The sequence below is a fragment of the Oryza brachyantha genome, chromosome 1, assembly GCF_000231095.2.
Source record: "Oryza brachyantha chromosome 1, ObraRS2, whole genome shotgun sequence".
In the NCBI taxonomy this organism is placed as follows: Eukaryota; Viridiplantae; Streptophyta; class Magnoliopsida; order Poales; family Poaceae; genus Oryza; species Oryza brachyantha.
Window position 1 is genome coordinate 8,760,934 of NC_023163.2, and position 72,089 is coordinate 8,833,022.

A 72,089-nucleotide genomic window follows, 5' to 3' on the forward strand; every position below is an offset into this window, starting at 1 on the left:
GCCTTGTTTGATCTGCACTCCAGCAGTCCAGCAGTAGGAAAAAGTTGCAGAGAGAGAGAGAGAGAAACGGGCTGAAGTCGCGTCAGCTGGGTGCATCAAAGGTTCATCAAAAAGTCACCAAGTTTGGGCCGTACAGTTTTGGCTCTTCTCCAAAAGAAAATATGCTTGGAAATTAGGATTCCTCGTAAAAAGAAAAAGGATATAGCCTTTCTTATAGAAGGTAAAGTGGTGTTTAGATTGATAAAATTTTTAGGAGAAATGTCATGTTAAATATTTGACCAGATGTCGAAAAGGATTTTCGGACACGAATGAAAAACGAATTTCACGGCTAGCCTAGAAACCACGAGTCGAATCTTTTGAGCCTAATTAATTTATCATTAGCACATATTAGTTACTGTAATATTTATGGCTAATCATGGGCTAATTAGGCTCAAAAGATTCGTCTCAAGATTTCTTCCATAACTGTGTAATTAGTTTTTTGGTTCATCTATATTTAATAATTTATTTAGGTGTCAAAAATTCGATGTGATGTTTTTTTAAAAAAATTGGAAAATAAACAAGGCAAAAGTAGCACCGGTCAGGGCGAAAACTCAAAAGTGGAAAAAGTGGCGAGTCTCTTCAGGCTTCAGCCGCGCGCGTGGAGCGCGGCGTTCACGTGGAAAGCTGCCAACCTTTTCTTTTCTTTTCTTTTAGGCACTACAGCTCGTGTAGGGACCGGACATTTTCGGCAAAGAAACATACAAGACCATTCTAGCTTGAACCCGATCAACGATTTCCATGAATTCATCATTAGATAATGCAGATGGTTGAGATATATCCTTCATAGAAAATCACGGTCTCAATCTCATACCCATTTGAGATGGCGAGGGCGAGGGCGAGGGACATTGCACCACTCCTTTCTCACGGTGACCCGTTTAAACTGTAGAGGAACTAAATATAGATATTAGATATAGTCAGAAAAATAAAGCTTACTGTTCAAGGTATATAAGCCTAACCATAGTCAATAGTCAACCACTCAACCCTCCACTCCATGTCTTTTTCCAGTCTCCATCAGGCACCTACAGCCGGCCACACCACGCAGCAGATCTGCACAATGCACTGGCGCCACCCCCCCCTCTTCACCCACCTGGCAACACGCTGACCCTCTTGATCCTGCAGCTGGCGCGCCGCCTCCAATGCCCGCATGCATCGGACTATGCCTGGTCGGTTGAACGAGCCCAATGTTCGGCCGCCCGCCATCTCAACCAGCTGTTGACCATGGCTTCAACCTCTTCTCGTATAGTCTCCGTTGATGAGAAAGCAAGGCGAACACATGCACTATTCCTAGTCCTTCTCTCCACTCTATATATTTGTTGATTAAACGGGGTCAGAAAAACCACAGGAAATCAGAAATGGATTAAGTATAAGCCCTCATCGTGGTTGGTGGGGACGGGGACACGGGGGTGACCCCTGATAGTGAATTTGGCGTTGCCGTCTCTATTCTCATCTCGATCCATAAGGTTATTATAGTAGGCTAAGCCTTCTAACTTCTTTTGGCCTTAGCTAGACCTAAAAAATAAATTCGTATGGTTATTAGGTGTTATTCTTTAGCATATTTAGAGAAACAAAATCAAATGACATATTTATAAATAAAAAGTAATTTTAAATTAATTTTTTATATATGTTTTCTTAGCAATCAAAAAGCGAAGGATAAAAATTAACTACGACGAAAAAACCTCAAAATATACTCTAAATTTAAGATTAAAATTTGGCTTATAAACATAAGCAAAAACGAAAATATATCAGTTACTCCCTCCATATTTTTATGTATGACACCGTTGACTTTTAGAATCACGTTTTACCATTCGTCTTATTCAATTTTATATCCAAATATGCAAAATTATAATGCATAATTAAAATTTCTATAATAATAAATCATATTATAACAAAATAATTAATAATTATATATATTTTTTTAAATAAGACGAATGGTCAAACGTAGAACTAAAAGTCAACGGCGTCATATAAAAAATATGGAGGGAGTATTACATTTCACATAAACTTTGTTTTCCTCGTATGAGGCATGTTTGAGACTATTGGATCTTTGTATAGCTCCATGAACCCTCGTAAGACCACGGTCCCATAGCCATAAGTTGTGGTCATTAGCCACGTCCCTACTTTGAACATGCATGGTCTAGGACATATTGTCTATCGCATGCTGGCTTGATATAAAATAGAATCGCTATTACTAATATATTTTTCATAAATTTGAATTATATTCTCGTTTTATATATATAATATTCTAATTATTTATAGATTTATGTGGATTTTAAAATAATATTTATATATATATAATATTTATTGATCATAATGCCAAATATATTATAATATGAAATGGATAGAGTAACATCGTTAGGGTTTTGGTGAATGTAACCATATCGGTTGATTAATGAGATGTTCTCGGAAATTAACAGAAGAGACGTGATACTCTCATTTACCTATGGATCAACAGAGTGGATCTACTAAATGGTATTTTAGTTGATTCATCAATATCATCTTCTTTTCACGAGATGAGCTGTACTAGTTATCATTTGCTTTTATGCATTTAATTCAACACGTTATATAGGTTTATTAATCGTTAGCTTTTACTAACAGTAAATATCTGCACGCAGATCAGTAAAGTAATCGATCTATGTTCAAGTTATGTAATTATTTGACATTGTTACGTCCGTATGTACACCACTTGTTTATTAGCATCACTACTATTGTTACTCCCACCATCCAAGTTGATATACATACAACGAAAACCAAAGAGAAATTAACAATGATATACAAATAACGGTGTTATGTGGCTTCGACGGGGTGGAATAAAATGGGCCACGGTGATGGCTTAAGTGCACGGCATCGTTTAAACATGCAACATGTGCATGCTCGCTCCGTCCGTTCAAGAGTTGTAGATTGATCGATGTGAATTGTATATGAATTATAGATCAATTTTGTTCTCTTTGTCTCGGTGTGAACACATTATACGGTGATAAAAATGAAAAAAAAAGTATTTCGATCACTCGGTTAAATATCCACTCATTTCTTCTATGTTATAGAAAAGTTATTATTTTTTTAAAAATATATTAATACAAGATGTACCGCTCAATAAACACGCAAGTTCAAATTTCAGATCTATGAGGTATAACAATAATAACAAATTTAATGGTGAATATGCACATACTTGTTTCAGTTTATTTTTTTTATTATAATTTATAAAAGCCAAATTTAAACTTGTATATTTATGTAATCATATATCTCATATCAATCCATATTATAACTTTTTTAACATTTTTATTACTATTTAGGTGATATCCGTAAAAGTAGATACTAGCCAATGGAATAATCCATCTCCGATCAAATTTATATGGACAAAGTATATTGTCATCTGTGTCAGTAGAAAGCTAAATACAATAATTAATATTTTGTTTGTATTTTTCAGGGGGAAACAACAAGACGTATTTGTAAATAAAAAATAATTTATAATAAAACTATTATCTATGTGTTCTTAGCGATAAAAAAGCAGACCGAGGAATAAACTACTATATATAAAATCTCAAAATCAACTTTAAATTTAAGATTATAATATCGAAATTTGTCTTATAGGCATAAACAAAAGCGAAGAAAATGAGGTGTATGAATATGACGAAGGCATGTATAAATATTTTTAAGAACTTACGAATCAAGGTAGAGGAAGAGAAAGATACGTTGAATGGTGTGGGTAATATTAGAGCATCTTCAAGAGAATGGTCTAATGTTGACTCCAAATCTAAATTTAGCCATTTATATCAGGATTGACAACTCTAAATCTGATGCACACTGTAACAGACTCTCTATCTCCACTCTCTAAATTTGGCAAGAGGGAGGATAGAATGTGTCCCACCCACATAGGATCAACAGATAGCAATCTTGCTAGTGAGAGAATGACTTGCTAAATTTAGTCATCGAGGTGACATGTTTAGCCATTCAAATAGTGTAGCAAGTAAGATGAGCAGTCTCTTGGAAATGCTCAAAACATACCAGTTATCCTTCTCTATGTTTTTGTAACGAAAGAAAAATGAAACTTGCAGTTCTTCTCATTCCCCTAAATTTGTCTTTTCCCAATTCATTCGTCGAAACAAAACCCTAAGTATTCATTAAAAACAAAACCTAAATAATTTTGCAAAATGGCTCGACACGATGACCACGGAATGAAATCCTTTCCAAACAGGATAAAATTATGAGCTAGATAATACCAGGTAGTATGATTTGGTATTATCGTCGACCCATAACGAGAGCTACACGGAGGGCTCACATGGAGCGCGGGAGAGGCACGGAAGATGGACGGAAATCAGCGTCGGCGACAAGGTTGGATAAGGGGAGCAGCATAGGGCGCTAGGCGAGGGTATTAACGCTGGTGAAGAGAGGGCATTTAACTTTTTTGTCGCTATTACAAATTTTCATAACAGATTTGCCACTGAACCTACGTATCATAGACTCGTGAGGGTCCACATGCCATAGACAGTGAGTAACAAATCTGTTGTGGTAAAAAGTTAAATTTCCATGAGATGAGAGGTGCAGCGTGGCGCGGTCAGACGTGGGCGCGGGAGCTGGGAGGGAGCAGCGCTAGCGGCACGAGGAAGAGCGCCGACGATGAAGAAGCATGGACAAGAGAAGCGACCGTGCGTTGCAGAGGAGCGGCTCCGGCTTTCCGTGCCATAGATTTTGGTTTTGGTACTATGTTGCAAACTCATGCCAAGCCCGTTCACACATTTGGCCACGGATCGACGGGACCAGCTCATCACCCTCCCCGTGGACCCGCACGCACGGAAACGCTGGACCCGGCACCCTGCCCCTTGCCACGTGGCACCCCCACCGCCGCGCGTCCCCCGCCGCAGGTGAGCGCCGCGCCCGCGCCGCTTCGCTACTCGCGCCCAGCAAAAACCATTAAGGGAAGTATAATAGCATGCTAAGCTGGCTATATGCTTATACGGGGGAGAGAGTGAATGAGAGAGTGTAAGAGCAAGTATAATAGAGCTGACTTAGCCGGCGAAATATATGTACATGTCACAAATATCCTACGTGGATGGGTAACGGGCTAGGAGAGAGAAGGGAGCCGACGACTCATTTATCGCCTGGCTGAAGCACTCTCCCCGAACAGAAATCATCCGTATTTCGCCCGCGGTCGGTGACGAGCAGACGCTTCAGCGTCCCCTGCGATCCCGTGCTCCGGATGAGCCAGTGTGATTTTTTATTCTGTTATTTTGTGTATGGCCACCGAGAATTTAACCACACCCGGATTATATCTACGTGCATGTATTAAATGCAATGACTTTCTTAACAACTTAATAGCCAGAGTGTTGAAGGCTCAATATTACATGGCGTTGGATTTAGCCGGCAGCTGGCTAAACCATTAGCTATGCTTTAAACAGGCTGTAAACTTGTAGCCAGCTTCGACACAAGAGCCAAAAAAAACTCTATGAGAGTGATACATGGGTCCTGTATTAATGATGAAGAGCTAACTAGTATATGAGTGGGCTAAAAAAAACTATAAAAAATCTTATAGACAGCTTATTGACTATATTATTAGCCTTTTGCTCTAATCGGCAGCAGCAGCACACGAGCGCGTGCGAGCCCGTCAACGTCGTCGTCTCCGTCTTCTCCCCTCCGGCCGCCTTCCAGCCGCACTGCATATATCGATCCGGCCCGCCCAATCAACCCAACCGCGCGTCAGTCTCCACCCTCTTTTCTCTTTCCCAGCCCACGCACGGAGGCGGAGGCGGTGAGCGATGGGGAGGGCGCCGTGCTGCGAGAAGGTGGGGCTGAGGAGGGGGAGGTGGACCAAGGAGGAGGACGAGAAGCTGGCGAGGTACATCGGCGAGCACGGGGAAGGCGCGTGGAGGTCGCTGCCCAGGAATGCCGGCCTCCTCCGCTGCGGGAAGAGCTGCAGGCTGCGGTGGATCAACTACCTCCGGGCCGACCTCAAGCGCGGGAACATCTCGCCGGAGGAGGAGGCCATGATCGTCAAGCTCCACGCCACCCTCGGCAACAGGTACGCCCGCCCCTGGAATCTCCAATTTTCTACTAGTGCCACCACCATCTACACGGCGATCGATCGTCTGATGATGCCATGCATGAACGATCGCTCTGCCATTTTTATTTCCCCTTGGTTTTCTTTTCATATGAAATCACCATGAATCGCAAGCTGAGAAGAGCTAGGAAAAGAGCCCCCTGAATCTAGCCCTCGCAAGTAGATGCAAATTCGTCTTAGTTTTTCGTGTCGCGAAACCTGAGCATCGTCATTCGTCTCTGTGTTTGGAACAAGTGAGGTGACAGATCATCTTCAGCTTCGAATGGCGTCCTGTTGGAGTTCGCAGCACGAAAGAAGCAAGCTTCTGCTTTCATCCAATTAATCTAATCTCTTTCCTTCAGAAAAGAAACAAAACCGCTATACGTGAGCAGAGCATGCGACACCCGGTTTCGTGCTCTCTCTTTTATTTTTTGCTACATTTTTTCTATTATTTGTTTATGTTCCTCAGCAAATAGCAAGAGCAACATACACCCAAAAAAAGAAATTAAGAGAGACAGCCATCTAAAAAAAGTCTTGTTTATTCATAAGACAATGGGTCTTTTTATCGGGTCAATAATACAGAAAACACTTGCATATATACACACAATCCATTTACCATTACAGGAATGGAGTGACTGCATTTACGTTTATTAGTTAAAGAAACGCTGATGGCCGGATCGATTCCCTCCCTGCAAACCCTGCTCCCAAAGTACCCAAGGCCAAACCAGCAAAACAATCCCTGGAGCTTCGCTTTGGTTTATTTGAGAAGGTTTAGATTTTAAGAAGTAGCTGGCAAGCAGCTAGTTTCTAAAAATTTAGAAAAACTTCTAAACCCAGCTTCACTAGTTTCTAGATTCTTAGTTTATTTTTTAAATCTGTAACTATAGACTCTTAGAAGCTTCTTCGGAGAACCGTTCGAGGTAGCTTTTGATAGAAGCAATTTTGAAAAAAAAAACTGCAACCAAAAGAAGCTTTCTAAACAGCCCTTAATCTTTTTTTTTTGGCTTTAGCGTGACCGGGAAAATACATGCCGTAGAATACAGCGATGGTCGATCGATGTGTGTGTGTTGGGGGGGGGGGGGGGGGGGGTGTCAGCGACAGGCTTTAATTTTGCGTCCGGTCCCCCGAGAGAAATTTTCCATGCTGCTGCTCGCAGATGATGGGCATGGATGGATGGCGGGTCCGTTTTCCGCTGTCGTTTGCTACGGTCCCGTTGATTCAGACTCCAAAGTCCAAACTCTTCTTAATAAGTAGCTTCTCATCACGATTTCCCCCCTGAAAGATTGCATGCGCCCTGGTTTTAAATAACCAGCGTATTTTTTTTAAAAAAAATTGTATGATGAATTACGCATAATCTATTTATAAGACCAACTTTATCGTTCTTAATAAATTATACGAAGGTTCTATATTTTTTAGTAGAAAATTGGATACCTTCAGTTACTTGGTAACCGAGGTAAAAAAGTTAAGTGGAAATTTTGATAACTAAAAGTACTTTTTAAGCAATATTAAAATTACCCTATTTATAAACATGTAAAATACTTATAACTACATCCCTCCTTTTGCTTCTGCTTATGTTTATAAGAAAATTTTGAATTCTCAATCTTAAATTTAGAGTTGATTTTAGGGTTTTTTTTCATCAAGTTTATTTTTTAGCATTAGCTTTTAAATCGCTAAAAATACATATATAAAATTTGTATTTATAAAATATTTTTTGTTTACAAATATGCAATTGAAAAAGCTAAACAATCACCTCCAAGTTGTCTGAAGCTGAGGTAGAATTTTTTTTTTCGAAACTACAGTTCGAAAAATGTGATACGCATAATCCATACAAGTCTATAAACTCAAATAAAAAACAATATATATCAGTTATTGTCATCGAATTAACTTTTTAATGACCACTTTTGCCGTAAAGGCCCCTGAATTTTAAAATGGTCCAATAACAGCTCTAGGGAGGTATTGAATGATATGATAGTGATTCCCGCTGATACAGTACGTATTGAGTGAAACGAAAATAATGTTCGGTGATACAGACTCTTAATAGGTAATCCCCATGATGTCACTGATGTCATTGTACACGTTTGATCATTCACCTTATTTATTTAAAAAATTGTATAATTATTATTTAATTTTATTATGATTTGATTTATTACTAAATGTATTTTCAACATAACTATATTTATATATATTTACATAACTATTTTGAATAAGATAAATGGTTAAATGCGTACCAAAAATTAACATCATCATTGAATAAAATACGGATGGAGTAAGTTTTATTAAACAATGTATAATTAATAATGATAGGAAGCAATCCTTTTTTCTAAAATTAAAATATTTTTAGGGAAGAAAGAGATATTTTGCTCTATCAAGGACTTCACCTTAAAATAATGTACCAGATCTGTCTGCCCAATTGCTAGGAGACACACTTTGACGCATTTTTCACATTGTTGATTTATAAATACAACTCCAGTCGAATAAGTGCCTTGTACTAAAGTCTCGTTGACTTAGACAAAAGCACCATGACACATCGATACTACTGCTACAGTTCACCATTTCGAAATATAGGCATATTATATTTTATTGTGATAAAGATATGATCAATTAGGATATGTTTTTTATGATACAAAATTGATATGGTTATATCCATATTCAAAAGTAGTTTTTGGTGATTATCTTTTCGTGTCACATCATTGATATATTAATATAGTATTCTTTTAACAAACTTTTGTCTTGGCATATATTTAAAATTGGAGGGAGCAGTGCACACATTTCCAAAATATAAAAGTATTTTTTAGGGTTGTGTTCTTTCCTCAATTTTTTTTTAGCTTTTTTCTTAGCTTTCATGCACACAATTCTCGAACTGCTAAGTGGTATAACTTTTTACAAAAGGTTTTCATATCACTGTTCTAAAAAGATTTTCAATTTTATAGTGGTACCGTTTGTAACATTAAACATATATTACAAAAATTTTAGAAATCATCTAGTTTTTATCTTTCATCTACCAACAACACAACCTAGATCATTTCGCAAAAGCTAAGGTATGATCAATATTTCCTTCTAGTTGCTTTAGTGATCAGATGATTTTGAATTGATTAGATTCTCTTTTTTTAAGGATTACGTTATCTCTAAAATATTCAGAATGATTGAAATCACAATAATTTAGTTTTAAAATCTTTGTAATTAATGTGGTAAAAAGTTTAAATCGTCGTAAGGTGGCCGATCGCTTCCAGCATACGTGGGCGGCCATGCGTTGAGGTCGGTGGCACGAGCACGTACAAATGGGCACCATGTGGGCCGAGCCAGTTCACATTACTTCCATTTCCACGCCTAGCACGAGCACGTAATACGTGGCGAGTTCGTACATAACGTGGAAATTTTTTATTAAATAAACTTTTTAGCAAGTAATTTTTATTAATAAATTACTGGGCAAATTTTTTTAAAATCTAAACCTTACAACGCTAGCACGCCAATCGTTTCGCGTGACGCGGCCAAAAGGTTTATACGGTGGGAATATTTTCTCTGAAGGTTTAGTAATAAAATTATTTATTAAAAATGTTTAAAAAATAAAAAAAATTCCATTGCGTGCGGTTACGATACAAGTTAGGATCCCATATATATTGAACTCGTTTCTCACGTGGGATATTGACAGAAAATGGCTTACTTAGCATATGAATCAAATAATGCTGCCAAAGTCAAGTCAGTGTTGGGATCCTAGCTAGCTAGGGAACGGGGACGTCCGGTCACTCCGGTGGGACTCTGATGTTTATAAGCATGTATTAGGGGACATATTAGTGGGTGTGTATGCATCTGTCCTGTAATCATTAGAAATGCTATTATTTGAAACAAAACTTTCAAATTCAAAAGCTCTTTGGATTATATTCGAAGGAAGGGCTAAAATTTCGGTGGTCCACAAATAGATTACAATGCAGAGGGTTGTTTTTTGATATTTTTTTTTATGTGTGGGTAGTGGGCTCAACAAGCCAGGGGCTTTAAACTCTTCTTGCCTCGATGGATTCAAGGAGAAAGGGATGGTGTTAGTATAGTTGGACTTCCTAGGACCATCTTTTGTCTTTTTAACAGAAAAATCAAACATCATATTTTTAAAAACGATAGATAATTTATGAATAGAACTTTTATGTACGTATTTATAGCGGTGTTAAAAATAAACTATAATAGATAAACGTCAAAATCATGCCTGTCATTTGCATGAGCGAGTGCAGCATTGAGCAGCAGCAGTACGTGGCCAAGCTGCTGACACGATCAGCAACTGGCTTGCTAGCTAGCCGCCGCGCGGGGGGCCATGCGGGACCTTCGGCAACCATGGTGGTGTAAATGCCGCGGATGGCAACAACAAGAAGCGATTAATTCCTGAGTCGCCTGATTATTTTGGCTCCATCTCTCGGTCGATCGGTGTAACATGTCTATGTCTATGCACATGTGTATCCATCCCTGCATCGCTGCGACGGAGCTTTCATCAATGTCGCGAATTCACCGATCGAGAAACCACTCGGTGGTTGGATCGCCAGCAGCGCGCATTAATTCATTGCCCACATGTTACTCTCGCCGGGCCGGCAGGCAGCATCGAGCTCCTGCAAAGGCTGCAATGGCGCACGCATGCAATCGCCCACATACGCGGCCATGTTTCTCTCCTAGCTCGTAGCGGTAGTGGAATTAGAGCGTTTACGATAAGGGATTAAGCGAGCTTTAAAAATTATCAAGTTATATTTGTGTTTATATGGAGAGAGAAAAAAAAACAGGTTATAGATTTACAACTAGCTGGACACTGTTTATGATAAGGGATTAAGCGAGCTTTAAAAATTATCACGTTATATTTGTGTTTACATGGAGAGAAAACATGTCATAGATTTATGACTAGCTAGACACTATATGGATGAGATGTGAACTATACATTATACATTAATGATGCAGTATGTAACTATTATTTAATTTAGCTCTATATTAATTCTTAATAAGAAAAGATTTTGAAGGGCTCTTGCAGTTTTTACGAGTTTAGAATTTACTGCGTGTTACTGCTTTGATTGATTGGTTGTTTCCCTGTGCGGTTTTTGTTCTCGTCAATCAGGTGGTCCCTGATCGCCGGCCACTTGCCCGGCCGGACGGACAACGAGATCAAGAACTACTGGAACTCGCACCTCAGCCGGAAGGCGCCGGAATTCCGTGGAGGCGCCGGCGCCGGCGCCGTGGTCGACGTCGACCTCAGCAAGCTGCCCGGCGGCGGAAAGCGCCGTGGCGGCAGGACGGGCCGCAGCAGCGGGAAGGGTAACACCAAGGTGAAGACCAATACCACGACGAAGACGAAGGAGAACGACAACGCCGCCGCGCCAGAAGCAGGGCGCAATGACGACGACGGCGACGGCCGCGGCATTGGCAACGTATCGGCAGCAAGCCACAGCGAGGGGCAGGCGCAGGCGAGCGGCAGTGGGCTCACATCAGATGGGCTCGAGGAGGGCCCAGTAGGCCTCAGCGAGGAGATGGTGAGTGGGCCTCCGGGCCCGGCGAGCCCGAAGCCTGACGTGGGCCAGGGCAGGTCTTCCGCCGAGAGTGGCAGCGGGTCCAGTGGGCCAAGCAAGGCCCTGGGCCAGGACGCCGGCCACAGGTCCATGGACTGGGACTTGGTGGGCCTGGACGACGGCCTCGCCGACGATGACATGTGGGGCCCGCTCACCTGGGACTACGGCGAGATGGTGGTGGGCCCGGATGGCGGAGCCCAGCACGACGACGGGGCGCTGTCAGAGCTGTTCTTCCTGGGCAACGGCATGTAGTTTTCGTCTTCGTCTCACCAAGTCACCATCTCTTGATTCATCTCTTGAGTTTTTTTTTCCTTCTCTTGATGCTGGACCGTACTGATTTTTGGGTTAGGGTTTGATGCGTGTCTGGTGAAGCAGTGTACTCGCGTACGTTGGCTGGTAGCGTTCTCGTTTTATTGTTTGGTTGGGGGTAAATGGGATCGTGGCAGCTGACGAGTGAAGGGAAGAAAGGATGTGAGGATGTACAAAAATAAGTGTAGCCTCACCTTCTTCGGTCTGTTGGACATTCACATCATCACATGTGGCTGTTCTTCCTTGGTGATAAAAATAAAAGATGAAAGATTACTTGACTTTTTGGATACATATTTTTATGATATAAACGATGAAATTAACAAGTATAGAATTAAAATCTACTCTAGAAATATTAGATGATAAACTTGTGTATAAAATTTTTTATAAATAATATATCATTTAACAGTTTGAGAAACGCATATACAAGTTTTACGTATGACAATAATATATCATTTAATAGGCTGGTGGGCCCCTATCACACTGCGCCATATAAAAGGGGGTGGAGGCTGACGATGGCAGAAGGGATGAAGTTCATCGCCGTCGCCACTCCAACGCACAAAAGCCTAACCGATCTAGAGGGGCGCAGCCAGTGACGGGATTGCCACCGCCGTGCTGTCACCTCACCGGACTACTCCGACCACTGTCCCTGCCGTCAGCCCCAAGACACAGTGAGGACGACAATGGCCGGTTCTTCTTCATCTGCAAGCGGCTCCACTAGTTTGTACCCCCAACCCTAATCCGTTTTGGTACCCGTGCAATGTCATCAATTCATACAACAGTAGAACCCTACTTGAGCTAGAACCCTAGATGATTCAATAGGTCCTAACAAATGATGCCTAAACAAAAGGCAAATTGCATCAGTGGTGGTGGTGCTATGCTTCGGTGTGAACAATAATTGCTTGCAGTTATTCAATTTTCTGAACGCACATTCACATGATCATTATATATTGCCATTCTTGGTTTCCATGATTATCATCAAACATCCAATTAAAACAAACCCATTCTAGCCAAACTAGTACAGCAAGAAGAGGAGAATATTTGAGAAATGGAATGAGGTGTTTAGAAACATATTTGAACACATTGGTTTTGGTTGAAAAATTGAAAATTTTAGGTCTCCTAATTTTTTGGGGCCATGCGTGGTTGCTCACTCCACACCTGCCAATTGACTTACCTCAAAAAAAAAAAAAACCCTGCCAATTGACGTTATGTTAAATTTCAAATTTAATTTTTAGCATTCTTGTCAGTTTGCTCCTGTAGCGATCATTGTGTCTAGAGCTTAGACTGGTTACCGGCCAGCAACTTGTCGGATATTGCTGATACTTTTGATTTGTAGAAAAAATAGGAAATTTGGAGGATTCCAGTTCTATAAGATAAATTCCTGAGAAAGTCTTTGAAACGAAAGATTGAATCCTGTCGTTTCCTTTAAAATTTCTACGGAATGGGCTCATAGCTCATGTTTTGCATGTATTGCACTCGGACACCTTTGTTAAAGTTTTCCTACGGTTTTTATTCATGTAGTAATTAAGTATCCATGACAAATTTAGCCTTTCAAATAGGAACTCGCCAATCCACGGGTAAACCAATCTCCTGAAGCGAAAGAATGGGCCACACTGAAGAGGGAATTGTGTCGATCGTGTTTGCCTCTCAAAAGAAGAGACATTGCACTGAGCACATCGGTGCATAGACCATATCCATAGACTAGATTAATACGGGCAAAATTTTAGCAGAACAACATATACACTCTCTCTTAAAATGAACAAGAGTTCACTAAGCTACAAAGTTCAGCATATATGTTTGCTCGAATTTTAATCAGTTCATCCTAGACCAGCTTCTGCTGCCGAAACCTGAAGCTATATAGTTATACTAAGTACAGGCCTAAATGCCTAATTATTAGAAAGTTCAGTAATCGATTGAGTAGTAGCAGTAAGTGAAGCAGAGTTGAGTAACCAGTAATCACTAAAATAGTTAAGAACATGGACGGCTTTCAGTCCATCACCATGCAACCAGAAGTAGGCAGAGTTTGCTACTTCTTGGCCTAGTTTGATCCCATATTCCTCCTGCTCCTCCTCCGACGACGGCGACGACCGGCAACGCACCCACCGTCCTCCGTTCCAGCCGGAACTGGCAACGTGCTGTGTGTGATCTTGTCATCAACAGTTGCCGGCTTACTTGCTCCGATTCGATGGACACAGACTGAGCCGCGATTCTGCAGGTTTGCTTGCTCCAATTCTACGCCTTCTTCACCGATGTTGAGCTGGCCGAAAACTCTCCGGCCATGGTCAGCCACGGAACGTACCTGCCGGGGAAGCTCGTCCTGACCACCGCAATTCCTCTTGCCGCCCCATGCGCTGCCGTAGCTGACCGGACGTGCGCTTATCTTGCGGCGGCTGGCCGGCGCCGAGTACTCCAGACGGCTCGCCGGCACAGGCGCAGCAGCCCCCGCGTGTCGCTTGCCTGCGGCGGCGCGGCTCCTGGAAAACGCACGCACCATGTTGGGGTGAACTGATGCGGGAGCAACCGAATCAGAAACCGCGAGGCAGCTCGTGCGTGTACCTGCCGCGGCGGGAGCGGGACAAGTCGTCGAGCTCGCGGTAGCGCGCGCGCCAGTCGACGCCTTTCTCGGCGAGCACCACCTCCCGGGGCCGCGCGGCGCCGAACGGGTTCGCCTTCGCCTTCGTCTCCCCGCCACGCGGAGGAGGCGGCCGGTTCTCCGCCTCCTCCTCCTCCTCCCGCTGCTGCTGCTGCCGCGACTCCTCGCGCTCCACTTCGTCGGCCCAGGAGAAGGAGAACCGCCTCGCCGGCCTGGCGCTGGCGCTGGCGCTCCGTCGGTCCATCTCACCTTGCACCGGCTCTGCCTTGAACCGCCGCAGTTTCGCACTCCGCAAGTAGGGGGAAGTGGTGGTGCATGCGTCGTACTATGGGCCGCGCGCGTTGCGCGGGTTTTGGACTTTTGAAATGGTGGCTCGGAAAAGTTACGGCTCGCAACGGTAAACCGCACGGGCGCATCGCGCGCTTGCGCTTCCACCGCAACGCGTGCAAACAACGGTCGGGTGGATTCAGAGACCCATCAGGATGGACGGACGGGGTCTGAGCTTTGACGGAAATGCCCCTGACGGATGGTGCAAGGCTAGGGCCACGTTATGAAATATCATTTGATTTTATAACATATATTTAATATTATAAATAATAGAATTAACTATTACAAAGTTAAAAATTTACTTATCTATACTATTATTATACTATTATAAAAATCGGTAATGATTCTGCCTGCTTTTTCGTCGTCGGACCCATGGTCCGAGCAGGCCGCGCGTGGGCCTCCAACAGCCCACGCACCACACCACTCCCCGCCCGTCGCCTCGGCATCTCCTCGCACCGCTCCCTGCCCGCCTCCCGTCGCCGACGCGAACTCCCCTCCCCTCCGGTCATCTCGCACCGGCCCGTAGCCTCGGCAGCTCCTCACCTAGCACCGCTCCCCTCTGGTCTCCTCGCCCCGCACCACTCCGCGCTCACCTCCCACCGTCGCCGTGAGCTCCCTTCCCCTCCGGTCATCTCGCACCGCACCACTCCCCACCCGTCGCCTCGGCCTTCTCAGCCACTTGTGCGCCAAGCCGAGCCAGCGAGCCCGCGGCAGCACGCGTGAGCATGCACTCGCTCAGTGTCGCCAGATCCGACACCTGCCACGTCCGCTCGTCGGCGGGGCTCTGCACCCACTTTTGCCTCGTCCGGGCGCAGCGGTTCATCGACCCCCTCGAGCTCCAGCACCGTAACGCCTGTCTCAACCGTCTCTCCGGCCACTGGTAGGGCTCTCCTCCGAGCGCCGCTGCGTACTGATCTACTGAAGCTACAGGTCTACCACCATGACATCAAGCAACAACATGATTGGATAGATTTTGAGTATTGATTCCTCGAAGCACAACATCATTAGGGCGTTGGTTTTGGACTTCAAGGAGGATTGGGGCAATGTTTTGAGTGTTGAGCCAGATTTTTCGTCTTGATTAGTTCCTACTTATATGTTATAGTGTTTTTAAATTGAGCAGTCAATGTTGCAGCAGCTGCCATGTCGCAGAAGAAATCACGCGGCGGGGGGCGCGCCGGCGAAGACCCCGAGGACCTCTCCCGCTCGCCCCTCCAGGCCGTCCTCCTCGCCGACAGCTTCACGCTCAAGTTCCGCCCCATCACGGTCGAGAGCGCCACCTACGCCTACGAATTGACGAGCTAACTGTGATCTAGCAGAGACAGTGGCAGCAGGCCGGCTGCCGGCGGCTTCCAGTGGCTGGACAGAATGGATGGGGCCATATATTCCACATTTTCCTGAATGCAGCACTGGGTGATCTTTTTGCTCATTATGTGGAAGCCTGAAATCGTGCTACTCTGAATTTGCGCAAGGCAGCAGCATGATGCAACAATACTTTGGCATGCTTGTCGTTAACCAATATTTGTAGCCAAACCAGTAGTTTCAATCACTGTAGTTCTCAGTTCATCCTTGGGATTTTTTTTACCTGTACAATGTGTCAAGAAAATGGGGGGGGGGGGGGGGGGGGACAAAGACATAACATTGACCTATGATTCATTGTATTTAGTCAATGCAGGAAATATCCAGGCTATTTAGTCCGAAGGAAATCTCACCTCATTGTTAGTCATGATTTCTCTGTTGCTTATTCGTCCAGCTATAACCTTGCAAATAAGCTTCGAATAAACCTGGATGTTATAACAGTCTTGTACTACATATAATTTCCAGAATGAATACCGACTATATGGGTTGCAATTTAGCATATAAATCGATGCATGCCATTATAGCAATTTGATAGATGTTGATAAAGCCAGCAGAAAGAAAAATTCATTTTTCTAAAGGGTGAGATTTGAAAAAGTTATAAAATGATGATTAACATATTAAAACATAGACATACAACACATGCATGTTCCTGTCGAGGTTTCCCACATACCATGACATTGCTAAATGTTCAAAATATATCGATTTCAGCACGTGGGGAGGCGCGCGGAGACACCGTGGAGGCAAGTGTTTTACGGTGGAGGACTTCAAACCGGTGGCCTTCGGCGACGACGCGATGTGCTCCAGGAAGAAGCAGAGAGGAGCTGGGCACGGCGCCACCGCCGCGGCCGGAGAAGGAGCACCGGCTTGTCACGCCGCATCACATGAGCCCATTGAACAGTCTGTTAGCCTTTTTGTTTGGACATGGTATTCCGAGAAGAAAAAAAACGTTTGACTTTTCTGACGCAATTGGAAAATTCACAAAAAACAGTAAAGTATGATTATCACATAATCCATGTTATGTGAAGTTTAAGTTGCAAACTGCGATGGTCCGAACTGATGATTCTTCTAAATGTGAAAAGGAATAAGGTGATTATTATTTTTACAGGTCTTAGTTGAGCTGAATCTTCAATTGCTAGACCGGGGGCATGTATGGTTGGTGATCTGAGATGCCCCAAAAAGATATATCCTCGAATTTTGAGAAAGAAGCATGAAATAAAACCAGGTATTTCTGTGAGCTTATTGGAGAAGGTTGATCTTTGAACGATACTAAATTAATTATATAAAAAGTATGTCTTAATTGCAAAATGGCAAGTTTGATGAATTGATGTAGTATATATAAAAGGTTCCGATTGCACTTTTAATCATTAGCGATGCCAATAAAAAAATAATGCATGGTAAAAGTGCACGGAAATGGTAAAATTTATCTTATTTTTTTCCCTTAAGCCGTTGCGGAGCACGGGCATTTTGCTAGTAAATATAATGCGATTAACTTCACCATAGAAACATTTAAAAAACACACTTTTTAATAGTTTAGAAAATGTGTGAAAAAAACCAAGAAAAAATCGCGAAAAATCAACTATGATCTTCTGTCATAATAATATAATATATTTATAGTAACTAGATATTTGATTCCAGGTAATACTATATAAGATTGTACTACTTCTCTGTATTATATAAGAGGAACTCCAACAGCTCCCCATTCTAATTTATCATCTCTATTTTTTAGCAAATCGTAAAAAAACTGTCTTCAACAGTTTGCCACCTAAGTTCTCAAATTTTAGCAATTTACCATATCCTCTCATTTGCACGCATATGTGGGAGTCTAGATTTCATGACATCTAGAAAAGTACGACGCTGAGTTTCTCTCTTGCCTCCGCCTCGAAAATTCACGTGCGACGTTTTTCTTGGGTGGAGTCCCGGCGTCACCATGGTCGCCGCGCTTACGTCCGGAGGCACCACCGCCGACCGGCGTCCCGCCGCCGCCGAGGCCCGTTGCTGGCCGTCGTCCGCTGCGCCCCGGCGCCCGCTCGCCCGCCGTGCCGACGCTGGTCCCGGAGACGGCAGCAATTGCTGCTGCTGCGTGCGGTAGGTGTGGCGTGGGCGAGTGCATCGGCGTGGGCTGCGAGCTGGTGGTGGCGGCCGGCTCGAGCGGTAGTGACGATGAGGAGGAGGAGGGGGAGGAGGTGGAGTGCTCGGGCGCCGCGGCAACGTCGGCGACCCCGGCGGAGTGAAGGGCGGGTTGCTCGTTGCTCCATTTTTTTCGTTGCTCGTTGCTCGTGGGCTGCAAGCTGGTCACCATTTCATGGCTCGTTGCTCCATTCTTTCTCTCTGTTCCATTCTTGATGACTCAAAGTATCAAAGAACGCAGGTGGCGTGGGACGGGGCGGGGTGGGCGCGGGCGGCGCCGGCATCGCGGCGCGGCATGGAAGGGGAGGGGCGGCGCGGCGCGGCTGGCACAACGCTTCGGGCAGCAATGCAACAATATGCAGTGGGTGGGATGCGACGAGAGCGACGGAAAGATGGGATCTCCCTCAACTACAACTGTTTTGAAAGCTAATTCTGTTTTTAGCAAGTTTAATATTCTAAACTCTTAGAGATAAAAAAAAATTATTTACCATATTGTTTATAAACGTGCTCAGATTCAGGATTTGGAAAACAAAATTTTGGTAACTGTTAGAGTTGCTCTAACACTTCGTTGATTTAAGGAGTTTGTTATTCAAGGCTGTTGTATGCCGATAAAAATTCGTACTGTAATTCATATTTGCACCATTCTATATTGGATAATTTTTTATTATGTTTTTTAGCTAAGGTTCTTGATTCCAATTCCGAAAAAAAGTTTGAAAACAAATAGAGGTAGTTTGGGTCCGTTTCGTCCTCAATGCCAACTTGGATTGGAGGCATGTTTAACATGATTGGCTTGGGCCGAAATTTTGATCAGAATCGACGGGTCGGCCCATAGTGAACAACGTACCAATCTGGCCCAGTTTGCCATCCCAGTTAGAAGAAACAAAGAAATTGAAGTACGCCGTATTAGAAAAAGAGTGTCTTTTGATGCCATCCAAAAGCATAAAATTAAAGCGTGCAGTTGCAGATCATATGTGATGTAGGTGCATGAAACCATGAAAATTCCTGCTACATCCATTCCAAAATACAAGTATTTATAGATTGTTTAGCATATACTAAAGTAAAATAACTGTAATGAGTATTAATAAATGAGATATGGGATGAGTTGCGACGGTATGTGAAGAAAAAAATTAAATGAAAAGTGGTTGATGAGACAAGTAATAACATGAACAGTACCATAAATAATTATATTTTAATACAATATTTAAACCCCATAAATGTTTAATATTTTAAAACAGAGGGAGTACACCTGGCTGATATACCGCTGACAATATTTTTATCCAATAGCATGAGGGTGATTGTTTGGCTTTTTCATAAAAAAACAAACGACATATTTATAAATAAAAAATGATCTGTGAATACAAATTTTATATACATATTCTTGGTGGTTTAAAAGCTAATGGTGGAAAATAAACTTCGTTGAGAAAACCTCTAAAATCAACTTTAAATTTAAGATTAAAAATTCAAATTTTGACTTATAAGTATAAACAAAAAATGAGGGTGCATGAAAAAACATCTTTGATTGTTTAAATAAATTTACATAAGAGATATAAAAACATACATTTTTCTCCGTCTTTATACTCGATATATGGGACCATGCAAATGAATTTTGATTCATCAACACTAGTTCACCAAAATTATTGAACTGAATTGGATCTGCACTTGTTCGCGAAATCATAGGCTCACAGGAATCTCTTGAAATTTTGTAACTTCAAAATTACCTTGGACCATATTTTTTTTTTCAGCTCAAGTACAATACAGCATCAACAGCAAGGTTAACGAGAGATATTCGAATGCCGAAAACAAACATGGCAATCACGACATCATAATTAGCACTTACACATCAGTTAGAACCAAACTTGTGAAAACAGTAAGATCATCAAGCAAGTCCATTCCACATTTGGTTGTTTGATTCAAAAATCAAAACCAATTACACCCAGACTTTTCAGTTCTTGTTCTTGTCGGAAGTATTCAGTTTTTTTTTCTCTCTGAAAGAGTAAGAATTCATTCTGTTCTCATGGAAGGAAAGATCGGAGGCTGTGCAGCTTGCAACATCTGGAATTTGGAATCTAATGCAAATCGATCGTGAGGCACTCTGTTTTTTCTTTTCGCTTTTCAGAATTACCTTGGACGAAGAGGGGGAGGCGTATCGGCGGCTTTGCTGTTCGAATATATTGTCAGACGCGGAAGATGCCGGAGCACTTGCGCTTGAACCACCGGATGCCCCGGCGGAGCGAGGCCTTCACCTTCCCCTCCACGGCGTACGCCTTGTAGCCCGCGACGCGCCGCCGCCGCTTCATCTCCGGGTCGCCGAAGCAGCCGACGCAGACGCCGCGCACCCGGCCGCCGCAGCGCCTGAACGGGCCCGGCGGCGGCGGGGCGAACGCGGGGGCCATCGACGTCGACGTCGGCGGCGCCATGGCGAACAACCCGCGTGGAGGCTAGCTATCTCCCGGCTTCGGCTTCTGCTTCTGCTCGGCGGCGGGGGGAGGGAACGCGCGGTGGCGTCGCGTGGGACGGAGGACGAGCAGGAGGAGGAGGAGGTGGGGGGGGGGGGGGGGCGGAGGATGGGTTGGGTGGTGGAAGGAGTCGCCCCGGTGGAGGCGGTGGAGATCGGCCATGGAGAAAAGGTTGGGTTGGGGAGTGGAGACGACGCGCGCGGGCGGGAGGAGGGAAAACCGGAGGAGCCCGAGCCCAAACGGGGGGCGCTGCTCCCTGGGCTTAATTTGGTCTCTTGCATGCGTACGAACATGTACCGTGCGTCTCTCGTCCTGGCCCGTACGCGACCAAATTTGATGGCTTTGAATCGAGTCGAGATGTTTTAAATCATGCTGCGAAATGTTTCAAATCAAGTCAAATATTGGTCTCGTTTGGCTAGCTTGGTCAACCGTAAAACTCCTGAAATAAAGGGATAAATTAAGGGCATGCTGATAATAATACTATTGGGTTAGAGTGGAGCTAAGGAGCATCAAAAGTCTAGCGAAAACCGTGTAGTTTATTTTTCAATAGCATTTCTATTCTAAAAAGAATATAAAATGAATACCGTTTGACACAACTCTAACTATTGGTAAGTTGGAGTTGTGAGATAGGGCTCCTTGTCTAATTTGAGAGTGGATGGTTTGAGTTATAGTTGGATTTTTAGTGCATTTTCACAAATAAGAATTGAGCAAAGGGTCAGTGGTTTTCAAGTATAAACTCTAATGCATTGACCTGGTCATGCACTCATGCTTGTTACAGATCCAAATCTGAAATACATATGTATTATGGAAAAGTTAGCCCGCCTTCTTACATAAATTTTGGAATAAATATACATGCTATGCTGTTAAAAGCATTTAAGAATTTTCTGAAAAACATTTCAGAATTTTAGTATTTTTTTGGTTCTAACTTTAGACATATACAATAAGTTCTGAGCCGGAGCCATACCAAATAGAAACTAACTGAAATACTCGAATTGTGGAATCAAAATTTTGGTTTTGGGTAAATTTTTTTGAGCATTTACCATCTTTAAGAAAATATCGTAAGGTATCGTATTTTACTATGTAAAATTTGATACTTTAAATTACTTTGTATAGCAAACTTTTGAGTGTAAATTAATTTTAATATGCACAAATACTTAAAGGATGGTAAAATTGTCTAAAATTTTTTGATTAAAAATTTATTAGAATGGTTTGGGTTGGAGTTGAATCTCATTAATTTAAATAAAGAGGGAGTTTCAGCGGGGTGCGACCGTACGTGAGAGGTACACGATCGCTCTCCCCTTGTTTCACAGGAGAAGACGTGTCTGCATGGAAACACCAATATGTTTGATCGTCTTGTCAAAAACAAGTTAAGACCGAGTACGTATCTGCATGTCGTCTTCAAAGATATATAGGGGGTGTAAACGTGTTAATTTGTACATTGCACAATCTGATCAAACAGTCTGCATTCAGTTATATCATTCGAAGTACGTCGCGTGGAATTCACTTACAACTGTATGCAATACATGATCGCGTACAAACAAACAAACAAACAAAGCTCTTCGGTCGTCTTCACGGGAGGGAGCGAAGCTGATCGATTGAGAGTTAATTATTCACATATAGCACAAACTAACGGCAAATATATATATGCTTGCAGGCATGAAAGCATATGCCGGTTCGTAGTTAAGTCGTAACGCACTAGATTTTGCGTAAAACTTAACCACGTTTGCTAGCTTAATTAGCCGCGCGCTAATTAATCCGCCGGCTCCGCGCCACCCGGGTGGCCGGGGCCGGGGCTGGGGCCCGGTGATGTGCCGCTCTTCCTGAGGAGGTAGCCCGTCGGCGGCGCGGCGGCTGTGGTGGTCACTGCTGCGGCGCCGCCGCTCGCCGCGCAGTACTGGACCATCGTCGACGGCGTCGCGTGGCCGGCGACGAGGAGGATCAGGGCGACGGCGATCGCGGCGAAGGGTGTTGAAGCTGGGGACTTGGTCATGGAGGAGTATTGCACCGTTTGGTGCTGGCTGTTTGTTTCTTTTGTGTGTTGGTTCGTGAGTTTAGACCGGACGGGGGAGGCCCTATATATAGACGTTGGGGTGATCATGGTCATGGTCTCGTGGATGAATGGAATCAAACCCGGCCTGGCCTGACCTGGCCTACCTGCTGCATTCTTTAGTCGATTAAGACGGAAGATAAAATATTATCTGATTTTTATGATAGATATTTTGTGTTATAATCACTGAAATTTACTATTATAAGTAAAAAAAATCTGAGTCGTATGCAAGGACTCATTTAATGAAATAAACGATTCACTTGCATGCTCTATACATTTCAGGAAATATTGTTTTCTTTACGGTATTTTCAGCGTAAACTTGGTGTCTCTGCTACACATCTAAGATACTAAAATTAAACTGAAAATTAGTACTCTACATATTTTCAAATATTAAGGATAGTAATTTTTTTCAAAAAAAAAACCGAATTGCTATCTACGGATTTAAATTAATTGGTAGCTAGGGATTTGTTTATACTCCGTCGGAGGGGTATAGTTCAACCACACACATTTTTACTGTTGTATCAAAGTAGGTACGAATAGGTGTTTTTTTGATATAATGTACGAATAGATGTTGTGCTTGCGTATACGCCCATTCTGCTGCATAAGTGGAGATTATTAGCTAGCAAATTAGTCACTATTTTTCTTCAGAAAGTATTTTTATTACTTGGTTAGATATCTTGCATTTCATATAAATAGTCATAAAAAAATTGACAACATAGATTAAAATGAGACATATCACTCCACAAACATGTAATTCAATTTTGAATTCTATAAGTTATAACAAATTTATCAAATTTAACTTTAAAATTGTGCACACTAGTTTAACTTTAATATTTTTTTTACAACTTGTAGCAATAGGGTTTGAACTTACATGTTTAGGAAATGATATATCTTATATTAATTCATCTTATATATATTTTTAATTTTTTTATAACTATTTAGATGATATATAAGAAAAGAAAGAAGTGTATATCCAACCAAGTAATAAAAATCCATCCTCATTTTTCTCAATGTATGGTTGCTCTTGTACTCCATTTGACCCAATTAAATATCGGTTTTAGAGCTTCCTACGAAACTCATCTTGATTTGTTATCATATAATTTTTTTACGGTCTATGAAAAGGAAGAGAAAATTCCTTTATGCATATGAGTTTTCCCTTATCCTTTCTATACCCAAAATTTTTCCTTGTCCTCTATATGTCCCTAAGTTTTTATTTCGACCCACAATACGAGCTGACAATTAGCTGACTATTATCTTTTTATCTAAATGAACATGATTCTCTCAACATGGATAATAGATTCATTTATGAAAACACAAAGGGGATTCCTTAAATTTGGCGGAACCAATTTAAAATTTTTTAAATGAATTAAACCAAATTTGGTCACTTTTGGATATCACCCAAATAGATATAATCTTGGTATCAAATTCTCAGGGAAAAGACCATGTACGGATTTAATCATTTTTCAAAAAATGGCTCTCTTTTCTTTCAAATTTGGAATCAAACATTTTAGTGACACTTGATTTTATTATAAAAGTATTTTTTACATTTTATTTTTAAAGTAGGTTGCACATAGTGGTGAGACCGGGGCAGTATCATCATTTTAATCTAATGGTCAACTAACGCTCAGCGTATGAAATGAGTACAAAGAGGATCAAAATGAAAACTCACATGCATATTGAGCATACCGATAAATTTAGGGCATACAAAGGATTGGAGGAAAAAATCATGGACACATAAGGAATTAACTCCAGAAGGTACTAGGTATACACATTTTAACGTTCTTGAAGGGATACCGTGATGTACATCATTAATGATTATTAATGGTATATGGCCTTAGCGTTATTCTTTTTTGAAATACCTTGGCACACATTACTTAGGTACTAAAATTTACCCTAGAACATATATGGTTCTTAATTTCTCAATGACTATAGGAATCTCTGTTTTTAATTATAATTTAGTACTATTTCTTAGTGCAGTGTTGAGGTGCCATATTTTATGGACTTGCCTAGATTTATTCATGGACAATGTATATATTATATATATGTGTGTCCAAATTCATTAGTATCCATGTGAATGTAGGTGACACTAAAATGTCTTATAATATGGAATGAGAGAGTACAATTTAATTTAGAGAAAACACAAGAAATATTATTGACGAGGAGCCATTTCCAAGAAATGTTATTGACGAATACAAGTTCATATAATGTTATCATATACATGACTTTTGTCAGAGAAATATCATCACCATTGGGTTTCCGCTAGTTCCGCCCATTAGCCTGATAAAAAATGCCCTCAAGCATCATCTGTAATAATAAATTTACAGACCTAAATCAATGGCTAGATGAGTGGCTTAATGGTTTCCAACGATGGTCTCGAGTGGCAATGACAGAAGAGGCCAAATCTAGGGTCTCCTCTATGCAGTTCAGAGGGATAAAAATGTTTTTTCGTAACATTTAATGGAGGCTATATATGCAACTAAAAACCTAATGGCAATGATATTTTTAGGGCAAAGTCGCTTGTAAGATTCCATGTCATCGGAGTCACAGTTGTCGATGACACGTTTTGTAATTGGGTGCTTGTATTTCTTGGATTCTCTTTTTAATTTACTAAAACTATAGTATTTTCTTGTAACCATTCAAGTCTAGCGACTACTTAACGAGGCACGGACCATAAAATACTTCTACAGTTTGTCCTTATAGCATATATATTATTTGAGTGAATCTAAGCAATATGTCGATTCCTTTTTCCATAAATTAATGATGCGGTTATCCCCACATTTTATTCCCTCAAACACCAGTATTAGAAACCACAAGCAAAGAATGGAAAAGGATAGCTATCTGATAAGTCGTGGAGGCAGCATAAAAGTACATTGGAAACCCCTTATTTCTTTGGAAAATGGTTTTGTCCAAGTTTTAATTTCACTTTAGCAAGAATCTCTTTCCGTTTCGTCCAATCGTAGTCCCCTGATTGATGACGTTTATCAACATCGAATTCGTACTTTGCTTTACACAGAACTAACTCATATTCGTTGTACGTGGCATGAATCAGTTTATCAAATTTTAATTCATGGGGTGTTAACTCAACATTTGGCAGGTGGCAGGGATCATAATCAAGGTCTCTTTTAAGATACACCATTTTTTGTGTGTGTATCGTAATTTCATCAAGGGTTTAGATGAACAACACTTACCTTTTCTTCTTCTTATTCAGTTGTATGTAACAAACAATTCAAACAAAACCTACGATAATAAAAAAGATGAACAATTAACCTATTTATTACATTAGATTTATTACATTAGAAAAGTAATGGGAAAAAGCCACCATATTAATTCGCTCACACGGACTATAAATACCGACATTAGTCACAAAGAAAAAAAAACTCGTCCAAGTAGAAATACAATTAAAAATATCTGATATTTTAATAAAAACAAATTAAAAGAAGGGAGTCAATGTAGAAATATAGTTTAGAAAAATCTAACATTCGCTGAGATACGAACGATTTCCCCCCTTACGTATAGGCTCCCTTAAACGTTAAGCGTGAAATAGAAGTATGCTGTAATTATTTTTAGTTGCATGACATTAGGAATTCAAATTGCTGGGATTTACCGTGGTTTGGATTCAGTCACTCAGCACCTCCAATGTATTGAGAGAATTTTTTATGTGTACCATTGATATTTCAACTGATTCGCTTCTTGGTCTAGGAAATTTTGGCCGACCATATCATGATATCATATATGCTCCTGAATTTCTATATTTGTTCTCCACATGCCGGTTATGTTAATTAACGTCGAATTTTCTATTTAGTAATGTGGAAAAGCCCATCTTGCCTTTTGCCTGGAAGGGATTTCCATGTTTATTAAGCGTACGATATACTCCTACATTTATATCAAATATTAAGATGCACAAAACTCATATTCCTTTCATACCAAAGCACATAATAGACTTCTTCTGCATAGTTAGAGAACAACACTTGAAAGAATGGCTAGATAAAACAAAAGCTCATAGAGATACCAAAGATGGATATCTCGGACATATATGGGATGAGATTTTTCTTAACAACATGCATGAAAGGGGTTTCACCAGAAAAAAAATTCACACAAACACTTACTTTTTTACTCGTAACATAGTGACACAAATTGGGCATTCGAATTTTCCCCTTTAGATAATCATTTTACTACTTGCTCACATAGTTAACTTACTTGATAAAATATTGCACAGAGATGCAACATTAAAAAGTTAGAATAAGTCTACATAACCCTTCAATATTTTACCACATGATCACTTAACTCCCTCACCTAACAAATCAGGTATTTAACCTCTAATCTATCTAATACCGTTTAGATTGCCCCCTCATGGTGGTTTTGGTGGTTTTGCTCCTTGTTTTGTCATGCTGGCAGATTTTTTTTACATTATTTTTTGATGTCTTGTATATTACACTAATTCGGATGAACCATGAGTGTATATGAACTAATTCAGATAGTTTGTGTAAGGGCACGACCTATTACTCTTTGGCAATCGAACGACTTCACACATACCCTTGTCAAGGGAAGAATGGTTTGGCGGAGTCACAACCAATGTTGACGTGGTAGGGAATCTCCGAATCAGTAAGATGAGACCACACCATACCTTGTTACAATATAAATGTTCTTATAATACCACCGATTTAATCCTCGCATAATTTAAAATTTTGGTACAATGCTTAACCTCACCCATACTCAAATGCACCAAAATTTACTTCAAAATATTTAATTTAATGTGTTTGGAATTATTCTTGTACCTAAATGTATTGCTATATTGATATGTGCTATTTTAGTTGATAAAAGATAAAAATAATTTGATTATTTAAAAGTTATTTAATCATATAAGCAGTGAAATTAGATACTATAAAATTAGAAAACTCCTATGCAAAGATGAGAAGATGGGATGGTAAAGTTCGATATAATTTTATGACTCCATACGTAGTTCAGTAGCTTCGGAAGCATACTTTAAGAAAATATAGAAAGAATACAGTAATGAAAAAAAAACTCAGCCTGAATGCTCCGATGCGTGCTTACGCATGCAAATAAATACTAACTCCATCCAATCCATACTAATTTTATTTTTTATTTTTTAGTTACAACGTTTTGATTTTTTGTCTTATTTAAAACTTTTACGATTAATATTTTTATTATTAGTGAAGCATAAATAATACTTTAGCATGACTAATTTTAAATAAAATTTATATAAATTTTTTAAATAAAATAAATGGTCTAACAAATATAGAAATAAAAAATAAAATTATTACGGAATGGAGAGGCAGTACAGAAGAGAAGCCCAAATTTGATGCAAAGACCAACGACGACGCCGCGCGGAAGGTTACCTGAACCGGAACAGGAGGCCACCCACTAATCCGGCACGTGCCAGGACCAAGCTACCTGTCGCAGCTCGGGGAAGCCAACTCCCGCCTCGCCACCTCCCGGTCTCCGTGCCACGGGCAACATGCCAAGCAACGCAACCAGCGGCGCCGTTGCGTGTCCGCCGCTCGTCGCGACGCAACACCACAACCCACGCGGAGAACCGCCCCTGTGCCGGCGTCACTGCCGTGCGGCCGCTCAACTCTCCTCCCATCCCATGAACCCATCTATCTCCCCCGCCGACCACCACCCAACCAACTGCAGCTAGCTGTGCTGCCCCGCAGTCACGGTCGGCAACCTCTGCTCGCTCCTTCTTCTCCCCTCTCGTCTCCCCGGCCGCCCGCGCGCGCGGGCGGGCGGGCGAGAGATTGCCTCCGCGGCTAAGTAAACACCGCGTCCGCGTGCGTCGTCCATCCCTTCCAGGCCAAGAAACTTCGCCCGATTTATGCACGGCAGGCCGGATGCCGGCGCAGCAGCCATTCCGCAGGGACGGCGATGGAGCGCGGCGCGGGTGGGCATGAGATGGTGGCGTTCTACGAGGCATGGGTGGGGCGCGAGGAGCGGATCATCGCGGACCTGACGGGCGCGCTCCCGGCGCGGCGGCGGGACGTGCTGGCGCCGCTCGTGGACGCCGCGTTGGGGCACGTGGGGGACTACTACGAGCACAAGGCCCGCCTCGCCGACCGCGACGTGGTGGCGGCGCTCGACCCGCGCTGGCTCAACCCGCTCGAGCGCACCTTCCTCTGGGCCTGGGGGTGGAAGCCCGCGCTGGTGTTCCGCTTCGCCGACGGCGGCCTGGGCTCGCACCCGCACTACTCCCACCAGCAGCGCCGCGCGCTGGAGAACCTGCGCGGCGCCACGGAGGAGGCCGAGCGGGAGGTGGACCGGGAGGTCGCGGCCGTGCAGGAGTCGCTGGCGGGGCCCCGCGTGCTGGCGGCGCTGCGCAGGCAGCACCCGCGGTACGGCGAGGTCGACGAGGCCGTCGCCGCGGTCGGCCGCTCGCTCCGCGTGCAGCTCGCCGCGGCGGACGCGCTCCGCGAGCGCACTGTGCGGGACGTCGTCGGCATCCTCGCGCCCGACCAGGCCGGCGCGTTCCTCGCGGCCATGCTGAGGTTCCACCTCGGCGTGCACCGTGCCGGCCGCAACTGGGGCCCCGGCAACGGCGGCCGGAGGGGCCTCTAGTGCCCATGGCCTCCTCTACGCGGCGTCTAATTTCTGCAGACCAAACAAGCCACGTCTACGTTAGCTGTAACTGTCAGTGTCACTGTGTCAGTAACGGGAATAACGGTCGCCGGCGTCGGTGACGTGCGCCTTTTGGCGTGGACCAAATGGTCGTCGTCGCCCACACCCAGCCTCTTAATTGTTCTGTCTCAAGACTCCAGCGTGCAGGCATCGCAGGGGCGGAGCCAGAACCAAAGCCCCTCCTCTCTATGCCATTTGAAATTTCATGAAATTTGATTATTCAAAATTTCAAATATAGGTGGTAATAGCAATGTTTGTGTTTTTTGTCTGCTTTTATGGGGTGGAAATGAACCTATGTCAATGTTTCTTCGAAGCTCAGTTCGAACTACTCCCTCTGTTAAAAAAAATCAATTCTTTGGTTTTTTGCCAGTGTTTGACCATCCGTCTTATTTAAAAACTTTTAGAAATAAGAAAAAAATTAGTTACACGTACTATTTATGATTTATCATCTAATAAAAACAAAAACATCAATCGTAAAATAATTTGAATAAGACGAGACTCAAAGATTATAGGTAAAAAGTAAAAAATTAGATTATTTTGGGACAAAGTAAAAAATGAAAAATTGGTAGTTTATGAGTACAATTTCAAAATCTAGTTGATAACTTGAGAGCAGGACAGAAGATGTCTCCGCGGACCAATGCAAAGTCAACTTCGTTCGGTGCAGTGTTGCGTTGGATCCATTTCTCTCCCCGTACTGATGCGCCTTGCACGCTTCTTTTTTCTTTCTCGCTGCCTCATCCAAAGTTTCTTTATACTAAAAATAGTTCTATTTAATCTTGTTGGATTTTATCCAATTTAATACTGATCGACACGAAGGGAGTGATCGTTTCGCTTATTAAGAAAAATCAAATGGTAAATTTGTAAATAAAAAGTAATTTTTAATAAAAATTTTATATAAGTCTTTCTGGTGCTCAAAAAGTTATGACTGAAAAATAAACGATGAAAAAAGAACCCAAAAAATACTCAAAATTTAAAATTTAGCTATTATAACTATTGCTATCGAAAAGATACCGGTGAAAAACGTCGGAGGTTCACTCTGGAGACCTCCAAACGTTTAGGTTCACCCTTATTCCATCGAATATTTGGACGTTTATTATAAATAGTAAACGTATATTATAAATAGTAAACGTAGACTATTAATAAAACTCATCCATAATCTTGGACTAATTCGTAAGACGAATCTATTGAGCCTAATTAATCAATGATTAGCTTATGTGATGCTACATTAAATATGCTCTAATTATGGATTAATTAGGTTTAAAAAATTCGTCTCGCGGATTACCACTTATTTATAAAATTAGTTTTTTCATTAGTCTACGTTTAATACTTCAAATTAGTTTCCAAACATCCAATGTGGCATAGGGCTAAAAAATTTAGCCCTATCTAAACAACCCCTAAAACCATTCGACGGGGTTTTGGAAAGGGGATAGGACTGTAGATGGACATTATGTTGGGCTCTGTTCGAGGAGCTCGACATTCCTGTTGCAGCCATCCAGCCAGGAGGACTCGACGTTGTTGTTAAGGGCAGATACAGGTGTCAAGTGGTTTGCTTGTGTGCTGCAATTATTTGAGATGTTTTGTTGCAATAGTTCATTATATATGGTGCAACAACAATTTCTTAAGATAATGCCCTTTTCGTTGCAGACTGCTTCATCCTTCCTATCTAAATGGTGATTATGTCGAGCTCCAATGTTCCAATAGAGAACATTTTCCCTTTCCTGGTTCTTTTACGGAGTGTGATTTTTTCTTCTAATTGGTGCAGTGTAACGTTGTAGATGTAGCATTTGATATGGATGGATTTTGTAGATGTGCTAGCATTTATATAGATGTGTTTCTTAGGCTATAGGTTATTTAGTAAATACTGAGGTTAAGACAAAATATCATCGTTTAGCCATCTGAGTGGCCAATTTTTCTATTGTAAATGGCTTAGTTTCTCTTTCCAAATACTTCGTTGGCCCAAAATATATGGATTTATATATATTGGACTCCGTCCGTGAAACACATAGCCCAGTGGTTAAAATGACCTGAGTAGCACCTGAGTTATTAGGTATATACCCTCTTGTCTAAAAAATAAAAATAGAAGAGACTAAATAAAAAAAATACTGCCAGCAAAAATGGATATATCAAAAAAAATTAAAAATGTAAATTCTGTTGCCAAATTTAAAAAAATGGATATGTCCGGTTGGGTTGGGTAAAAATACCCATCTCTAACAAATAAAAAAATAAATAAAAGAGCCTAATGTAAATTCTGTTGTGATCAATGAATAGTTTCTATGCATCATCACCTCCCGGGAAACCGGCGATGATTTGTCCAAATATTTTACGGTCAATTGCTCTATTGACTTTGTTTTGAAGCCTAGCTAGCCCCATTTAATTTTGTTAAATTGGATTTGATTCGGAAACTAATAGATGAATTTTATTATGATAAAAAATTATTTTTAGAGATCGTTTTTTTTTTGCGATATATAGATACCGAGGGGTATGTCCCTGGTGTGCTTTTGGTAAGATTTAGAATTAGAAAATTAGAGTTTAGAATAGTTGTTGATTCTAGATCGACAATTTTGAGAGGAGTAATGTTGGTGCGATTTGTAAATACTAGTTGATGCAATAAAGTCGACATCGTTCAATCTACATCGTTTGCTTTCATCTGCCGGTGTTTTTCTAGATCCCGATGATTTGATCGGCGGCATAGGAGTGGCGCGATAAAGGTAGCGGTAGCACAGAAGCAGCACGATCAAGGTAGCGGCGGTACAAAAGCGGCGTGATCAAGATAGCGGCGGTACAAGAGCGGCGTGATCAAGGTAGCAGCCTTTCGTCAATTTCTTCGATAGAGGTAATCTTTTATTCCACAAAAGATTTTTGGGTTCTGGTTTTCCCTATCATTCACCCTATTTGGTAGGTTTGTTTGGTATCGTTCGATCCTACAAGATTATTGAATAGTCCCACATTGATTTTGGAAGAGCAAAAGACCTAGGATATAAGTGGGGAGCCCCTCACCTCAATGGCTAGCTTTTGGAGAAAGGCCTTTACGATCTTACAATTAGTATCAGAGTCTGGCTAGTTTAACATCTCTAGCCCGATGGACACAATGTGTAAAGGACTAATGGACTATAGGTGCCTGCGGGACTCGTATACCTGATGGACTGTGGGGCCTGTATACGGTAAAGGGCGATGAAGAACTGAGGGACACCAATATGTGAATGGGGAGATTGTTGAATAGTCACACATTGGTTATGGAAGGATAAACAAACTAGGATATAAATGGGGGAGCCTCTCACCTCAATGGTTAGTTTTTTGGGTAGGAAAGACCCTCTACGATCCTACAGTTCTTTCATCGGTTAATTAGATTTATGACATTATAAATTTGCTAGTTTTGAAATATGTTATTCCTATTCGACTAATTGTAAGGATGCCATTATAATTTTAGAACTGTTTTAGATATGCCATTTTTGGATCAAATTGCCCTTTACACATACAAGGGCACAGTGAGCCGTAGAAGAGCAATATGGTCCAATATTTTTTAAAAAATACACCGAAAGGGTATGGAGTGATATATTTGGAATAGTTTTAAAATTATAATGATATTCTTACAATTAGTCGAATAGTAATAACATATTTTTAATTAACTCTTGTTTCATTGGCATCCGCCTACAAGCTGCAATTGAACAGCTCAACTTTGCATTGCAAAAACAGAAGTTCTAAAATACTTTTTTTGCCATTGCTGTAATGAGCACGGGGAATCTCGTCCTCTCAAATACTCCATCTGTTTAAAACATAATTATTTTTAGAAAATAAATTCTATACTACAATATAAGTATTTTTTTCTGATATTCGTGACTCTCATTTCATTAATGATTTTGGTTTTTTTTTTCTGATATTCGTGACTCCCATTTCATTAATGATTTCCCAACCAGGAAGAAGCTTAGAAAGAAAAATATAAACCGCTTGAAAATTAACCACTGAAGTGAATAAAATGATATTTTTTATCCAGCCTTGATATTTATAAAACAACCTGGAAATGCTTATATTTTAAAGTGAATAAAATGAGGTCTTTTATCCAGCCTTAATATTTAAAAAATAACCTATAAATGTTTATATGTTGAAACGTAGAGAGCAGTGAACATCACTGAAAAAGAAGGGAGAAAAACCTAATTTATGAAAGGTGGACGATCGAGCGAACCTTTGCGTCGCTATATTCCCGGCTGCCCGTTGGAAAACATGATCTAATTGTCGGTCGTTCCTTTTTCTTTTTGCTAGAATCATCTATCTTGAACTCTTTTCTCGTACTGGGAAAGCATCTCCCAGTTAAGTCACTGCGATGGAGAAAACGCATGATATTTCAGATAGAATAATGATACAACATATGTAACATACAAAAGTGGCTTTGTTTCACAAATATGTATACAAAGTGATAACTAAGGATCAGTTAGCTAGTGTGACGTACGTGCATCTCTCTTTTATCAATGATTGCAAAAAACTTATTACTTTCTATAAAATAATCAGGTATTAACTACCTAAAGAAAATTGTGGTGGTAGTTGGTACAAGTATTTTCACTTTTCGACCATGAACAAATTACAAAAATAAACTAGTTTAAAAACTATTTAAAAAAAAGAACCATTTGCTCCACGCCATCCCCGACGGTGCAGAGGTCCTTCGTTTCCGCATCAATAGGATTGGCATTGAGGTTGCCTCCTATATGGGCCGTACTTAGTCAGCAAGGTCAACGTTGAGCCCTTACGCGTAAACGAAAGACCTTTTCTCCTTCAGGGGTGGCGGATAGTAAAACTATCTATCTTTTAAATAAGTTTCAAAACTAGTCCATTTACATAATTACTTCTCAACAGGGGTCAAATAGTGTAAAATTTGATGCTTTTGGCACAGACAGATCCGCCTAGCTGAGTCACAACATCCTCCGCTCCCCATCACGTCTCACTTTATCACCTTTTCTTAATAAGATGCAACTGAGGGTTATTGGGGAGATCGTTGCCAAACTTATCCATGAGATGCAAGTGCCTCCTCACATTTACTATTGCCCTTGGCAACATATTATCTATGAATAGGACACTGATTATGGTGTTCCACTTTGATCTAATATATTATAGTGTATCAGAGTATCCACGGCTATCACCCGACAACACTACATAGTTGCTTGTACCTTCACCTATGTTATAGTCGATCCCACCGCCGTTGACTGATATTGACTTCCAAGGATCACGACTTTAGTCCAACCATGTCACATGACATTTCGAGCATCCAGACGCAGTTCCTCCCTAAACTTAGTCATAGTCCTCACAATTGAGCACAGTTGACTCTCAAGTCACCTGCACACACAAAGACAAACCAACTGTTTCCGAGCACACATATCACAACCGACTCACATTAGTTACACACAACGACACGAATTTATAAGCCAATTATTCATCACAAAATATTGATCATGACTATGATCTTACCGTTTCCTCCTCCCATCCACAAATCCGCATCTCCAATAGCACAAACTGTCGCGGCCCCAACCACCAAATCTAGCAACACAAAAACGGGAGAACCTAATGAACAAGAGAAAAACCTAGCTAACAGAAAACCATGTAGTTAACCTTTAATGGTAGGGGCGGCTAGAATTCTCCTCCATCCCTCGCCGGTGGCGCGCGAGCCGCGCGCCGGAGAAAAGATCCTAGCTAGGGTTTATCAATGATGCACAATGCTGTCCCGTAGATGACGTTTTCTATGCATCACGGTGGTATTTTTTTCCACTCGAGTGGTTCCTCATCATCAGTCATCTGTTGTTCCGAAAGACCTTTTGATAAGCTGATGCACGATTCCCCCCTCGACTTGTGCTGATAGCCACTGCTACTAATCGCTAGCGCAAGCTGCTTGCCTATAAAAGCCATCGTGGCGCACACTTAGCATGCCATCCAGACCACCTACGAAGGCGCGCGGGTCCTCTCCCAAGTCCCAAGCCAGTACAGGAGCTACCTGCAATGGCGAGATCCATGGCCTTGGCGCTCCTCGCCCAGCTCGCTCTGGCCGCGCATCTCACGACCGTGGCGTGCGCGCGCCGCGCGCCGCCGGGACCCGACGGCTTCGGCGGCGCCGTAGTCGACACCTCGCCCACCAACAGTGGCCCCAGCCCGGCCAACGGCCACGGGTACCAGCCATCAGCGGCCGTCGTCGTTCTTCCAGCTGCAGGTGGAGCTCCCGGTGTCAGCAGCACTATCGGGTCACGAGCCAGTGGAGACGTCCTCATGGCGAGACCATGCCGTTGCGATGTGGCCACCGGCACCCTGCAGCACGGCGGCGGCGCTGGCGGCGACGGAGAGAGCTCGGCGGCTGCCCGCCGTCCGTGAGCTGAAGGCAGCAGCGCGCGGCCACTGTGTTATGTTACGGTTTGCTTAATTAATGTGCGTTGCCAACTTTGTTTATGCATATCTCGTTGGAGTTAATTTGATTTCCCGGCCGGGCTGCGCGCTGATCTGTTAAATTTGTGCGAGGGAATTGAAGAGAGTTTGTATAGGTCCTGACGTGAGTAAACGGGATCATATCCTTGTTTAGTGTTGTCCTAGTAATCTTGTAAAAATGTTCCGTCCAAAAAAGTTGCATAGCCACTGTTTGCTTTGCTAATCTGTTAAGATGAACTGGCAAAAAAAAACATGTCATATATAATCTAGTCATCGGCCTGTCGACCTGGACATCCACTTGCTCATCTGTTGAATGACTTGAACCAGCATTGACACCTCAAATTGAAAATGGCTTTACAAAATTGAAAATGGCTTAACTTTTCCCACCAGAGCTGGAAGTCTAGTCCGATGGAGGTGCCTCACAGGAGTGAGCTGATCTGCCGTCGAAGCTTTGCCTGTGGACTGGAGCCGTACCCGCTGGAGCTAGTCTATCTTTTCTTTCCGCTGCATTTCCGCTAGAATAAGTGTTATTTTCAGTTGTTTCTAAGAACGATGGTTATGTAATCAACATTGTCTTTTTGTGTACCCTGGCTGGTCCTGGACAAGGATTTTAATATACAATTAAGTTCAGAAATTCGTGTGAGGAATTTCTGGGCGTGACACAAAATGATACTCACTTTGTTCAAAAATATAAAAGCTTCTACGATGTTTAGTAAATACTAAGGTTATATCAAAATAATGAAAATCATGCATGGTACATATATAAATACTTATATCATGTTACAAAATTTAAATCGTACGAATGATTATATTTCAGAACGGACTTAGGATATATCTAGAGGCTGCTTCGGCAGTTGCCTTTTTCAATATGACTAGTAAATGGTAACTTAGCCTGTTAAAAAAAAGAAAAAGTTAGGTTAGCCCCTAATAACGAAGTTATAATTCAGTTCAGGAGGTTGGGAAATTCACCAGAAATGCTGGTTTTTATCACACCAAGGGAACAAGACAAGAATAGATGCTACTACTATATAATGCTTCAACCATACATCATTTTTATTCACACCAAGGGTAAAAACCCAAGTTAGGAACCTCAAATTCATGTAGGCACTAAACAGAAAATATGTCTCAATTAAAATAAAATGTTGAAAATATTTTATCATCATCATCACTATCTGAAACAGACCGAATATACATCACACTACTCTCCCTCACAAAAATAATAAACTTCTGAGATAATAAATCTGGATAACGTGATATCCAGCTAGATTCATTCCCAAAAATTGATTTTTTTGGACGGAGGGAGTACTTTGTTCAGAAAACATCACTCTAACCACTTGCTGCCTGCATAGCTCTGATCATCTTCCACAAACCATCCACTCGTAACCATCTCTCCATATGTTGAATAATTTTGTGGACCCTATGAAAATATAATTGCTATGAAATAAGCCAGAACACAACAATAATGAACCAAATAGATCTACGTATCAACAAATTAATATGGGGCTATAGCATAAATGAAGCCCAAAATACCAGTGTACTATAAGTGTAGGGTCTCATTTTTCACGTCTGCTTATACTTATAAGCCAAAATTTGAATTTACAATCTTAAATTTAGAGTTGATTTTAAAGTTTTTCATCATATTTTATTTTTCAATATTTGCTTTTGGATCATTAAAAATATATATGTAAAATTTATATTCACAAATTATTTTTCGTTTGTAAATATATCATTTAGCTTTCTGGTAGGTTCTCGAGGCCATTTTGAAATATTGGTATCTAAATGCAGCCCTACCAATTATTTGGTAATTTGAGTAGTAGTTTGATTGATTTGGATTAGAGCCTAATTAAGGCCTTTTTTGTAGAATTTTTTTCTGAGCTTGTATTGGTTTGGCACATATTGACTTCAATTCAAACGCATAAAGTTACTGTTGAAGTTTCCAATATGTTTGTAGGGCGCAAGTTTTGGAATCAAATAAAACAAGCCCCAAAAACACTGGTAACACCCATGCTGATTTCGCAACACTCTAGTTCAATTGACAGTGCCAAAATTTGCCTAATATTTTGGCTTTAGTAATAAATTGGTAGGGTAGAGAGCCAAAGTGGCCCCCATAGTTTTATTTTTTTTTCCTTCAATATTCGATCCATATTAATCTTTGAAACAATAGTAGTTGCCATGATGGTACTATAAAAAATTGGTACCTACGAAAAACAAAACTTCGGTTTGCAGCTGTAGAGCCAATAATGACTAGAAGTGTGACAACAGGAATACAACATCTTTTGAGGAATGGATTAATATTAAATGGTATCCACAAGTACAACAGAAAAATGGTGAAAGCAAAAGCATCTTTCATGTTAGAGTTAAAATCATGATTCTATAAATCATAATGTTAAAATGAAACTTTTGTAGGTACACTTTTAATTAATAAGAATTTAGCGTAGATGCACTTAAGTAAGAATTTAGTAAAATGGATTTATCATTGGCCTCCGTCTCGTAAAGAGGTGTTCAGTGGGTTACACCCGTATGTATGTGCATGTAGTGTGCTCCGATCTATAGCGGTATGTGGATACATACTCCATGGAATCGAAATAAAGGAACAACACAGAATCATGTACCATTTTCATATTAACGTATTGATTTTGTGAACCTTTTAGTAAAATTATTGAAGGTTTCTATAAAAAGTTAAAATCATTACCTAAACCCACTTTATCAGTCTAGCTTAGGCCTTCACTAATGCCCTTTTTTTAAATTCGTTAATAGAATTATTTCCAAAGAATAGATGTAAAACCATGACATAGCATGAGGCTTTAGATTTTGGTTTTTTTTTAACATACCCTCAAATGATTATGAATCATCGTTGCTTTAGGTCCAAAGTTTGATTATATTATACTCCACCGGTAGTAGGTGTAACAGAAATTTTAAAAGGATAAAATGTGAACTAAAATATATAACATTATAATAAATATATATCATATATCATGTTAAAATATATGAATTGGTAAATATATATTACCAAAGTTTCAAATAAAATACTTAATATACTTATAAAAAATACATACTTAGATTTACTACACTACTATCGCTAGTAGCATGACTACACTCGCTAGTAGCATGAGGTACCATGACATTGTCATAGATTTTGGTGCCATGGAACATCTTGTACGTATGGATGCGGTGATCTATATAGTCAAATCATTGGACATATGGTACGACAGCAAATGTGTTAAGGTGCCACAGCCGTAGAACGGTACGTAGAAGGGGCATCTAACCAGGTGTATGAAAAGTTTCATTATGGGTCCATTTGTAAAATGTTTTTAAGTATGGGCTAATTAAATTTCAGAAACCAACTCAGCCCCTTCAATTGGAAGACAAGGCTAAAAGTTGCAACTTCATAGCCTTATTCTCTTTATTTCTCAAGTACATTTGTTAGACCAATTAAGCACAAAAGATGTGAAAAACTTTGTCCTTGACATGATCATAGATCCTTTCCTAGGAAAATAAATTTCTAGATAGGGCAAGTTTAGCAATACTCTGGCCAAACAACCCATCATGGTTTCTTTTCCCTAGTATGATAAACAATTAACTATCTAATAGAAATATTTTCACGTTCCTATGCGAAGATACGCAGGTACACTTGAAAGTGTGTATCCTCCAATTGTGAACTTGGAGCACTAGTTGCTGAGGAAGATAGGAAAATATACCGGTGCGCAGAAGAACATAAATAAAAGGATAAAAGGAACGAATCAACATAATTGATACAAATTTGAGGCATCAAAACTTTTCCAAAAGAATGGATCTTCGCTAGGAAGTAGGCATACATGATACATTAATTTTCCACCAAAGATACTGAAAGGAATGAAGGTTCTAACACTAAAAACAGAGGTTGTTGTTTCTTTGTTTTGTTATGGTAATTTATATTTTTCTGGAACGCATCTCACCATCTCTATCTGTCGTCCCAGATTAACAGTGTAGAAATGGTTCCGAAATTAATTGAAATTCTTTTGCATGGTCTTATCTTTTCACTTATATTTATACTTATAAGCTAAAATTTAAATTTTTAACATCAAATTTGAAGTTATTTTTGGAGGCTCTTCTCGCCATAACTTATTTTTTAGTCTGAATTTTTACATTGATAAGAACACATACATAAATATTTTATTATTAAATTATTATTTTTGCAAATATATCGGCATATCGCAAGGATTTTTTTCTGAAAAAAACCAAACAATCACTCGATCCTGTCCTTAATTTGCATTAGTCTGGTATACCGTGGAGCTACTTGCAGGAAATTACCCCAGAAAATGCACAAACATCCGAAAAGGAGACAGGAAAAGCCTGACGTTATCGTTCAAAATTACCACAGATATGCACATCGACCACTAATGACTAGAACCCACTTTAACTTTGATAAGGCCCCTACATTAGCATGTGAAGAATGGGAGATCACGCTTACAAAAAAATTAGCATCCCCGTCTTTTCGATTCTGCTTATGCTTACAAGTCAAAATTTAAATTTTTAATCTTAAATTTAGAGCTTATTTTTTAGTCTTGACTTTTAGATTGCGAAGAATACATATATAAAATATCTATTCATAAATTACTTTTCGTTTACAAATACTCCGTTTGAAATCACCCCTTACTCCAAATCTTATGTTTCAAATCAAGCCAACGAGCAATTTAACATGTTTTTGTGATTCTTATTCCATTTTTCAAAAGTCTATCTTTTTCTCCTGCAATATTCTAGGTAAGGTAGAACGAGTAAAGAGCATCGGCGATTATAACCATTCCAATAAATTGTAAAATATCTTACATTAAGTAAATGAAAGATGGATCTAGCATTTACCTTAACTGTATTTTAATAAAAAAAACAAAGGCTAAAGTACACTTTAATCTTTTCCTATGCTAGAATTAACTTTCTCCATTTCATTTCATGTTACAAGTCACTTTGAATTTATCCTAAGTCAGATATTTATAAGTTTGACTAAATTTATAAAAAAAAATAATAGTTGCATTTTCAGTAAAAAAACAAAATTTACTATAAAATGTATATTTAATTGTGAACTTAATTAAACTAATTCGATGTCGTAGATGTTAATATGTTTTTCCAATAAATTTGATCAAACTTAAAGATATTTAATTTAGAATAAACCTAAACTTACTTATATATGAAATGGAAGGACTACTAAAGGTAAGGAACCATCTTAGAGTTTTTTTATTTTTTAAACCATTTTAATGAATAATTTTATTACTAAATCTCGAATAAAAATATTTTCACTGTATGAACTTTTTGGCCACACCCGTGTTGATGGCGTGACAAGAAAACGCGGCCACGCCAAACACTCTGCCTTGAATTTTTTGGGATGGACCTGCCTTTGATCTCTCACACTCGCCCAATAATATCTCTGTATAAAAATGGAGCATTAGCTATTAAATACGGCTAGACAATTAATAGTTTTTACAACACTAGGATGTCTTGCAGACAAAGGTGCATTCTCATCTTGATAAATTTTTAAACACACCAATTATCAAAAAACACTAAGTTTAACACCAAAGATTCGATGGAGAGCAGCATTTCTAAGAAGAACGATCGTGCCCTTCATCGATTCGTAAACATTCAAGAGGCAACATAGAAGCTAGCGATCATTGAGTCATGACGTTTCTAATCTTCTTTATTTCTACTATCCGTACTGTGATTTTTTTTGGTTCTCTAGTTCTTTTGGTAGCATTTTAGACCAGTGTGCCACTTGTGGAAACTCACTAAAGCCTATGGGCATTCACCGTGTGATACCATGCTGTACCGTAGATGACGTTTTCAATGCCATACCGTACGGTACCAATTTGTCCAAAAAATACTCAAAATACTCGAGTGCTCCTCCCACTACTTAAAAAAGCGGGTTATCACATAAGCCCCCAATTTGTTTTTAGAGATGACAAAAAAAACCATTCCTATAAATATTTTTCAAGATTTCCATAAAACACATCTGTCAAAATATCATTTTTATACGCGATGATCTTAATGCTGGTAATAAGAAAAGAGCGACATATTATAAAAATCACGGTGTATAACCTTAGTCCCCTCTCGATCTCTACTGCCCCACTTCACATCTCTCCTTCCCACGTCGCTCCCTCCTCCCCATTGCATCTCCATCTCTCCCTCACCTTAGAGTGTATTATTCCTCTTATTTTTTCTCGGTTTTACAGGTGTGTTTTCTGAATTGTTAAATGTTATGTTTTACAAAACGTTTTTATAAAGAAGTATCATCTCATATTTGTATAGTATATTTTTAATATGGTAGTAGTTAATTCTATCGTTTATATCCATAAACAGATATTACAAATATCAGAAAAATCTTACCATGCAATACACGATAAAGCAAGGCAACCTATGATATCTCCGATAAGGTAATCCTAGGGCCTTAATGTCGCTACAGCAACCTACAATATAATGTCGAGATCCTTGACATTACCACTCCTTTTTGTACTTTGTTTAGCCATGCATATATATAGTAAGTGTGGCATCGTGCGCCATGCGCCGACGGAACCCAAGCGCTTTGACATCATAGTGGATAGTTACGGATGAAAGTGGGATGCGATGTGAGCAAACCCGTCCCACCTTACGGTGTCGAGGGTTCCCTATAGCGAGTATAATAAGTAACGTACGTGGATTTTACAATTAACATTTGTATTCATATGGAGGAGTAAGATAAATAGTCTACATACTCATAGGCAGTTGTAGCAAGACTTTAAGACAAACTATACATATGAGGGGTGGTTTATACATTAATAATATAATATATATTTATATATCACTATTATATATATATATTTATATATCACTAATATATATAAGTTGGATCTTACTAGCTGTTGAGAAGAAAAAAATTTAGACCTAAAAGCCAGTTGCCCAGTTCCTGTATTGATCTTGCTCTCACGTCACGTGGGCTAGTATAGTAGTATGCAGGCAGGTCTGCTACGCGGGCACCATGGTTCAGCCCGCACAAGATGGTGGATGTTGGTTTTTTTAATTTTTAAATATTTTTAATAAATAATTTTATTACTAAATCTCAGAGAAAATTACTTTTTTTAGCCACACCAGTATCGGTGGTGTGACGAGATAACGCTGGCATACAGTATATTTGGCGTGGCAGGCTTGCCATGCAGCATTGTCTTGTCACGCCGGCATAGCAAGCCTATCACGCCAAATACTCTGTGTGACAGCGTTATCTTGCTACGTCAATGTTGGTCATGTGGCTAAAAAATTCATATTGTGAAAATATTTTTAGGTTTAGTAATAAAATTATTTATTAAAATGGTTTAAAAAATCGTGGATGTCAGCATGCGCCAAACTGGGCTAACAGGCAATTCACAGCATGCAGAAGAAAATGCAAGCACTAACATTGGTAAATGGCTTTGAGCTTATAACTGATACCCGCGCACCGGAGCAACATATGTTTAGCAATTGAACTCTCGGGGACAGACAGGACGAATAAGATCAACATATTTTTGCTCCCAGATTCATGATGGATAATTCTCAAAAGCTTAAACATTTCATGTTCCTAATATAATACTATAATAGATACTGCTCTTGACAAGTCACACACAACCTGAAGATTCCGAAACTTGTTCTTCTGAGCTCTAAGTTTGAAGCTCTTGATAAGTCACAAACAGAAAGGAGATTCGTGAAAGCAGGAACAAACCAAAGCATGGGCTGGAGCCTGAGAGTTTATGGTATTGAACTGGTCATGGAGAGCTTTCCTTGGAAGAGAGGATGGGATGGGATGTATGTCTACACCGGAAGAGTGCACCATGTCTTTTTACTTTTACTTATACGTATAAGCTAAAATTTAAATTTTTAATCTCAAAATTTAGAGTAGATTTTAGGGCATTTTTATTATAATTTATTTTTCAACTTTAACATTTAGATCGCTAAGATTATATATATATATATAATTTATAAATTATTTTTATTTAGTTTTAGTAAAAAAGCGAAAAAAAATCGCCGCCTAGAATCCGGCTATTCTCGGCTTTGTTGGTGATAACCGCATATTGATCCAGATATGATGATTCATCCATGAACTGAAGTGTCCAGTGATGTCAGAAGAAAGATCAGTGACGGAGGATGTGGTCGGTGAGGGGGGCAGAAAAAGTACTCCGGTGGGTTTTCTTTTATTTTTTTAAACAATTTTAATAATAATTTTATTATATCATTTAAAACTTTTGATCACGCTATCAACATTGGCATGACAAGACAACGCTACTACATAAAATGTTTAGTGTGGCAGGCTTACCACGACATTAATAAACTTATTTATTAAAATGGTTTAAAAAATAAAATAAAAATATCTAGTGGGTGCACCGATGGCATGACAATGCTGCCAAGCAGGTATATACGCATGGATAGTGCGGGACACATAAAAATAAAGCTGAGTGTATTTATTTAAACTAAAACGGGCTACTTATTATCTGTGAGCCAACGCACGCTCATCCCTAGGTCGTGTTCGACTGTGTTAGTTTTGGATTAAGTTATCCGGCGCGAAAAATATAGTAATATTGATACATGATTAATTAACTATTAATTATAAAAAATTAAAAAGAGATTAATATGATATTTTTAAAGCAACTTTTATATAAAAAATTTTTAAAAAAAGCACATTCTTTAACAGTTTGAAAAACTTACGCACGAAGAAATAAAGAAAAATCTAGGTAAGTATGGCTTCCGCCGAACGTGGCGCTAGTCCAACATTGGAACTAGTGGGCTGAGTCACGGAGCGCACTTGCAGGCCAGAGAAGGAAAGCCCGCACCACTTGCACCGCTATTTAGGATAGCTCGCCCACCTACGTTTAATATGGGCTCAATTCGTGTACGTAACGAGATGGGCCAAATTTCTATTTATGGGCTTAATTCGCTTACGTAATGAGATAGGCCGAATTTTCGTCTATGGGCTGAATTTGTCCCACAAAACGTGATGTGTCAATTTCATCTATGGGCTGAATTCGCACACGTAATGAGATGGGCCGAATTTCCCTCTTTAGGCTGAATTCATCCAACAAAACATGATGGGCTAAGTTCATTTATATGCTAAATTCGCGCACGTAATGAGATGGACTGTATTTCCGTCAATGGGCTGTTTATTGGCTGAATTCACGCACGTAGTGAGATGGGCTGAATTTTCGTTAATGGGATGAATTCATCCACCAAAACATGGTGGGCCAATTTCATTTATGGGCTAAAGTCGCTTACATAATGAGATGGGCTGAATTTCTGTCTATGGGCTGAATTTGTCCACCAAAACGTGCTAGGCCAATTTCATCTCTGGGCTGAATTCACGCACGTAATAAGATGGGCTAAATTTTCCTCTTTAAGCTAAATTCATCCACCAAAACATGCTGGGCCAATTTCATTTATGGGTTGAATTCTTGTACGTAATGAGATGGGCCGAATTTTCATCTACGGGCTGAATTTGTCCACCAAAACGTGGTGGGCCAATTTCATATCTGGGCTGAATTCACGGACGTGGGCCAATTTTATTTCTAGGCTGAATTCACGCACGTAATAAGATGGGCCAAATTTCCATCTATAGGCTGAATTCGTCCACCAAAACATGATGGGCCAATTTCATCTCTCGGCTAAATTCTATGGGCTAAATTCGTCCACCGAGATGGGCCGAATTTTCGTCAATGGGCTGAATTTGTCCATCAAAACATGCTAGGCCAATTCCATCTCTGGGCTGAATTCTAAGGGCTAAATTCGTGCAAAAAAACATGATGGGTCAAGTTCATTTGTGGGTTGAATTCGCGCACGTAATGAGATGGGCTGAATTTCCGTGAATAGGCTGAATTCATCCACCAAAACATAGTGGGCCAACTTCATTTATGGGCTGAATTTGTTTACATAATGAGATGGGCTGAATTTCTGTCTATGGGCTGAATTCATCCACCAAAACGTGCTAGGCCAATTTCATCTCTGGGCTGAATTCACGCACGTAATAAGATGGGCTGAATTTTCCTCTTTAAGCTAAATTCATCCACCAAAACATGCTGGGCCAATTTCATTTATGGGTTGAATTCTTGTACGTAATGAGATGGGCCGAATTTCCATCTACGGGCTAAATTTGTCCACCAAAACATGGTAGGCCAATTTCATATCTAGGCTGAATTCACGCACATGGGCCAATCTCATTTCTAGGCTGAATTCACGCACGTAATAAGATAGGCCAAATTTCATCTATAGGCTGAATTCGTCCACCAAAACATGATGGGCCAATTTCATTTATGGGCTAAATTCATTTACGTAATGAGATGGACCGAATTTTCGTCAATAGAATGAATTCGTCTACCAAAACGTGCTAGGCCAATTCCATATCTCGGCTAAATTCTATGGGCTAAATTCGTCCACCGAGATGGGCCGAATTTCCGTCAATGGGCTAAATTTGTCCATCAAAACGTGCTAAGCCAATTCCATCTCTGGGCTGAATTTTATGGGCTAAATTCGTCCACCAAAACATGATGGGTCAAGTTCATTTGGTTGTTGAATTCGCACACGTAATGAGATGGGCTGAATTTCCGTGAATGGGCTGAATTCATCACCCAAAACATGGTGGGCCAATTTCATATCTGGGCTGAATTCACGCATGTGGGCTAATTTCATTTCTAGGCTGAATTCACGCACGTAATAAGATGGGCCAAATTTCCATCTATAAGCTGAATTTGTCCACCATAACATGATGGGCCAATTTCATTTATCGGCTAAATTCATTTACGTAAGGAGATGGACCGAATTTTCGTCAATGGGCTAAATTCGTCCACCAAAACGTGCTAGGCCAATTTTATTTATGGGCTGAATTCGTTTACATAATGAGATGGGCTGAATTTCTTTCTATGGGCTGAATTCGTCCACCAAAACGTGCTAGGCCAATTTCATCTCTGGACTGAATTCACGCACGTAATAAGATGGGCTAAATTTAGCCCATCTTATTACGTGCGTGAATTCAGCCTAGATATGAATTCTTGTTACGTAATGAGATGGGCTGAATTTGTCCATCAAAACTTGCTAGGCCAATTCCATCTCTGGGCTGTATTCTATGGGCTAAATTCGTCCGCCAAAACATGATATGTCAAGTTCATTTGTGGGTTGAATTCGCGCACATAATGAGATGGGCTGAATTTTCATGAATGGGCTGAATTCATCCACCATAACATGGTGGGCCAATTTCATTTATGGGTTGAATTCATGCACGTAATGAGATGGGTCGATTTCCGTCTATGGGCTAAATTCACCCACCAAAACATGATGGGCCAAGTTCATTTGTGGGCTGAATTCTCGCACGTAATGAGATGGGCTGAGGGCTGAATTCATCCACCAAAACATGGTGGGCCAATTTCATTTATGGGCTGAATTCTCGCACGTAATGAGATGGGTCAATTTCCGTCCATGGGCTGAATTCACCCGCCAAAACGTGGTGTGCCAATTTCATTTCTGGGCTGAATTCTCGCACTTAATAAGATGGGCCAAATTGCTCTCTTTAGGTTGAATTCGTCCGCCAAAACATGATGGGCCAAGTTCATTTATGGGCTAAATTTGCGCACATAATGAGATGGGTTGAATTTCCGTGAATGGGCTGATTTCGTCCAACAAAACGTGGTGGGCCAATTTCATTTCAGCGCTGCTCTGCCTCTCCAGCGGAAGAGAGGGTGTAGATCATGACGTATGTGATCCTTGTTTAATATTTATCGTCCTAGTTCATTATTAATCATATACGTAGCATGACATGACTTCCTTGGAAAGGCCTTACATGAAAGATTTTTTAATATTTACGAGGTACAAAGAGGTGGGACGATGTAAGCTGTAGATCTGTGATGAGCAAGATATGAAAAGACAATATTAGAATATGTGGCATTGATGTAAATATAATGATATTAGAATGACATGTGTTTTCCATATACATGAAAAAGTATCAGAAGGTATCAGAAGGGTATCGAATGAACTAACTTATAGGATGTTGCGTTGTTTTGTTCTTACATATGTTATGTTCATACGCAAGGTTTATGTGCTATTTCGCCGGTTACGAGGAAGTTGGGAGGCAGAGAGTCGAGGGCAGGCAGTGGATGCGTGGCCAAAGGTTAGACCGAAGGAAGGGGTTTCAAAACTGCTTGTGTTCGTCGAAGCTAGAGGCGACCGCACAATGTCGATGTGTCATAGGATCGGTTTAGACTTAAGTGGAAAGATTTAACAAGATCACACAAATATGAACTTTACTACATAAATCCAGCCAAAGTTTAGAAACCGACGTAAACAAAACGGTCAAAGATTGAAAACCGAATAGAAGAGAATGTAATTTTCCCACCACATAACTAATATTTTACGGTCCTCTCCAAAACTATTTACGTGGTTCCTTGCCATACCTTCAAATTCACTTAAGTTACCTTTTGATACCTCCATAGTTTGTTAAACATAATTTCCCTGGGATCAATTACCTTTTAACCCTTAGTACTTTTATACCTCTAATATCTTTCATGTGATAAATTTTATCGTGAGCCATCAGATGTGTCATTTTAGAAATGCAAACCCCATAAAATGTCTCGTTTATACTATATGATTCATTCCTATAAGCAAATCCATTTTTCGTCCGAAAAGAACAGGCAAGCGACTACCTCCACATTGCGGTTTCACCTTGGACAGGGCTCAAGACTAGGATAGAATCATCTAAGTACTGTGCATTCTAATACATAAACATACAATATACCGTCGTGGTGCATAAACTTGTACCAAAGGACAACATTGGCACCATGGATAATTATACAAGGTTTAACACAGATTATGCCCATGTGTTCCTCCGTTCCAAAATAAGATAATCTCTAATCATCTTGCCCGTTCCAAAAAAGTTATCTTTAAGCAATTATTATATTGGAGTTTGGAAGGAGAACAAACGTATTGAAACTAGATAAAATGAGGAACAATTAGATTAAAATTTGATAAAGTAAAGCATATTACATATTTCTACTTTTGTATTGGTATATGCGATATAGGTGAAAAAGTAAGCTATTATAGGATGGACGAAGTAAGTAATTTGTTTTACAACTAGCTAGAGGTGTCATAAGAAAGAAGTGAAGATTGTTAAAGTGTTTTGCAAATCCTAGACCCCCAACATGAAGTAATTCTTAACGGGAAAAAATCACAACTTCATGAAAGCATAAGCACAATCTTAAACCTATAGACTGAAATACTCATCATCATCTGCTTGTATGGCATCCTAATAAATGATAAACTGGGCAATATCAGCCAACATGTGCTAGTTTTGTCTTTGGTTCACACACACTGCACAAGCTCATGTACTGGATTGCACTAAGTCATATAGGCTAGCACAACCTGCCTAGAGTGCTTCGGCAGTTCGTTTAAAATATATTCCCTCTGTTCTGACTTTATGACATTATCTAGATTCATATGTTTGCTAATAAATCTAAACACATATATAAAATATATACATTGATATATGAATTTACCTAGACAAACCCAGACAGTCTTATGATATGTAATAGAGGGAATAATTGATAACTAAGCATATGATAACTTAGTACAATTCAGTACGTAAGGATAGGAAATTAACCAGAATTGTCCCTTTTCACCACACGGACAGAAGATAAAAAAACAGGTGATATGTAATGCTTCAACCATATATCATTTTATTCTCACATGCCAAATATCAATTATAAGTTACATACTCAAACCCATGCAAGCACCAAAGAGCAAACATGTGCCCCACTTAAATCAAAATGTTGAAAAAGATATTTTATCGTCATCATCGCTATATCTGAAGCAGACCGGTATACATCATATTAACCAATCACTGCCTACCTAGCTTTGCCACATACCATCCACTCAAAAGCATCTACGATATGCTGCATAATTTCGGTGACTATCTAACTAGTTACTATGAAGTAACTCAAAATATTGGTGAACTAAGCAGACCTAGGTGAAAACAAATGTGGGGCTATATAACATAAATGAAGCCCCGTTCTACTATTTTCTTAAAAAAGAAAAAGAGAGATAATGATATTAGTGCCCGTGGACTCAATGGTTGTATGTCAAGTCATCACTTAATTAGCGGGCATCTGGCTGAGCTATTCGCCAAAACACAGGGAACTTTCACAAACATGTGTTCTAGTGTGAAAGGAAGAAGCGATAATCGGGATGATCTACCCGCCGCTGGCAAAGCCAGTCATCTGCAGCTTTCAGAAGTGAGTTAGTTAACTGTTGCTCATGCTCTTGATTTGACTTCCACATGGAACCATTAAACTTGTGTGACGCTAGACCAATAAGAGGCAGCGTGACCTTCCCAGGAATATCATAAAATTTGCTATTATGAAAAACATTTCTCTCAGGATGCCGACTTAGTGTACCTGCCCAACGTTGTACATTAATTAGTGATATGATTCCGTTTCCCTAATTGCTCATTTATCATCCTTTAGAATGTAACAAGATATCTAATCGGTACATCATATAAAATGCAGTTGTAACATCTATGTCTAGCTTTCAGCACGAAAAGAGGATTACCTTCATGTAGTGTAGATAGTGAATGGAATGTTAAAAAGCAAGCATCAGAATCTTGTAATGTTGGTCCTGTTGGTATCCTGTATATGGGATACCTGCACTCAACATCAAATGGGTAAGACAATCTGTTAGGCAACTGATCTAGTAGCCAAACGAGTAACAGGGAATACCAGGCTACAGAAATCCAACTGGATGGTAGAAGATCACAACTCCTGTATGTCCTCAAATCAGGAAACCTATTAGCAAGCAAAGATATCTGCAGGCGGAAACAGAAGAAAACTCATCATCTTGGTTGCTACTATAATATTCATTGACCAGAAGAGGGAAAAAAAAAAACCATACCATGTCTGCTAATGGTTGTCTTCCATATGGTGCATTATGCTCCATATATTGAAAAACAGGGTACAATTCCTGGTTGCCAGACTCACTATCATCACTGGAGAAACCATCTTGATCTACAGAAATACTGTTAACTAAACATCGGCCACTTATTTGCTCATTGTCGCTTTCACTGCTTATATCGTGAGCACTGTCACCATCACTATCTTCACCAAGTCGTCTGAAATTGAAAACAGATGAAACTTTTTTCAGAAATAAATTTCATGGTCTTTCAAAGGAAAGAAGAAAACTCTGTACAAAAAAAAAAAGATTCGTTCAAACTTCAACCAAGTGTAAATACTGAAACTTGAGAAAAACATTAAGATGAATATGATCAGATGGACTTTAAATAGCATAGCAGGTTTAGCTACTAACACTTCATGATTGAAACCAGCATCACGCTGATGCTGAGGTTAGTCATTCACTCATTCTTGTGTTTTAAAAGAGACCCTATTTGCAGTTATAGACATTGCAGGATCAACAAGCACTGTTGTCTTGTAGCTAATTATATGGCACCATATCCATAGTCAACACCTCGTTACTGACGGTAGTACACAACTTTCCTTATATACACCGTAATTACTGGATAGTGGATACATAGAAATCCCTCGCAAACTGCAAATGATGGAAATGACCACCGTCATGGCACGTGGCACATCAGTATGCACTCTGGCTTGCACCTCTATCATCCTCAGGGAGGTGCGCAGGAGAGGAGATGACATCATGGTGCTGTAGCTAGAGGGTGGACATGAGCATGGCCTGGTGGCAGGGAGAGGCAGTGACTATGTAGAGCAAAAGGAGTTAGGGTCCTTCCTGGTCCAGTCCACCACTCACAGAGTCACAGCCCCATGATTTTCAAATCTCTTATGCTTACAATCATTTCATACATGTGTCCAGGGCAATGGATTCCTCAACATACTATAATTTACCATACACGAATAAAAAAAGCACCAAGGTCACAAACCCCATCTCTGTACTGTGAATCAGAGTTATATCCCTGAGGCCCTAAAGAATCCTAGTTTTAGGAACTATTGGATTGTAAACCGCAAATTCTGTCAACTATGGTTCACATGAGGTCAGCAGATTTCAAGAGGTCGGCACAGATGCGCATGCAGCCATAAAAGAGATTACTATTTGATGATTTAATAGTGTTATATGGTTGATTTGTGATAATCATGATTTGCCAGTGTTCTTAACTTATTTCAAAAAAAAAAGAAAAATGGTCACGCCCAAACTAGGGCAGTAAATGAATATTTGTAGGTACCACATGCAACCAGACCATCAGACAAAGCAGTGTGTGGCATAAGATAGTTCTATGAATTACAGATAGCAAAAGGCAAGCTTTACTGTAAAAAACGTGTATTGGATGCACTTATTATCCATATCTGCAATATTAACTCTTTAAAGGCTGAATGCTTGCTACAACACTTCGCAGAGGTGCGGGCATGTGGCTATCTACAAATGAAGCCACTCCTCTCCAGCAGTCATATGGGAAATTGATTAATGGAAACTGCAGATTTTATCATTCCTATATTCCTTGGCCATCACAAGGAGTCCATGCAGTCTGAATCCTCTACAGACAATGACGACGAAAGAATTGCATCCATCTTCTCAACCAAGGTCACCATGAACCCAGTTTAATTGCGTCGGGTATGGTATGATCCCAGTTTAATTGTGTCAGGTATGTTATGATAGGGTATACCACTTTGCGGATATAGTTTCGGGACATGGGATGTGAACCCAACAAATCTGGGTCGATTATCTGTATTGATAACCAAACCAATAGCCATTTTCATCTATAGTAAATATTTCGTTTTCTATTGTAACTTTGTAAGCCTATGAGATTTTCTATCACTTGCTCCATGCACAGTATGTTCTCACTCTCTACCATAATGGATTTATCTCACCACACTCTTTTCAAACAATCAGGCCCTCCATCTCCTCTCAACCAGCAGCAGCTGGACGGAACAGCAACATCAAGCTACATGTATCATGAGACAAGTCACTAGTGCGATTCAGGGCTGCAGAAGATGACCATGACCTCTAGGGGTGGAGGCAACAACAGTGGCTTCAATTTGCACTCGATCCAGTAGGAACCTTCACCTAATCATCAATCATTTCCATCCATGACCTCCCAGGTTGGTGTGATTTCTTTACCATTTTTTATCTTCTTGTTGGTTTACTAGTGCTGCTTGCATAACTCAACTGAAAATCTTAATATGCTATTTATGGCAGCTACCAGCTAGTGAGGAAACATATTTGCTTATGCAAAATCTACTATGAACAAAAAATGGGAAATTCTCCCCTTTCACACATGGTAAAAAATGGCAACCAATTCCTACCTGGTCAACCTAGCCTAACACCCCAACAATCACACAAAAGAGTAGGCCATTATCTACCAATGTTCAACCATTTTGATTGCGCGATACCCGATAGGTATTCCGTATTCATGAATTTCATCAACTCTTTTAGTTTGTTTCCACCAGGTTGGCATATAAGGTCCCCTTCCAGCAAACCGTGTGCCCAGTAAGGCACCCAGGTCACTGGACACCGATAAATTTTCCGTATTAAGGTATAACCCATATATATGTACAATGTTGGACCCCTGACAAAATTGTACTGGACCTCCTGAGCTGGACGCTGGCCCAATCAAACACTCAGGCGAGCAGAGACTCTTCGTGGGCCAGAAAAGCAGGCCATAAGCCTAGGAGATTTATTCCAAAGATCAATCAACGGCTCACACTCAACAGTCTCCAGAATCCAGATCACTTTTACTAACGCAGCAGTGCCTCCCTTCCTCTTCCTCGCCAGCCACTGCTAACTCTAAAACTTCGATCCTTCTTGCAGAACTCCGCATCTGTGTGGTAAGATCAAGCACCAACGCAGGCCCTATGCCCGCGGTGGCCAGCAGAATCCCTTGGTCTCCTGCCTGGCCACCAAACAATGATTATACCTAAGAATCTGCACGCTGCACTTCTGTAGTAGGGTTTGTTCTCCTCCCCAACTGGCATCACATTCTTTTTTCCCTTCCCTGGTTCTACTTTCCTAATAGCTTGCTGTTAGATTAGGCTATTAGAGACATCACAGAACTTAGTTTATTAATTATTCTGCATTGCTGTTAGAATAGGAGCATAATCAATATTTTTTGCCACACTCTGATTACTCATAATCAGTTAGCTAAGGGCATAGATAAATAACAGTAATTGCTCTGCACAGTCAATTTAAGAGCATGTCTTGTCCTATATGAAATTATGAACCGGGTATCGCACTATCGCGTATTGGACAATGGACCTTGTCAACCGTATTTCACGCTTACAAATATTTGCCAAATTGGTGGTAGAGAGTGAAAATTTCCCAGTTATTTGCTACGTTCATAAATGTGAATTGGCAAAAGTTACCAACGATCCCTTATGTCATCAGTTTGAGATCTTAAAAGGGCATAGACGACAACCATGTTGAGGATGTAAATTTTCATAATCTCATTCTTTATACAGATTTACTTTTTCTTACTAAATAATTTCTCTTCTTTGCATGCAAAGAAAGAAGGTCAGATGTTTATTTGGAGTTCTCAAAAGTTTTTTATTCACTTTTATATGATCGATCGATACTTTGGTAAAAAAAAATAATTATTACACCCTTTACGACTATATGATAGTTAATTATACCGGTATTATGTAACATATTGTGTGTTTTTATCGCTTGGTATCTAGAACAGTGAGATGTATAGGATCCCGGTTCATTTTCGAACTGTGTTCGCCACTGCCAGCAACATCGGTAGTTTTGGCCACTTACACTGCAGTGGGCAGTGCCGTCCCAAGAAAGCAAGGCATGCTTCATATTTTAGGCAGAGAGAGAAGTTTATACCGTGTGCTTGACGGCGGCGGCGGCGGCGGCGGGGCTGCATACAGCTGGATGGCCGACAGGGAGGGGACGTAGTACTGCACGACGCCGTCCGTCCCATCGAGCAGGAGCGGCACACCGGCGCCATACGCGCTCCACTCCGCGAACGCCTCCCACAGATCCGCGAGCTCGAAGTACGGCGCCCCGGCCGCCGCTCCGCCCCTCCCCCGCGAGCTCGCCGCCTGCGCGCGCACACATCCCACAGACAGGAACCCGTCATCAGCTGGGCCACCAGCAAAAAGCCTCAGGCCGGCCGCTGGCCATCCATCCATCCAGCCAGCAAGCAACCGGCCGCGCTGTTAATTACGCACGTACCCGGGGAAGCCGGCGCGCGGGCACGCGGACGGCGGTGGACGCGATGAAGCTGCCGAGGTTGGTCTCCAACCCCTCCTCCTCCTTCGCCGCCCTCCTCGGCTTCCACTCAACCGCCGCCGGCTGACGGCGGCTAAGCAGGTGGCGGCGCGGCGGCGGGCAGTAGAAGCGGTCGTCGGCGCGGAAGGCGACGCCTGGGACGGACATGGCCGTGGGCCTGGGCTTCAGCTAGCGCGCCGCGACGGATTCGCCGGGAGGCGGGCGGAATGCCGACGCGAGGGATGGGGAGGGGAGGTGGAGAGGAGTAGCTGCTGTGGTAGAGTGAGCGGCGGTGTGCGAATTGTTACTAGTATATAAATAAATAAATGGGAGATTTCTTACCTATAGGCTATAGATGAGATGGATAATTGAGACGATATTTATTGCGGAGAAAATAGGGGTGGTTCGCCGCGGCAACGACGGAAACACGTACGTACGGTACGGTACGTTTGGAAGTTTGAATGCCGTGGCTTGGAGAGTCATGCGAAATTGCCCCCGTCTAGTTCAAAAAAAACGAATTTTTTTAATACTAACGGAAAAACGAATTTCATAACTCCCCTATAAACAACGAAACGAATCTTTTGAGTCTAATTAATTCATCATTAGCATGGCATTTATGGCTAATTATAAAATAATTAGGCTCAAAAGATCCATCTCATGATTTCCTCCCTAACTATGCAATTAGTTTTTCATTTCATCTTTTTTAAGGCTCCATTTAGATGCCTAAAGATTTGATATGATGTTTTTGAAAAAGAATTTTGGGAGTTAAACAGACCCTTAAGTTAATGGTCATGTTTGAACAGTTTAAGATTTAGAGAAACGGTGGGCGGGAAATTACTAAGGTGATGTTTAAGGTGATGTTTAGTTGCCAAAATTTTTTGGTAAAACATCACATCGAACGTTTTACCGGATGTCGGAAGGGGTTTTCGGACACGAATGAAAAAACGAATTTCACGGCTAGCCTAGAAACCGTGAGACAAATCTTTTGAGCCTAATTAATCCATCATTAGCACATGTTGGTTACGGTAGCACTTATGACTAATCATGGACTAATTAGACTCAAAAGATTCGTCTCAAGATTTCTTTCATAACTATGTAATTAGTTTTTTGTTCATCTATGTTTAATACTTTATTTAGGTGTCCAAAAAAATTTGGAACTAAACAAGGCCTAAGAATCGAAAAAGATTGGGTGTTTTCATTTGCTATATCTACTACTATAATATTCTATTCAAAGCAGTATTTATCATAAACTCTCCAAACATAACACATATTGGCATGATATAATTATGGCAAGAAAATATTAGAACATCAAAAAACGTGTAATTAGTCTCGAAACACAAGGTGGTGACACGGCTAAAAGACACTCCTAAATCGTGTAATTTGTTAGAGGTCACTTTTGCCAACATTTCCCACTGAGTTGGGAGAGAAACGTGTATCTTGTCTTTCATCCATTTACAACTGACACTCAAATATTTTCGCTTTAACTTATGTTTATAAGCTAAAATTTAATTTTTTATCCTTAAATTTAGAGTTAATATTAAAGTTTTTCACTGAAGTTTATTTTCTAGTCTTATCTTTTAGAACGCTAAGAGTACGTACATAATAATTTTATTCACAAATTATTTTTTATTTATATATATCATTTGTCACCCCTAATTGTTTTGCTATCTCACCTCTCATATAGGTGGGCCCTTCATCCATCCATTTTTTGATGAAGAGCTTAGAACATCTCCAAGAGAATGATCATCTCACTTGTCATAATTAAATTTGTAATTTTGTAAAAAAATATCCTCCAAAAGAGTAGCTATTTGACTTACCATGTTATTTGAATGACTAAATTTAAGTCCTTAATAGCCAAATCTAACCACTCATTCCCCCATTTCTATATGTGAGTCCCACGTGGGTGGGACCCTCTTATTATCCTCCCCTTGCTAGGATGAATAGTCTGTTGATGCTCTATGAATTTGAGTTGCCAAAACTAAAATGAATAGCTAAATTTTAATTTAAAGAGTTAAAATTTAGCCATTCTCTTATAGATATTAAAAATGATACAGTCGTGGACTGACGGAAGGGGTGGCTACGGCTTCCACAGCAGCTGCCATAACCAGCGGCAGTTGTGGCGATGGCTTTCATGGCAAGAGCCATAATTGGTGGCAAGAACGGCGGCGAGCGACCATGATCGGTAGGCGGTAGCAAGAGTAGTGGTCATGACCATGACCGGTGACACTGAAGCTACAGCAGTGATGGGCATGACCGATGGCAGCGGGCTGCCACGGTTGGCGAAAGCTTGCTACTGTTCTAGCTTTCAATTAGGTCATTTTCAAGTGTTCTAAAACAAATTGCATGTTTTTTAAGTTTCTTTCAACATGCCACGATCTTACGGTATCCCTTAGCTAATTACATGTTTTTAGATATCATATAGCAAATTTTAGCAATAAAGATTGTCCCATTGGATTTATGATGAGATCATCAAGAGAATGTTAAGAAAGAGAAAAGCATGCCATTAATTTGAAGCAGACTGCAAACTAGTGTGTTATAGTATTTCATCTGTATGATGTGATTGTTAATATTTGTTATACCCATCTAGAAAGTTTTGTGTGTTATAGCATCTCTATTATGTGATGTAACTATTAGTATTTGCTACGGAAAATATGGCAATTTTGAGAGTCAGTTTACTATATTATTGACTTGGCTCTCATGTAACAAAGTCATAGATAATTGCTGCAAATTGGTAGTAGGTCTTTGGATTGCTTCTGTGGAAAAACAAGGGGAATGAATTATGAGATTAGATGTTGATTACATAGAAGAAAATTATCAGAGATGTATCGGATTTCTCAAGGAGATTTATTTCTACTCAAGGTTGAAAGTCATGTTTGGTTGTTTGGTTTTCCTCCTAGCCTACACAGCATATTTTCAAATCTCAGATTGCTTGTGTACTTGGTAATAATCCTGATTATACAGAAAATGTACGTGTGCACACACAATACCATATACTCACATTATAAAGTTAATTGTCCACGATAGCACCTCCTTAACACAAAACGCTCAAGCCACTAATAAATTCGAGAACCTCAGAAATTTCGTGAAGGTTTGTGGGTGCTACAGTGAAGATATTGAATCTTAACTTTATGTTTTCATTTAGAGCAAAATACGCTAATAGTTCTATTGACGTCAAAAGTTGACCCGATAACGTGTCACACATGGCTCGGGAGTCATTTTTTAGAACGCTCCAGTGCAGAACCTAAATTCTTAGAATGTGTGGGTCTGCCAATCAGTTTGATCCTGCAACTGACAAGATAAATAATAGAACAAGTCAATCAGCTATCGAGCCGATAGGTAACAAAAAAATCCAGTCGATCAGCTATCGAGCCGATAGGTAACAAAAAATTCCAGTCGATCGAATATTGATGTAGTAGTGCTTAGCCGATAGGCTGAACAATCGGTTGTTGAAAGCTTGGATCGGCTGGAGATCCGATACGGATATACTTGAATAATAAATGAGCAATGAATATTTTGCTACGATCAGCTAAAACTAACTAGCATGTAATACTTATAAGCCGATGCAACATAAATAACTGCCGATCTAAATAAACAGGTCGATTGGTGTAAACATAATGCAGTAAGGCAATCGGCTACTCTACTGATATAAATATAACCAACATGTAGATTGGCAAAGATTATCGGCTATAAACAACTGACGATCAATCATCTATAAAATATCTAATTACTAGGAATAATCTTAGAAGATCGGACCAAACCGAGACAGTTCAAGATTATGTCTAACAATATCAGGATAGATACTAAACAAATCTGTTATCAAGCCGATGAGCCAATAACTGATAACTTATTGACTGATATTCCGATAAAACAGTGAGCAAGTATACATTCGGACCAAACCGAGATAGTATCAAATTGAATATGTCAAATAGCAAATATCAAATCAATGTAAATCACTCAAAGTGGTCTATCAGATCAACTCAAGATACGATAACTAGCAACAGCACAACCATATTAGAAGATCGGACTGAACCGAGACAGTTCTAATCTAGCCGATACAATTACCGTAGCCGATAGAACATAGGACTTGCTCCTCCACCGGAGATTGATACAATGCACCCCGCGTCAGGTGTCAAGTTCCTCCGGAGTTAAAACCTCAGAAAAGAGGGTGGCGATGCGCCGAAAGTAATTGATATGTATTATGATGTAGATGATTTGCAATGACCCTAGGTATTACATATTTATACCCACGGGTGGATAGTAGCCCATGCCAGACATAACACACGACTTCTAATAGATAAAAAGAAATAACAAACGAGTCGTTTTTGGACTCTAACTCTAATCCCCATGGGATACGATAATGTTTCCTAATAGATAGAAAGAAATAATAAGTCCCGATCAGACTCTAACTTTCTTAGAGATAAAGTAAAAATCCTAAACTAACTCTAATAAACAGATAAAATTACGCCATCATGCATTGGTCTTCACGATTCCTTCTTGAATTCAGACTCTTATGGATAAGATTTTCATTTGCTGATCATGCCTTTACTTAACCGAATCAACCCAAGGAATTTTACCAAATTTTGGTGTTAACAAGTTCTTAAACTTATGTTGGTGTTATATAGATCACAAACTTAGAAAAAAACACATCTTTTAAAGCCCTTAAAGTTGCTAAACATATGAATGTCGGTACAAAATCCAGCATGGATATTTATCCCCAATCTTTTGGCTTATGCTTATGCTTATATGCAAAAATTTAAATTTTGAAGCTTGAATTTGGAGTTGATTTTTGGGGTATTTTCATCGTAGTTTATTTTCTAGCCTTGGTTTTTAGATCACTAATAACATGTATATAAAAATTTTATTCACAAATTATCTTTTGTTTAGAAATATGCCGTTTGACTTTTTCCTCAAACACGCAAAAGATGACCCCTTTATATGACACCACAACTAATCTTATGCTCATTGACAAGTGGAGCCATCTATATTTTTCATACTTTATTGTTTTCTTTTTCTCTCAATATTTTCTCTTCTCCTTCATTTCAAGCTCCATATAGCTTATGCCCGCCATCATCCTTACTGTGTATATCACTATGCGCTTGCGACGTTTGTGACAGGTTGCTAACATTAAGTCTCATGATCGCGTCACTCAAGCTCTCGCCCCTAGTTGCTGCACAACGGAGCATGGCATACTGCCGTAGTGGTGAGTCAACAACATAGCGGGGAGACGTGGACAAAGACCAAGTATCCATGACACCTTCTCAGGGAGCTCTCAATGTGGGATGAGCGTGTCCCTCACGACTATAAACAAAGACAATCTTGTCACGTGAGTCGTGTGACCACACACACTCCTCTGTCTTAAAGAGCTCGATTTGAACCTCGGTAACCTTCTTTGGCCCCTATAGTGTGGCTTATTGTACCTGCGTGACTTGTGCTCCACTAGCTCCTACAAGAGCACCATCACTGCCATGAGCACCACACGGGCCACCACGAAGGTTGTGGCCTACAAGTGCGGTGCAGTTGAGTAGACCAACATGCCCATATTTAGAGGCAACATCTTTGTGTATGAAACTGCAATAAACCCATGCTCATATTCAGGGGTAACATATTTGCGTACAAAACCACGACTAACCTAGAGTGGGAAGCACAACCATGACCATTGGACCCAATGCTGTTGTCGTCGTCACCTTTGCTCAAATTTGTCCACGCGCGACAACAAGTTCATGCCAACCCCTTCGTCCTAGATAGACTTTGGTGTCAGCGCTAATGCCTTCCACCAATATTCGGCTATGCACAGTAACAAAAGCTCTGCCCTGGGCTCGCTGCAATGATCTGGAGCCATGGTTGGTGTTTGAGCCCTTGCTAGGACAAGAGAGGGAAAGAAGGAAAAAGGTAAAAAAAAATTTGGAAAATAATTATGGGTGGCCCCAATTGTTAGTGGAAGTAGGATTAGTTGTGGACATTTCCTTATCGATATATGTGCCTATCATGCTACGTTGTATTTGGATAGGCTTAAACATGTCTTTTGCAAGTTTATGGACCCCATGTCATGTCATTCACGCACAAATTTAAGGATCACTGGTATATGACTTTCACGTTGGGAAATTGTTATGTTATCAGTATTTTCCATGATCAACTCTTAGATTATCAATATATATAACTATACATTACATATAAATTATAATGTTTGCGGTATAATTTCTTGCAAATAATTGGTCGAACAACTTCCAGAGTTGATTATATCTTTGTGAATTGCGATTCCCTGATTTGTGTTCAACAATGACACAACATTCACTGTTCACGTTATTCATCGTTTCTTTTTCAACACCCTCAGAACCACATTTTGGTAGAGTTCCTTAAGAAGATACAATGAAGTACCAAAATTTTAGTATAAAATTTAATACTCCTCTCGGTATCTACTCAAGGACCGTAAAATTACTCCATTTTGTAACCATATTTTTGTTTCTGACTTGATCCAAACGGTAAGCATGTGTTAATCTCAGCTGCTTGACATTGACTTGATCCAAACGGTAAGCACATGTTACCTTGGCATCTCAGCTGCTTGACATTGACGTGAACCCAACAGAATCTGACTAAATTATGCGCTGAATATCTAACAGCGGGCAAAAAAGGACGTAGAAGCAAGCAAGGTGGCCAACACGCATCGTGCAATAGCAATTTGTTCCAAAAGAATCTGAAGGCCCTAACCAATTCTTTCATGCATGTTTCACTTTTAGCATAGATTCATTTGTTTGTGTTGGTCTACTTTAAACGCAAATATATATGTAATTTGTTAGAGGATTTTCAACAAAACTATGATTTCGAATATGCTGAATTTCTTTTTGCAATATTTCTAAATACAGAGTCTGATGATACTTAGATACGAACTTCTTTGAGCAATTCAACAAATTGGATTTTTAGTTTATTTAGTCAAGGATTATTGGCCAGATATCTACCCTACATATTCTTGGAATTATTAATACTCAAAGTTTAACACTTTAGCTCTCACCTCTCTCCCATATTTGACTAGACTTATAGGAAGGGATTTCTTTGAACAAAACCCTTGACCTAACTAGGCTCTCTTCCATGTTTCCAGTCATGCATACCACAGTGCAGATTTTGTGTACGACAAAAGAGAATAGTCTTCCTCTTAATTTGTCTGCCATGGTCCGAAAATAATAAACTCAAAGCCCGTAGGTCAAATTTGCTTGAATCTATAGTCATAATGAATCTGAGTTTTAGTTCATTAGATTAATGAGACGGCTCGTGAGCTACTTGTTTAGCTCACTCGGACATGTGAACATGTCCTTTAATAATTAGTTCTTAATTAAGTAGTCTTAGTCATTTAGTTACTTCCAAACTAAACTACTCAGTATTCATTAGTTAGCGTTTACGTGAACAATTTTACTATTCTTGAGAAATAAACTAGAGTTACTATATTATCAAAGCATAAAATTTAGTATCTCAAATTACTTTATACCTTAAAATGCTAAAATTTTAAGCGTAAATTTTGGTACGTAGAGGTATTATCTCCACGATGGTAAAATTGTCCTTATTATATATGTTAGAAGAGGAAAAGATGATATAAAATGAACAAAGCTCATCAACAAGCACAACAAGCTTAGTGTCCCTATGAAACACATGTTTACCAAAAATTCAGGGATAGAAAAAAAATATAGAAATAGAATGTCATATTCACTGGATTTCTACAGGAACTCAAAACACATGGAAAACGCTGAAAATCTACATGAATGAGATAATATGAGGTGAGAACTCATGCTTATTTTCTACAAAATCATATTGGGATTCTCCATTCCGTAGGAATTAAGGAACTGGTAGGAGTCAGTTATTTGTTACGATCCTCTAAATTTCTATGTTTTTTTCCTTAATTTGGTTAAAAGGGACCCACCGAGCTGGCTAGCTTGGGACTGTGTGTGTGTGTGTGTGTGAAGAAATAGCCCTCTGATTCAATCAAGGATTGATACTAATACTACTTCCCCCCAGATATTATTTTTGAGTGTCCAACTGTCCATTTATGAGACTGATAATTATGTGCTATCTCGCTTAAAATTCGAGTTAACAACGAGTAGCAACATTTCTGCCTTATACTTGCACTCAAACTTCAACAGGCATGCCACTTCTTTTCTAAGTTAATTTGTCTCGACTCATGACTGCAACTTTCTCTAATACGATCCTTCGTCTAATTAAACCTCAATGCTTGACCGGACTTGCAAAGTGTATTTTTAAACACAGTTCTTGAAACATAGAGCATCTCTTCTCTTCAAAGAACATTTTGCTAGCATATTCACTCTTTTTATGGTCACAAGATGTTTTGATTTTTCTAAATTTATTTATATATCAATATATATGTTATATATATACACACACACTAGCATATCATATTATTAATATGTTATTAAAGTAGAATTAATAAAAGTAATTTGGTCTATAGGTCTTAGTTATATTTCTTTGAAAAAATAGGAGGAAGAAGTTAGTGATGGGTAGGGGTACCACCACCACTACACCTCTTTACAGGAGTATTGACACACAGAGAGATTCATTAGTACCTATATGATTCTAGTGAAATTTAAACATCTTAATTATAAGCTAGAACGAGGTAATATTTATTTGAGATATGCTGCATCACAAGTCATACTCGAATATAGTATAGCCAAAATAAAAACTTTATAAATAATCCAATTCTACGAATTAAAAGACCCCGAATATATACGATTTCGTCTGCTATTGTACAATTTGGATTGTCCTATGACCAGGATGGGATTGGCCATATAAAAAAACAGTCCTAAAAAAATAATATCCTGGCACCCTGATCACAAACTCTACAAAACGCATCATCACAACCTCAGTTGGCGAACTGACCCGTGACTTCCCAACCACATGCAAGCAACACTCCTCGTTGCTGCATCAGAGAGGGTGTGTTTGGTTGCTAAGACGTTCGCAGCCAGGCTCAAACAAAATAGGTTGGATAAGCTAAGTCAGGACAGTAGAATGCAACTGAGGTTTGTTTGGTCGCTTGGGTGTATGGTGCATGTATTTACTAGGATGTTGTTTGGTTTGTTGGGTTGAAGATCTTGCATGAGTAGTATTGGTGAGAAAAAAATATCAACAAATTTTTTAATTGCTAGAAACATAGTTTAATAGATAGTACGTGCCATATATATTCTTAATATAAATTTATATACACGAATATCCCATAATCTACACTAATGGCTCCTTAATGACAGTGCTAATCTAGCTGTAGTCCAGCCAGGCTCGGTACAAACGGATGTTGCTCTCGTTTCCTATGAGCCTGGCTGAGGCATGTCTGGTGCATGTGATGATGAGCCAGGCTTCATTCCGCATGCAGTTAACCAAACAAAAGAATCTAGTATCTTGTCATCCTGGCTCCTCTCAAATGCAGGGAAACAAACACATCAAATTTTTGGACAACAAAAAAAAGAAGCAAGTGAGGCCTGGTTTAGTTCCAAAAAGGAAGCAAGTAAGGCCTGGTTTAGTTCCAAAAAGATTCTCTAAAAACATCAAATCAAATTTTTGAACATTTAAATAAAACATTAAATATAGCTAAAACAAAAAATTAATTACATAGTTATGAGAGAAATCTTGAGACGAATCTTTTGACCGTAATTAGTCCATGATTAATTAGCCATAAGTGCTAGAGTCACCAACATGTACTAATGACGGCTTAATTAGGCTCAAAAAATTCATCTTTCGGTTTCTAGCCAAGCTGTGAAATTTATTTTTTCATTCATATCCAAAAACTCCTTCCGACATCCAATTAAACGTTCAATGTAACCCTTCCCCAAAAAATATTGCCATCTAAACCGGGCCTAACCAATGCACATGAGGTTGCAACATGCAAATGCTTGCAAGCATGCATGCAGAAGGCCCAGCCGTACAAGGGTAGTGTTGCTTGGGTTGGGTGGCTTGGCAACAGCCAAACTGATAAGGAAAAACAAAAACTGGGATAAGTTCGAGTGGATTGTTTGTAGGACCAGAAACACACTATGGCACTAAATAGGTGGGTCTAACTGAATTTGAAACAGGTGGACATACATGCATCATCAGTTGGACGGTTACACCGAACCCTGCACACACTCATAAATTCAGCGGTCAACAGTTGTTGACTACCAACCAACACATATAAACTGACAGTTTGGATCATTTTGTAGCTGTAATTATGTCTAAAGCAGAACTTTCAGCAGTCAACAGTTCTTGACTTGTTAGGTCTGCAAAACGCCATCTTTTACACACACAAATTAATTCTCTGTTTCAAGGAATTAATATTCCCACAAAAGAATCAAAGATGTTAAGTTCCTTAGCAATAGGTGTTGTCAACAGCCCTTGATGTACCAGCATTCCAAATTCCAGAGGCAAAAAAAGAAAAAAGAAGCATGTCTCATTTTCTTCTTTCTGTCAAGATAGCTCCTTCCCTTTGCAAACCAATTAAAAGCAAGCGGTACATGTCAAAATCTTGTGGATGCAGGTGGCAATTCTAACAGATAGCATCAATATTCGGTGCACAAAGAAATGGTCAAGCTTGAAGCCAGTGTAGGTGCCCAACTTATGTAACCAAGTTGACCAACTAGATAAATAAAGTAGAGAACTAGAGATAAGTGGATATTGGCATCATCCTTGGCTTTTTACCGAGATGGGCGCCATATTATTCTCCCAGTGACAAATCCATGTAAGCTACAACTGAGGTGTCATGTCCCTTGGTTTTAGAAAACAAATAAAAACATGAAAAAAATACAAAAAAATGCAGTCTAAAATTTCAAATGTTATATAGGACTAGCGAAGGGATTTTAAACGCACATGTTTGAAATCATGAGTTAAGAATCGAGCATTGGTATCTTTCCTCCATAATACACTAATCGCAGAATACCCCAGAAAATATAAACCAACAATATGTTTATTTACTCCAAAATCAATACATTGAAGAAGAAAAAAAAAGTCAATTTCCGGCCTGCAAATTGGTCGAGATTTACATTATTTTTGGGCATAAGCCTTTAGTGCTTGTTTGGCAAATGGGTTATAACAGATGGGACTGGGAAATAAAATAATTGAATATATAGCTAGGATGAAATGAGTTGGAAAAATGGATGGATAGGATGCAATGTTGCCTCAAAATGGATGGGATATAATTATTTCTTTGGACATGTTCACATTGTTGCCCAAATCGACCAAACCATATATTGACAAAGCCAAAATATGCTGTGTTTAGATCATCTCCAAGAGTATGGTTAAATTTTGCCTCTCTAAAACTTAATTTAGTCATTCATGCCAAAATATTTTATCTCCAAATTAATGTACACTCTAACAGGCTACCCATTCTCACTCTTCAAATCCTAACAGCTAGCTGCCGCTATCCAAATTTTAAAAACTTCAAACACCTCCAATAAAATCACCATATCCACTTTCTATCAAGTGTGGGTGTATCATGTAGGACCTGATAGCCCTCTAGCTTGGTGGGAGAGAGACTTGTCAGAATTTGCCATTGAGCAGACAAGTTTTGCCATCAGATGACATATGATAAAACATGTGATTTTTTGATCCAATAATTTCTTATTCTTCCTTGGGGATAGTTTGCTGCGTATGAGTGGAGGTGAGGACACAGTACTACACTTTCAAGTAGTAAGGATATATATTAATTAAGCTGAAATGCCACTGTAAAAGTACGTGGTTTGAAGTGATTTATGTGTAAAACGAGCTAAACGAGACAATTCATATGACTACCACAGTATGTAAGAATATTAACACACTCCATATGACTAGCAAATGTTGGTTACTTAGTCGTTTTGATTCGGATTAGGCTATCTGTCTTTAAGAAGGTCTTCCCCAACGAGCTGAAATAATGTAATTAGGGAAGCAAGTGGATCACTTTATGTGGGCTTAGTGGAGTCAAAGTGGACTGGCCCACTTCATCTTTACACGTGGATCCACCAATTTGACTAGTTCCCACTGTATAAATAATGCATGTGTGCAGCTTCAAAGTAATATAAAATAATTTCATGTGCACAAAAGATGCATGCACATTGTACAATAAAATTTCGAGATCAAATTTGCACCATCGTCCTTTTACTTTTATTTATGCTTATAAATCAAAATTTAAATTTCATCTTTAAATTTGGTGTTGATTTTTTTTTCCATCGAAATTTATTTTACAGCTTTGCTTTTAGAACACTACAAAATATATAAAAGTTTTGTTACAAATTATTTTCATTTACAAATATACCGTTTAGCTAAACAATTACCCCTTGCATGGCTAGATGTTACGAATTTCACAAATACTAATAAATATACTGTATATTGGATAGGGAGGTAGAAGTAGCAGAATAACCAAGGCCACGTTCGTTTGTGTCATGGTAAGATAACTTATCCGACGCGAGAAACGTATCAATAAATTAATATATGATTAATTAATTATTAATTGTTAAAAAAAATGAAATAGAATAATATGATTTTTTAAAGCAACTTTCCTATAAAAATTTTTTATAAAAAATACACTGTTTAGCAGTTCAAGAAGTATGCGCGTGGAAAACGAGAGGGACAAGAAAAGTTATTCAGCTCCCGAACGCGGCCTAAGTACATCGATCTATCTACCGTATTTCTCCAGTGTAACGGTGATAATAACGCTTGGTTCAAATGGTATAGTGCTTATGGAAGTAACGGGAGCAGGTGTCATGTATAAATTATGCATACTAACACATTGACCGTATTAAATTAAAAAAAATTATAACATGCTGTTAATATTTTTTTTTCATATGTCATATTTTAATTGTTACATACATATGAGTCTATTAATCTCACGGTTAGAGTCAGTGAGAACGGTATATATATGGAATCCACCATTATTTTTTCTTTTAAAACTAGAATTGGTGGTGGCGGCGACAGATTCACTGCCACCACCACTAGCAATACTTATAGTAGTATAGATTAATTTCACGGTTCTTTTCTCATAATAAGTAGAGTTAATGAGAACAACATATATATGGAATCCACCATTATTTTTTCTTTTAAAAATAGAGTATAGATAAAAAATAAGGAGGTGGCATCACTAGCAATATTTATAGTAGTAAAGAAAAATAGAGTATAGATAAAAAAGGAATTGGTGTAGCAATATTTATATGAGAACGGGGTATATATGGAATCCACCATTATTTTTTTTAAAAAATAGAGTATAGATAAAAAAACAAGGAGTTGGTGATGACGGTGGTGATGGCATATAAGTAGTATGAGAAAAGGTCATTTTGCCTCCCTCAACTCTAGAGTGAGTTTGATTTTCCTCCCTCAACTATAAAACCGGATACAACGCATCCCTCGCCTCCTAAAACCGGTGCATATCAAATTCCAAGGTAGTGTTGAGTCCAGTTTTGGTGCTGATGTGGCATTATAGATGAAACTAAAAAAATTAAAATTAAAACAAAATATGTGAGGTCCATATCTCTACTACTTAAAAGTGAAGTCGTCCCCCTTCCTCCCCTTCTACGTGCGATGCGTGTCGCTCTTAAAAAAACTACGCACGCACCTAGAAAAAAAAAGGAAAAACGAAAACAAATCCGCATTCAAGCGAACGCACCTGCACAAAAATCCAAAAGAAAATACCCATGCAACCAACTCCAAAGGAAAAAGTAAAACAAAACACAATAAAATCGCCAGTCGTGTTCACCCACGCCGTCGACCAGCCCCTCTGCCGCCGTCGACGCGGATGCCGCCACCCGGTCCCCGTCGCTCATCTGCGCCACTCGCCCCCGCTGACGTGTTCCACTTGCCTGACTTGCTCAGGCAGTTCCCCCCACCCTCGACAATGTCTCCAACGGCTACCGCTCCCTCGACTAGACCGGCCGTCGCAAGATCCTCGCTCCCTCGCGGCCACGTGTGTCTGCACCCTCATGCGTCGGTACCTAAGTGTTGCCATGACGACTGGTAGGAAAGTGGAAGAGCACCATGAGATGACACGGGAGGATGGACTGTGGTTAGCGTCCATGTCATCCAGTCCAAGTGCCACGTCACACGAAATCTCTAGCAAAACCGCTTAGTGAGCTCAGTTGAACTGGTTCGTAGAGTCTGGGAGTCAAGGTGTTTGGTTTTGCTATAGAGAGATGTGAATCCGATTTAGAGATGAGTTGAGGGAGGTAAAATGATCTTTTCTCAGGTAGTATAGATATCAAGCAGGATTACTACTGGGCCTGAATGAATCTACTTTTCTGGACCAGGCTTCCTCAAATTTCAGCAACTTCTACAGCTTCTCTGTTCTACGCCCAATGGGCTTGTCGGAATGTGACATTCACAATTTATTTGAATTTTGAATTTTATTTATTAAATAATCTACAAATTTAATTTTATATTTCAAAAAATCCCAAACTAACCTCCTGCCGCCCTCTAGGAGGGTGGAAAGGTGACATGGCGGCAAATTTTACATTTACCCACTTTCCGAATTTAATCGTGATTTTATACATATATATATATATGATGTATGAAATTATTAAATCACAATTAAAATATGCTTCTACGAGGATTCGACTTCTGGTCTCCTAAGATAGGAGAGAGAGATGATAACCACTCAACCAAGGTACTACATGTGATTGAATAATCAAATACGTTATATATATATGTATCAAACCGTGGTTCAAATCGAAAAATTCCAGGTTCAATCTCAAAATTCCCGGACGGCACGGCAAGTTTACATTTAGCCCCTGGGCGGAAAGGGCTAAATGTAAAATTTCTTGTACACCGTTTCCAGCCATCCCTCGCATCTGAGCCACCGTTTACCATGTCACCTTTCCGCCCTCCTAGAGGGCGGCAGGAGGTTAGTTTTGTGATATTTTAAAATACAAAATTTAAAATTTAACTTATTTATTAAATAAAATTAAAAATCAAAAAATTCTGACATTCACCGTCTGCAGCGAATGAAGTTATTGCGTGTTTCTGGAAACAGTTAGGTGGGCCTTGATTTATTATTATTTTTTGAACCTTTTATTTTTAATTTTAAAAACTAAATCACCCAAACTTTTATTTATAACTTTCGAGCGATATAAACCTTTGGGCTACACCATACCATGTTGTGTGTGCATAGTCAAATAATACTGTCACACAACAAGGAGTGGGCGTATCTATTATTTTACCAAGAGAATGGTGTGGCAGAACCTTTGTCACGCAAGTCTTCTGATATGGTGAAATAATACCGTCGCACCCACTTTTTGTGGTGTGGTCGTGTTGTTTGGTTAAGTAAGACACGGTGGCATAATCAAAATTAAAGTTCAATTTACAAATAAACATTAACTGGTTTTGTTTTAAAAGTAGAAGATAAAAATGGTAAAAAAAGAGGAAAAATTACATTCAGCTATGAAATAATCTTGTGACCATTATACGTCATAAGTAAACTTTGCCAAATTATGTCTATAACAGTTAACATATTTTTCCATGGAAATTTGTCTCTTGAGTCTTGACTGTCCTGTCAGCTTTACAATGTACTTAACAGAGATAAACCATTTCATTGACTGTCATGCTCCAGCCTATGGATATGTATAAGCAATCTCTCTACGCTCTAGCTGATCCCAACTTCTGCGGCGACCTGGTTCTTTCACGGGAAGGATATTATCCGAGAACGTGTGTGTTATAGGTAGGTCTGTTCGAAACCTAGGCCAGGCTTCGGCCCGGTTCTGGAGAAAGCCCAACCAACAAATCTAGACTTGAGCCTGGCCCAAGCATGATATTTCTAGCAAAAAAGAGCCTGGGCCCGACATGACCTCAGGGCTTTTTTCAGGTTTTTAAGTTTTCTCTGACATTTTCAAAAATTTCGGGCGTTTTCGGGTTTTCAGGCTTTAATATCTAGGCTTGAGCCTGGCCTGTTACATGGCCGGACCAGGTTGGGCTCGGGCTTTTTCGAGTCAAGCTGGACTTGAACAGACCTAGTTTCAGGTTTCAGCTCTGCACTGCAGACTCTACTCATGGTGATTTGTAATTATCAGTAACAATTATTAATCGGAAGATCGCAATCTACGGTCCGCCACACAGGGAAAGATTATACAGGGAGGCATTCTTATCTCCTTTATTTCTTCTGAATTTTTCTGCCATTAATTTCCCAACCTCGAAATTTTCCTCTCTGATCTGATCTCTTTTAAATCTCCATAAACCTGAAAGCCTCTTGCGCTTTCATGATCTGTGTAGCGTTCACAGTTAAAGTAAATCTTGTTTTTCAGATACGTTATTATATCCCAGTAAAAGAGCAACAGCTTACTTTTTAGGCTATCTAAGTGCGTGATTCGAGATCTTGATCGGTTGGGATTTTGGATCCATTCTTCTCTTTAGGAATCTTTTCCGGTGTGAATCTTCCTGGTGGATTTTGAGTTGGATTTCACTTTGGTGAATTATGATTGTACCCTAATATTCTCCATATATACTCCCTCCATATTTTTTTATATGACGCCGTTGACTATTAGGTCCATATTTGATCATTCGTCTTACTCAAAAAAAATTATATAATTATTAATTATTTTGTTATAATATGATTTATTATTATAGGAACTTTAAGTATGCATTATAATTTTGCATATTTGGATATAAATTTTGAATAAGACGATGGTCAAATATAATCCTAAAAGTCAACGGTGTCATACATAAAAATATGGAGTGGGTACAATTTTTTGTTGCATCAACATGTTCCATGTTCTCTCAATATATATATATATATATATATATATATATATATATATATATATATATATATATATATATATATATATATATATATATATATATATATATAGCAAAACTAATATATACACCCCCTTAGAATAAGCTATTCTATGCCCCCTCCATCATAAGACCAAAACTCTCTCCCACCCCCTTCCAAAGGCTCAAAATCCCTCTTCTAGCCTGGTCAAAGTATTCTCCCACCGGTCAAACATATCATTTGACCTTCCTCCACACCCCACATTTGCCAACTCACGTCTATCTGAAAAGTGCAGTAACATGAAGCCAAAAATACAGTAACATGCCTTATAGAATGCAGTATCAACGTCAATATATAGTCATGACAGATCTAGTTTTTTTAAAT

At 39.8% G+C, this 72,089-nt stretch overlaps 5 protein-coding genes across 5 annotated transcripts; 2 read left to right on the forward strand and 3 right to left on the reverse strand.

Annotated features, from left to right (window-relative positions):
• The first annotated feature begins 5,735 nt into the window (after positions 1–5,735).
• On the forward strand, positions 5,736–12,190 carry LOC102703345 (myb-related protein P-like). Its single transcript, XM_006644051.3, has 2 exons — positions 5,736–6,052; positions 11,154–12,190. Exons 1-2 carry the CDS (start codon positions 5,790–5,792, stop codon positions 11,851–11,853), a joined length of 963 nt encoding a protein of 320 aa, XP_006644114.1. The 5' UTR covers positions 5,736–5,789; the 3' UTR covers positions 11,854–12,190.
• Positions 12,191–13,577: 1,387 nt separating this feature from the next.
• Positions 13,578–14,812, reverse strand: LOC102719915. Its single transcript, XM_040519848.1, has 2 exons — positions 14,464–14,812; positions 13,578–14,381 (listed from the first exon to the last, which is right to left on the reverse strand). Exons 1-2 carry the CDS (start codon positions 14,742–14,744, stop codon positions 13,946–13,948), a joined length of 717 nt encoding a protein of 238 aa, XP_040375782.1. The 5' UTR covers positions 14,745–14,812; the 3' UTR covers positions 13,578–13,945.
• A 5,157-nt stretch (positions 14,813–19,969) lies between these two features.
• Positions 19,970–20,851, reverse strand: LOC121053285. Its single transcript, XM_040520014.1, has one exon. The coding sequence runs from the start codon at positions 20,725–20,727 to the stop codon at positions 20,485–20,487; it is 243 nt and encodes an 80-aa protein (XP_040375948.1). The 5' UTR covers positions 20,728–20,851; the 3' UTR covers positions 19,970–20,484.
• Positions 20,852–28,699: 7,848 nt separating this feature from the next.
• On the forward strand, positions 28,700–29,678 carry LOC121053330 (protein DOG1-like 4). Its single transcript, XM_040520232.1, has one exon. The coding sequence runs from the start codon at positions 28,700–28,702 to the stop codon at positions 29,384–29,386; it is 687 nt and encodes a 228-aa protein (XP_040376166.1). The 3' UTR covers positions 29,387–29,678.
• Positions 29,679–49,490: 19,812 nt separating this feature from the next.
• Positions 49,491–55,342, reverse strand: LOC102703625. The gene is made up of 6 exons (XM_006644052.3): positions 54,980–55,342; positions 54,629–54,846; positions 50,729–50,945; positions 50,557–50,642; positions 50,390–50,481; positions 49,491–50,235 (listed from the first exon to the last, which is right to left on the reverse strand). The coding sequence occupies exons 1-6, from the start codon at positions 55,181–55,183 to the stop codon at positions 49,997–49,999; spliced, it is 1,056 nt and encodes a 351-aa protein (XP_006644115.1). The 5' UTR covers positions 55,184–55,342; the 3' UTR covers positions 49,491–49,996.
• Between the last annotated feature and the right edge of the window lie 16,747 nt (positions 55,343–72,089).

Excerpts from the sequence above, each read along its gene's own strand:
- LOC102703625 (XM_006644052.3), bottom strand. The coding sequence starts at position 55,183 with ATGTCCGTCCCAGGCGTCGCCTTCCGCGCCGACGACCGCTTCTACTGC. Across the intron at positions 54,847-54,979 it reads CCGCGCGCCGGCTTCCCCGG|GCGGCGAGCTCGCGGGGGAG; the intron begins GTACGTGCGTAA and ends GTGCGCGCGCAG. Across the intron at positions 50,482-50,556 it reads AGTTGGATTTCTGTAGCCTG|GTATCCCATATACAGGATAC; the intron begins GTATTCCCTGTT and ends TGTTGAGTGCAG.
- LOC121053330 (XM_040520232.1), top strand. The coding sequence starts at position 28,700 with ATGGAGCGCGGCGCGGGTGGGCATGAGATGGTGGCGTTCTACGAGGCA.
- LOC121053285 (XM_040520014.1), bottom strand. The coding sequence starts at position 20,727 with ATGGCGCCGCCGACGTCGACGTCGATGGCCCCCGCGTTCGCCCCGCCG.
- LOC102703345 (XM_006644051.3), top strand. The coding sequence starts at position 5,790 with ATGGGGAGGGCGCCGTGCTGCGAGAAGGTGGGGCTGAGGAGGGGGAGG. Across the intron at positions 6,053-11,153 it reads CACGCCACCCTCGGCAACAG|GTGGTCCCTGATCGCCGGCC; the intron begins GTACGCCCGCCC and ends CTCGTCAATCAG.
- LOC102719915 (XM_040519848.1), bottom strand. The coding sequence starts at position 14,744 with ATGGACCGACGGAGCGCCAGCGCCAGCGCCAGGCCGGCGAGGCGGTTC. Across the intron at positions 14,382-14,463 it reads TCCCGCTCCCGCCGCGGCAG|GAGCCGCGCCGCCGCAGGCA; the intron begins GTACACGCACGA and ends TGCGTTTTCCAG.